Source organism: Durio zibethinus, chromosome 22 (assembly GCF_047325235.1).
Source record: "Durio zibethinus cultivar Kanyao isolate XHJ-2024 chromosome 22, ASM4732523v1, whole genome shotgun sequence".
NCBI classification, from domain to species: Eukaryota; Viridiplantae; Streptophyta; class Magnoliopsida; order Malvales; family Malvaceae; genus Durio; species Durio zibethinus.
The window spans coordinates 21,321,797-21,393,885 of record NC_143183.1 but is presented as its reverse complement, the minus strand read 5'-3'; the positions used below and the strand labels follow the sequence as shown (position 1 = coordinate 21,393,885).

Genomic DNA, 72,089 nt, shown 5'->3' with positions numbered 1-72,089 from the left:
TCGAGAATTTCATTCTTGAAAATTTTTTTTGTTTACTGTTATTTTTTTTCTTGATGGTGTGTGTTCCCTTTTATTGTTCTTCTTTTTTTTTTTTGTCCGTTCCTTGCAGAGATTAGCTCTATTTATAGAGCTTTTAAGATCAAGATCCCATATCTTCTAGGATCCTTTTGTGGAAATTTTAGGTATTTATCCGATGACTTTTGGTCACTGGATTTCATGGTATCATGTTAGGCAGTGTTAGGAAAAAATTTGGACCACTCTAGCAGCTTGATTTCGATTGCCAGAGTTGAAATCAAAGACTTTTTTTTTACTTTTTTTTCTTTTATTTTAAAGAATAATAATAATAATTATATAATAATAAAATAAGATGAACAAAATTGGTGCCTACAGCTGCCCCTCTTTGCTTATTTCTAAGAATCAAGAATAAAGCAAAGACAAAAAGACACCAATTTTGTTTAAGTAAACACATACAAAAAATGAAACATTGAACATAAAGTTTTTTTTTTTTTAAAGAAAATTTGAAAGGCTCCTCTAAATATAGGCTATAAAACTTTAAATTCAAAAGGCTCATCTTACCAGAGACAACGAACTTTAAATTCAAATGCTCCTTTAGCCAAAGGCAATGGACTTTAAATTCAAAAGGCTCATCTCATCAGAGGTAACAAACTTTAAATTCAAAAAGCTCCTCTCACTAGACGTAACCAACTTTAAATCTGAAAGCTCCTTTAACTAAAGGCAACAAACTCTAAATTCCAAAAGCTCCTTTAACCAAAGGCAACAAACTTTAAATTTAAAAGCTCCTTTAACCAAAGGCAACAAACTTTAAATTAAAGATCTGAAAGGACTTATAGATTATGCCATTTGATTTTACAAATCATGCCTAATTTTGATAGAGTCCTCTGACTAAAGGCTTTTGAAATAAAAAAAAAAAACTCCTTTAACCAAAGGCAATAAACTTTAAATTTTAAAAAACTCCTCTCACAAGAGGCAACAAGCTTTAAATTCAAAATCTGAGAGGTAATGGTATTTGAAAGATTTCTCTAAACAAAGGGTTCACATCTTTCTTGCTTTTGACTTTTTTTTTATTGGTCTTGGATTGTCTTAGACCCATATATCTGTCGTGTCACATGAATGCGTGAATGACATTTTCATGTTTTTGTAATGCCATGCAATAAATGATGATCATGATGTAAATGCACTATTATGCAAATGAAAAGACCATCTTTTTTCTCTTTTTTTTTTGTTGTCATTTTCCTTTAATCCTCAAAATTTCTCAAAGTTTGTTTCCTTTCTTCTTTTCTTGAATCCCAAGCATTCCAGCAGTTGATTAAGCTCAAATAAAAAAAAAGATTTCTTTTTATATCCCATATTTCATGTCAACCACTTTATGACCTATAGGACACTTTTCTCATTAACCTTTGTTCCCTACTATTTTGCTTATCATTTTAAATCTCTTTCAAAATAATGTGTGTATCTTTTATGGTCATTGTTATTCCTTCATCATTCTTTGAATTTTACGAAAATTATAACACATTGTATATTTCTCTTTTTAATGAGAAGGACAAAAGAAAGGATAAACGAAGCGGTATTTTATTCAAAAAAAAGGGAGAAGTGTTTCACGTATTATTAAAAAAAATAACAAGGACAATAACTAATCACATAACAAATATTCAGATCATCATGAACTAATTCATCATGGATTCTTTTTTGAAGACTCTTAATTTGTGCCCTTGACTTTTCAAAAATGTGGCAAACCAAACTAGCCGAAAGCCATTGAGATCTTTTAGCACATATTGAGAATTGAGCCACTTCATTCACTATCCCCTTTTATTTTTATCTAAGCTACCCTTTCAAGTTTTCAACTCAGATATCTTTTAAATTTATTTTACTTTTTTTAAGCATAATACTTTTTTATTGCATCGATATTGATTGGATTTGGCAAATCATCTCTATCCATTCTTGCCAAGATCAGTGCCCCACTAGAAAAAGCTTTTTTCACCACATACGGGCCTTCTCAATTAGGAGTCCATTTTTTTCGATGATCCTGTTGGTTAGGAAGAATCTTCTTCAATACTAATTCTTCCTCTTGAAATTATCGTGGGTAAACATTTTTGTCATGAGCTTGCATCATTCTTCTTTGATATAGTTGGCTATGACAAAGTGCAGCTAATCTCTTTTCTTCAATGAGATTCAATTGTTCATATCGAGCGCACCCATTCAGCTTCTTCTAACTCAACTTTCATAAAAACGCGCAAGAAATGAATTTTTACTTCAATGGGTAACACCACCTCCATCCCATATACCAATGAAAATGGTGTAGCTCCTGTAGATGTGTGAATTGAAGTTCAATAAGCATGTAATGCAAATGGTAGCCTTTTATGCCAATCTTTATACACATCTGTCATCTTTTCAATAATTCTCTTTATGTTCTTATTGGTCACTTCAACTGTCCCATTCATCTTTGGACAATAAGGCATCGATTTATGGTGTCTAATTTTAAATTGAGCACAGACCTCAGTCATCATTTTATTATTCAAATTACAAGCATTATCCAAAATGATCTTTTCTAGAAGGTCATATCGATATATGATCTCTATCTTGATGAACTTATAAATCACCATTCTTGTCACGTTAAAATATGAAGCTGTCTCTACCCACTTTGTGAAGTAGTCAATCACCACTAAAATGAATCAATGTTCATTTGAGGCTTTTAGTGTAATGGGCCCTATCACATCTATTCCCTACATAGAGAAAGGCTAAGGTGTTGACATAACATGCAAAGATGTTGTAGGAACTTGAATCTTGTTTGTATAAATTTGACATTTGTGACATTTTTAGCATAGTTAATGCAATATTTTTCCATTATCAACCAATAGTATCTTGCTCTCATTATTTGTTTAGTCATCATATTACTATTTGCATAAGTTCCACAAACACCTTCATGAATTTTTTCTAGTAACTTTTTAGCTTTAGCAGCATTCACACATCTCAAGAGTGTTTGGTATCGACTTTTCTTATATAAAATTTTTTCATTTAGAAAGAAACTCATTCCCAACCTTTTCAAAGTTCTCTTATCATTCTCTGATATGTGCTCTGGGTACTGTTGATAGTTAACATATTGTAATATGTCAAAACACCATGGTTTTCCATCAACTCCTTCATCAACATTTAAACAGTGAGCTGGTTTCTCTTGCAAGCTCAATTTGATGGATTGGATTTCAGCATTTTTATTTAATTTGAACATTGCTGCCAATGTAGCCAAAGCATTGGCCATTTGATTCTTTTCTCGAGGTAAATGATGAAACCAAATATTCTCAAATTCTTTGATCAATTTTGATATGTACTTTTGGTATAAAATCAATTTTGAGTCTCTGGTTTTGCATTCTCCTCACAATTGGTATATGACTAAGGCAGAGTCTCCATAAACTTTTAAAGCATTGGCCTTTTTTTCAAGAGTAGCTTGAAGACCCAGAACATATGCTTCATATTTTGTCACATTAATGGTGCAATCAAAATTTAGTTTTGTAGTGATTGGGTAGTAATCCACTTCTCGAGATATCAAAACTACTCCAATACCATGCCCCAAAGTATTTGATGCACTATCAAAATACATCTTTCATATATCTTCATTATGCTCTTCTTTATCTATGTGCAGTACATACATTAAGTTTTCATCTGAAAAATTAAATGTCACAGGCACATAATCTTCATGAGTGCATTCTACAAGAAATTCAGGAATAGCACTTCTTTTGATTGCCTTTTGGGACACATATATAATGTCATATTCATAAAGTAAAACTTACCATCTTGTTATTCTTCCTGACAATAAAGGTTTTTTAAAGATGTACTTAATTGGGTTTAATTTTGCAATAAGCCAAGTGGTATGATACAACATTTATTGTCTAAGCCGACGAGTCATCCAAGCTAATGCACAACATATATTTTCTAACGGTAAATACTTTAACTCATAATCAGTAAACTTTTGGCTCAGGTAATAAATGGCTTGTTCTTTCCTTTCTGTTTCATCATGTTACCTCAAAATACATCCCATTGATTTTTCATGCACCGTTAAATACATGATAAGAGGTCTTCCAGAGATAGACGGTATTAATACTGACGGGTTTGATAAGTATTTTTTAATTTTTTCAGACGCCATTTGACAATCTTTATTCCATTCTCCTGACCCGTGTTTTTGAATAATCTTAAATATAGGATCATATTTGGGTGTAAGTTGGGCAATGAAATGAGCAATATAATTTAATCTCCCTAAAAATCTACTTACTTCTTTTTATGTGCGTAGAGGTTGTATCTCTTGAATGGCACGTATCTTATCTGGATCCACCTCTATTCCTCCTTTACTGACAATAAATCCTAGTAATTTTCTTAAAGTTACACCAAAAGTGCATTTAGCTGGATTGAGCTTGAGCTAAAACTTTTTTAATCTCTTAATAACTTTTTGAAATTAGTCACATGATTTCACGGGATTTGGCAATCATGTCGTCCACATACACCTTTATTTTTTTGTGTATCATATCATGGAATAGAGTTACCATAGCTTTTTGATAAGTTGTTCTAGCATTTTTCAAACTGAAGGGCATGACTTTATAGCAAAATGTTTCACATACTGTTACAAAAGTAGTCTTTTCCTTATCTTCTTATGCCATCTTAATTTGATTATAGCCTAAAAATCCATCCATGAATGAAAATAGAGAATGCCTAGCGGTATTGTCCACTAAAGTGTTAATATGAGGTAATGAAAAATTATACTTTGGACTTGCTCTATTCAAATCTTGATAATCAACACACATTCTCACTTTGCCATTTTTCTTGGGTATTGGGACTATATTCGTCACATATTCGAGATATTTGGCCACTTCTAAGAATCTGTATCAAATTGCTTTTTCACTTCTTTCTTTATTTTCAACAACATTTCAGGTTTCATCATTCTCAGCTTCTGTTTAATTGGTTTGCACTCAGGCTTTAGCGGTAGCTTATGCACTACAATTTTAGTATCCAGCCCTGGCATATCTTGATATGACTAAACAAATACATCTATATATTCATGTAGTAACTTTATCAACTCCTGCTTTATTGGTGATGACATCAAAGTCCCAATCTTAACTTTCTTTTTAGTTTCTTCATTCCCCAAATTAACAACTTCAGTGGCTTCTTGATGAGGCATGATTTACTTCTCTTCTTGTTCCACTAATTTCAATAATTCTGGGGATATTGCATGGTCTTCCACATTTTCTTCATCATCGAGTTCACCAATATAAATAGAATTTTTAAAATCAAATCCTGAAATATTGTCATGATGATCTTTATATTCATTATTCAAATACCTGAAAATAATTGAAATGGATGAAATATAGAAGGATATATAGTAATGCAAGGAATTGAAATGAAAAAGGTAAAAGAAATGGATAAATATGCTACACTTGTCATTTATTCAATTGAAAATGAAGAAACAAACACACATAAGACATTTATTTAGATTTGGTTCAACACGTTACTTTGGAAAAAATTTAAAAACAATGAGTAGCTCCCTACTATGCCAATTTTTCAGTTCTACACCAGAAAGAGTAAGATAAACATATGGACAGCTTGGATCTTCATTTTTTTTTTCACCCACCATTTGTGTCAAAAATTCATCGAAGATATCTTTCAATAATGGTGTGAACTCTTTTTCTATATTGCCTGCTACATTTGGATAGATATAACTAGCTGATATGAAAGTTTCATAAAGGAAAAAAAAAGATAGGCTTTTAGTTTCTACTTTTTTATCCCAGAAAATGAACCAATCTTTTTTCTCTTTTTTCCTTTATGAACTTCATTCTTCCTTTTCGAGTTGGCTTATACCCCAGCCCAAATCGATTATCTTTCTTAGGCATCATCCATGGTCATTGCATCCCCTGCAAGTTAACCCACACTTGTTGTCCTTTCCCTATCACTTCTTTAAGTGCCATCTTGGAAGTTTTGGATAGACATGGAATAAGCACTTTTGATCCTTCACCCACATAGGTTGCATTAACAAATTCAAAAGATCTAAAATAACATTCTGGAGCTTCCTCAGCTGCTTCAACATATAATGCAGTAAAGGGTTTGGTCACCAACAGATCTTCTTCACCAGTAATAATGACCACCTTTTCATCAATTATGAAATTCACTTTTTGATGTAGAGTGGAAGGAAAGCTCTTACCATGTGAATCTATGGTCTTCCCAAAAGACAGTTATAGGAAAGAGTGATGTCCATGACTTAAAAGACTATATTAAAAGTACATGGTCCAATTTGGATTGGTAGCTCTATATCACCTATTACTTCACGGTGAGTCCCATTAAAAGCCCTCACTATCATATGACTTGGTTTCATGTAAGACATGTCAACTGGCAATCTAGATAGTGTAGTCATAGGCATGATATTCAAAGAAGATCCATTATCAATAAGCACATTTGCCAGCGCATGATCCTTGTATTTTGTGGAGATATGTAAGGCTATAGCATTATCTTTACCACCAGGTGAAATTTCATTATCACTAAATGATATATAATTTTTCATTGTAATATTTCTCTCTATGCGATCAAGTTTCTCCATAGATATACTGTGAGCTACATAAGCCTTGTTGAGTACTTTAAGCAAAGCATTTCTTTTAGGCTCAGAATTTAATAATAACGAGAGCATAGAATCCGAGTCGGTAAGTGATTTAATTACTCCACCACGCTATATTCACTATGCTTAATAAGCTTCAAAAACTCATAAAACTTTTTTTCTGTAACCAAATTTTTATATTCTCGATCTAAGACTAGGGCTGGGTGAATCTTTTGATCGTTAGGGAATTTATCTTTTTTTTTTAAGCTTGTTTCCCTTTCTTTTGCTTTTTTTTTTCGTGCTCTCTTAAGTGCTTTTAGGGTATAGCATCGCCCACTTCGAGTTATGCCCCCAACACTAGTTATATTTGTTGTACTTGCATCACATAAACCATATTGAAGAGAACCATTATCCAAACCTTGTGATATGATATTACAATCATATTTCCAAAGGACTGCCTTATTTGATTTGTCTGAAAATGGGTTAGGGACCTTAATTGTCACCTTTGGCATAGTTGTACAAACTAGTTCATCAATTTTAGCATTTAATTTTTCATCATAAAAGATTGTGCTTGGCTCAAAATTCATATGAACTGGCTTATTAACCTTAACACTTGGTTTCTCTTCAGAAAAGATGGTAATAGGCTCAAAATTCATTCGGTAAGGCCTATTTGTAGACGAGTCTTTCGTCACAACATTCACTGAACTTTTTTCATGTTTTACATAAAATTCAACCAAGAAAGAATCCATCATTCTCTGTAACTCCTATCGAAATGCTTTACAATCTTGAAGAGAATGACCAACCATCCTCATATGAAATTCACCAGTGTGATCTGAATTATATGAAAATTTTCCATCATTTGAGTTTTCAAGTATTGGATGCATCATATTTGCTTTCACAAGGGTAGCAAATATTTCATCCATAAAGTTTCTAGTCTCGCTTACTTTTCTTTTAATATTCTGAGTTGTCTCACTATTTAAAGCATTTATTGATCCTCCACCATGATTAGGTAACGGATTGGCCTCCACACTTGGTCCGACCTTAGTTGTGAAATTTAAAATTTTGTTATCAATCAAGCTTTGCACCCTACATTTGAAAGCCATACAATTTTCCAATGAGTGGCCTTGAATTCCATAATGATAGTCGTAGGAAGCTTTAGGATCATACCACTTTGGATATAGAGGTTTTAAAGGCTCTATGGGCTGTCAAGCCACCAAGTGGTTCTGGAATAACTGAGGGAACAATTTCGTGTATGTCATAGGAATATGATCAAATCGTTGTTGCTTTCGATTATTTCAAGGTTTCTTTCGATTAAAATATGTGGTATTTGCTTGAGGGAAAGGTCGTGGTGAAGGTGCTCGATGATGAACATTAGCTTGAAAAGTAGGTGTCTGGGTTTGCATTGGTTGGTAATGGTATAGGTTTCAGAAAATATTAGAAATGATTGGGTAAGAAGATTGGTATATATGATATGAATGGTATGGGATAAAAGGTCTTGGTTTCAAGTTTTCAATGGTGACAACTTACACTTTTACTTTTTTTTTCTTGGATGGTCCTCTTTTCTTTGATCCAGAAACCTCACCACCATCAATCTTTCTATTTTTAATGGTATTTTTTATTATCTCTCCCGTAATCACCATATCAATAAAGTTTTTATGGCCTGACCAATGAGCCTATCATAGTATGATGCTCGAAGAGTATTGATGAATAGAATAGTTATTTTTTTCTCAGTGAGAGGAGGTTGAACCTGAGTGACAACATTTCATCATCTCTGGGCATATTTTTTAAAATTTTTATTAGCTTTCTTTTTCATGTTTTATAAGGATAATCTATCTAGAACCATGTCTGTGACATGCTTGTATTGAGTAATAAATTCTTTGGCCAAATCTTTCCATGAATGAATATGACTCCTATCTAATTGAATATACCATCTAGCAACTGATCTAGTAAGACTATCCTGAAAACAATGGATAAGCAACTTGTCATTATTTGTGTGCCTAGTCATTTTTTGACAGAATATAGTGATATATGCCTGAAGGTATTTGGTTCCATCATAGTTTTCAAATTCTGGTACTTTAAACTTTGGTGGGATTACCAAATCTAAAACCAAACTGAGTTCACTGGCATTAATTGTGCCAAAAATATTTACACCTTTTATAGCTCATAGCCTTTCTTCTAAGATATCTAACTTTTGTTGTGCCTTTATATTCTCAGATTGTTCGAGCATGCCTTTCTTTAGTTTCTCTTGTTCTTTTGGGTCTTCTAAATCTGGGACCATAATGGGTTCAACATGACTTTCCCCAATATTTAAACTAACATGTCCTTGACTACATGGTTGAACCATGAATAAAGGTAAATTAAACTAAGCATGTGGCTGCCTTTTAGGCTATGTCATTTGTAGATGCATTTGATGAGAGGTTTGAATATAAGGCAGAGTAAACCCTAGTGGATACAATAGATCTTCCCTATCACTAGTATTTTCTTAAGCTTGAGGCTCTTTCTTAGTAGTTAATTCTTCAGCAACCTATTTTCCTTTGGTCATTTTCCTCATCATATCCATCATTGTAGCCATTTCTTTTCGAGTCTCTTCTTGAGTCCTAGTCATTTGTTCTATCAACTCTTGTTCAGACCTAATCATTTGCTCTGCATATCAAATTGAGCTTTTTCTATTCTTTCTATTCTAGATGCTTGCTCACTTTTCATGATTCTGACTTGTGAGCAAGTGTTGTAACGATGACGAGTGGTCTGATCTATGTTTTCTTGATGGCCTAACTATCCTTGCACTTGATTAAGTTAAAGGAAACCCTTTGAGATTTGTCATTTTGAGGTTTCTTTCTTTTAGTTACGATGCATTTTTTTAAAAAAATGAAACACACATATGACGCATGAATGCATGAATGCAAATGATGTGCTTATTATATATCCAATATTTACAAAAGATTTTAAGTCTAAACTTGAACCACCATATCATAACTTCACATGATGCTTACTAAATACTTCTTTCATTACAATATTAAAATTTTCAAAAGAAGCACCTTACATGCTTGTACTGCTCATAAGCATTCTTTAGAAAATTGATCAAGCATTGGCTATGCTGTCCTAGGTAAACCTCTTTTTTCACTTGTTTAGCTTCTTGGGCCATGTCTCTTGCTTTAAAGCTGACTTCTCTTATCTATTCTACTAGATGGGTGGCTTGAAATTCTTTCAACTGATATTCTTCCTTCCAATACTGTGCTCTATGTTCAAATTGATCTCGTTCCTCTCTCAAAACTTAAATAGCTTCACGTTGATAATGCATTTGCTATTTCAAGTCATTTACAAGACCTTGTAGTACCTTATTTTCTTTCACAAATTGACTAAACTTTCTTTCTTAGATAATAAATTGGAGCGAAGCTGTTTTGCATTTTTTTTTTTTATCTTTCAAGCTTTGTAATCATTGTGGCGATAGACGTATGCTAGCTTTCAGAGATCTTTTCTTATTCTCTTTTAAGCCTTCGAGATTTTGCTTCACTTTTATCAATCTTGTCTTTTCACTCATTAATCTCATGCCAAAGCCTCTTCTTTTCAAGCTTTCATATATTTTTTTCTTCTTCAAATTTATGCTTCATAATCTTTATATCTTTAAGAATCTTTTCACAATAAGTGTCTTTTTTATGGCATGGTCTGTTTTTTTTAGGACCAACTTTGCTTGTAACCTGTTGACTTCTCCATATCAGATATTTAGATATAACTTTGTTGTATATCCCCCATGATCTACTCTTCGAGTTTGCTTCTACTCTCTGATAATCTCTTTTATCTTTCCCAGAAATCTTGATTCTTCAAAAGAGAATTCCAATTCTTGAAGCCCATGAGTCATTAGGACAAATTGCTCTGACCCTAATTGTTGATGAACTAGTGCCGGTGCATAGCTTATACCTCCCCACGATCCTAAAAGTGGAACCCATTGCTTATCACCACACTTGTATAACATGGCTTCTCGTGGCATCCATGGAGCTCTCCTTATAACCAGAGCACTAGTGAGATCTTACAAAATTAATACCCACTCTTACTTGGTCTTTAATTCTAACCACTCAACATTGCAACATTCGTCAATTGGCCTACTTTTATTACTATAAGTAGGACAAAATTTACCCATAGGATGTTGAAGATGACTTTTTACCCAAATGTAGAATAACTATACATACCTTATGAAGTGTCCTCCTTTTTTTTGACAATGATTCAATGATCTAAAGGTCTCTGCTAGTATAGAAGGAACATGATTGATTTTATTGTCCATATACTCAAGAAAGTCAATCATCGATACCTCAATGTACCCCAGGACTTTTAGAAAGATGATCAAGCCATAAATTGCCAAAGCTATCATTCTCATTCCTCGTTCATCCTCTAAGTGTTTGATGATATAATCACATAAGATTTCCCACGATATGCAATCACTTTTGCCTTTTTTTTTGGATATACGAGTCCACATTTTGAGTAGGGACCTTCATCATACAAGCGAGTTTCTTTCGAGATCCAAGTTTTTGACCTCGCCAATAGATTTTGTCTGGATTGGGAATATGCAACCATAACAATGTAGTATACTCTTTGATCGTCGAGGTCATATCTATTTCATTGAATATGAAACATCTGTATGTAGGATCCCAAAATTGAACTAAAGCTTTTATCAATTGATTTTTCGTAGGCATCTCAAGTAGTGAAGCAATATGACCACATTTTTCCTCGAAAGCCATTTTCCTAGAAGTTGTTACATAGCACCAGATCTCGACCAACTCAGAAATGTCATTTTGTTGAAGTCCCAACTTAATTTCTTTAGGCAAAATTTCTTGTTCAGATTCTTTCAAACAATTTCCCATTCTACTTTAGGCTTCTAATGATAGAGTTATCACCACATTGGTCTTTTCACATATGGTGAGCTTCGAAACAAAGAACATCATGATGGTGTTTTCAAAGCAAGATTGAAAATCTTCTTACTGTTATTGGCATATTGATAAGCACTTCCCACATGCAAGTGTTTATGATGATGTATGATCATGAAACAAAAGAAGATTAAAACAAAATAGGGTTAGTAATCACATTAAAATAAATATTCCTTCATATGTCCTAATTTACAGTATAATAAAAAATGGTATGGCCCTATCTAAAGTTGGTTTCTTAAGGTTCACTATATGCATGGTTTGGTAATTAACATAGGCTACAAAGGTTCCCAAATTGATCCTCACTATCGTTCACTTTGGACTAGTAAGGCCCCCGATCCTTACCCATAATGAGCTATCAACAGAAAGGGTTTAACTTGAGTGTAAGTATTTCGCTAGCCTAAGCGAAGGCATTATAACCCCAAGAAAGCGTAGGTATTTTACTCCTTCCTAAAAAGGGATAGATTTGGGAGCCCGGCTATAAAGCTCAAGCATGAATGCAAATATGCACATGTGTAAGGGAATGTAACAAATAAAATTAACAATATAATTAGTAATAATATAAAATAATAACATATCAAAACCAAATGAAACCAAAAAAAAAATTTTAATGTTCAGAGATAAGAAATTAAAATTAAATATCGAAAAGACCATAAAATCAAAATTTGGATGACGCATGTTTAATTTTTGGCTTGACTCTTATTTGTCCCCAGTGGAGTCACCAAGCTGTCAACGATTTTTCATCTGAGGGGACTCGATTGCTAAACTTGGTGAAAATTTTTGGAGTCGCCACCAATCTTTTATAAGGGTGTGATTGGCCACCCAAAATATCATCTTTTAGTAAAAATTTTAAAATTAATTAAAACTTACTAAAAGAAGTTTAGGTCTGCGAAATCAAGACTAGGTCCAGGAGTACGGTTACGAGTAAGGAAGGTATTAGTACCCTCATGTCGCCCATTCGAAAAACGATACCAGTTAAGCATGCGTAATCCTATAATTTTGATAACAGAGCCTTTTTTATTTAAGTTTAATTTACTAAAATTTTTTTAAAACATTTTTCTCTGTTTCGAAATTAACATTATTATTATTATTTCGTATTCTATAAATTCTCCAACGCTTTGGTGGAATTTATAGAAAATTACTATTTTAAAAAAATTTTGAGAAAATTAACCATTCACAAAATTCTTGAAACTTTGTCATAAGATATTTTAATTATTTATTTTTAAAAAGATTTTAAGAACACCCTGACTCTTTGGTGAGTTCCCAAAATTTTGAACAAATTTTAAGATTATTCCAACTCTTTGCTGAAATTTAAATATTATGGTTATTTTAAAATTTTGTATTATTTATTCTTTAATTATTTTTTATAAGAAGAAATTTAGATTATCCCAACTCACCGGTAAAATCTAAATATTAATCTCTTGTTTGTATTGAAGAAAATTGAACTCTTTCAATTTTTTATATTTTTAAATATTCAAAATATCAATTATTATTATTATTATTTATTATTATTTTATATTGTTTAAATCAATCATTATTTTAGTAAAAATAATTTTGGATTATCCCAACTCTATGGTGAAATCCGAAAAATTATTTTTAGTTGCAATAATTAAATAAAATTAAACTCTTTTAGCTTTCTCTAAAAACTACATTTAAAATATTCATTTAAACAATTTATTTTTTTTATTTTTTATTTTTTATAATTTTTTTTATTTTTTAGGAAAAATTATTTTTTTAAAATTATCCAACACTTTAGTGAAATTTAAATAATATTTTTGCTTGTAATGGAATTTATTTCCTTTAATAATTATTATTAATTTTTTTATTTATGTTTTTTTAGGTTTTTATTTTATTTCAGTTTCATTTTTTATTCTATTTATTTATTTTTAAAAAATAATTACCAATAATAATAATAATAATATAATAATCATAATAACATCATAAAAAAAACATAAAAATCAACATAAAAAAATAAAACGAAAAATTAAAACGAAAAATAAAAAGAAAAAAAAAAGAAAAAACCTACGAAACGGGTCGGTTGGCGTGCGGATCCTATGCAGGTTGGGTTCAGTCCAAACATCCAAAACAACGTCGTTTTGAAGGGCCTATAAAAGGCCTGTTTCTGGTTTTTTTTTCTTTATTTTCTCCTTTCCCTTTTCTCTCTTTACCCAGAGCTTTTCTCTCTAGAAAACCCAGCCCCTATGCCGGTTGCCTTGGAGCCTAGTTTTCGATTGGTTGCTGTCATGCACCAATGGCCGAAAACTTCAACAACGCCAAAAAATTGAAAGATTCCCAAATTTCAGTGGTCGAAAAATTCAATGGTAACCAAAAAATTCAAATTTTTTCAGATTCTGGTGCCGAAAAATTCAATGGTCGTCAAAAAATTCAAACTTTTCCAGTTTTCGGTGACCCAAAATTTTTTTCAAAAGTTTCCCCAATGATCCTTTTTGCTTTCTAAACACCTTTCCAAGCCCAGATTTTTCAAAAAAAAATCTACAACTTCCTAGATTGAGAATTTCATTCTCGAAATTTTTTTTTTGTTTGTTGTTGTTTTTTTTTCTTAATTGTGTGTGTTTCTTTTTATTTTTCTTTTTTTTTTATCCGTTCCTTACAAAGATTAGCTCTATTTATAGAGCTTTTGAGATTCAAGATCCCAGATATTCTGGGATCCTTTTATGGAAAATTTGGGTGTCATCCGGTGACTTTTGGTTTTTTTGAAAATCTTGCACAAGAATTGAGCAAAGAGGAATTTTTGGGTTTTTTTTAACCGGCATGAAATAAGAAATCAAATAAAAAAGGATCATAGAGCATCGAAGCTAGGGCTTTTGTTAAATTGATTTTACTTAAATTAAAGAGATTTTAAAATTTTTTAAAAATTCTTGACAATCAATGGAACCCTAAAATTTTTTACTAGAAAATCCTTATAAATTGTTCTAAGGCAGACAAAGAACAAGGACGGAGAAAATGATTATGCAAAAACTCTTGAGAAAAAAAGGAAAGAAACATCATTTAGAAAAAAGATATGATTTTTGGCAGTAAGTTTTTTTGTGGAATTCTTTGTAGAATCTAGAATTGTGAGGATTTATTCTAGTAAGCCGTGCAGCCCAGCCATTTAGCTGAGACTACTTTAAGTTTTTTTTTTATTTAGCTATTTTATTTATTTATTTGATTCTTTATTATTTTTAAATATATTTTTATTAAAAAATATTAAAATAAAAGCATTATCAACATATTGGAAGGGAATCAATTTTTTTTTTTACATATAGTTTTACCAACATATTAGAGAACTTATAACTTTTTTTTATTTAAAAAAAAAGTTTTATCTACAAATTGGAGGGCCAATATTTTTCCAAAATAAAGTTTTACCAACATATTAGAGAGTCTTATAATGTTCAAAAAAATCAAGTTTAAAAAATAAAAGATTTCTTGTTTTATTTTGCATAAAAATCCTCTCATCAAAGTGAAGGATAATTTTCAACAAAAAGTCTTACCAACAGATTGGATGATATTTTTTGTCATAAATTCGGTTTATAGATATTTATTTTTAGGAGTAAAATTAAATGAATCTGACCACAAATCCTCTTCAAAGTATAACAAATAATCTCCTTGAATACTCCTGAGATGAAGGAATATTTTTAAATTATTACCAACATATTGGAGTAATTTAAGAAAAAATTTAAATATTATATTATTTGATAAATTTTGAATATATTTTAAGATTTGGATGACTTGAAATCAAACTGGTACTATTTTTTGGATAGGTGCTATGAGGATGCTATAACCTTCCTCATGTATAACCATACTTTCAGACCTAAATTTTGGTTTCGTGAACTAGAATTTACTATTTAAAAATAACTAAGTTAATCTTGAGATTTCTCTTTAAATGTGACAGATTCTGTCTAGTAACCACTCACACCTTAAAAAAAAAGATTGGTGGCAACTCCTTTAGTCTATATCTAATTATAGATCCACAAATCTATACATTATGACGATTATCTCTTGGCAAATCCTCATCTCTACAACTAGGTTGCTATCAGCTCCTGGTTGCTGTTCTTCATGTCAGCTAAGTTTTAATGGTGTGACTTTGGTATTTCCCTTTGGGTAGTGAGAGTGGTGGTCTCTTGCTATGATTATCTGTGTTTTCACTGTAATAAAAAGATAAGTTTGAGTTTGTTATCTCATATATATGAAAGGAAAAACATATACTAGAAATCAAGGTTGTACTTGATATTGGGATTCATTTTGCAGTTTTCCTGCAACATTTTGCAAATTATATTTTCTTTCATAAATCTTTTGAGTTGACAAAGACATCTTTATTGCCTTTTAGAGAATATTAACTGATTATTTAATCGTTATAATTACAATTCACCACATACCTACGAGTCCCTAATAGACCAAGCACTTGAATCCAAGGTCTTCTGTGCTTAAAATATTACAGTTCTTTCCTTTTAATCGTCTTCTGATGTTGACTGCTTTCAAGATCCATAAATTTGTTCTTATTGTAAGCTTGTCTGTAGCATATTGAAGAATATGTAAGATCAGTACAAAAACCAGAATCAAGTGCAAGTGTTTTTAGGTGCTTAATTTCTAGATTAATCTTCATTCTTACTCTACAAATACAATGGCTTCAGGTTCGCATCTCCACACCTCAAAAATCTCCTTGCAAAATATCAATCAATTCTATTTTCACCCCTCCTCTGATCATTTCTCAAATCACAAGTAATCATGGGTGTTTTCACTTATGAATCTGAGGTTGTTACTTCAATCCCAGCAGCCAAGATGTTTAAGGCTTGTATCCTTGACGGTGACAAGCCCATTCCCAAGGTTGTTCCTCAGGCATTTAAGAGTGTTGAGTATATTGAAGGCAATGGTGAGCCTGGCAGCATCAAGAAAGTTACTTTTGGAGAAGGTTAGTTAGTTTATACATGCAACTAAATACTTTGGATAATATATTGAATTAGAACTTACAAGTAAAGTTCCTTTTTTTTTTTTTAATTTGTGAAACAAAAGCTTAATATTTGCCTTTCTATATGCAGGAAGCCAATTCAATCACGTAAAGCAGAAGATAGAAGCACTAGACAAAGAAAATTTTGTGTATAGTTATAGTATAATCGAAGGCGATGCTTTGATGAACACTCTTGAGAAAATCACTTACGAAACCAAATTAGAACCCTCTGCTGCTGGGGGATCCATATGTAAGACTACTAGTAAGTATTACACCATTGGAGACTTACAGCTCAAGGAAGAGGAAATCAAGGCAGGAAAAGAAAAGGCCTCGGGAATGTTCAAGGCTATTGAAGCCTACCTCTTGGCAAATCCTGATGCCTGCTAAAAATCAAAATATAAAGAATTTGAGATAGCATCCACTTCAGTGATCATACAATGTGGAATGCATATGTGCCTTTATTTTTTTTTTTTTTAATTTCTAGTTTTAGCAGTTGTTGGTCAATATGACCTTCTTATTGCTAATAAGAGTTCACAGTTTGTCCTGACTACCAGGAAGCTTGAACTGAAAATGGCAACTGCCTGTAATAAATAAAGAAGCATCGAATGTGTTTAAGCTTTAAATTAAAAGTTGTTTTCTAATAAAAGTTGTTTTCTAATAAAGCTATCCATTGAAAATGATGAGTTTAGTATCTTTATCTTTCAAGATTTACTAGTTACATATCTTGAACATAACAAAGTCAAGTTTCAGAAGAAATGTGAGACTAATTCTGACACGTACACTAGTTCTCTTCGGACATTTTGTCCGAAAAGTTAGAATTTTGTGATTGTAGTTAAATTGAAATTAAAATCATATGATAACTTTTACGAGATCGATTAATAAAAATTCTTTGTTTGAATACCAGGTAGTATGAACAAGGCAATAGATATGGACGTCCAATCTTGTGCTATAACTTGACCTTATGTTTCGTTTGTTTTCCTTTTCCCTTTTGCTTTTCAGGATGCTTGAATGAAATTCAAATTCAAAATTTTATATTATATATATTAAATCTTAATTCCATAAAAATCAATAACACTCAAATAATCTAGGATATACATATTCTTCTGGTTTTTCTTTTCTCTAATAAACTAGAAAATCAAAGTTGTCTTCATCAAAATCAAAGTTTAAAATTTAAGTTTCAGATATTTTTCCTTATCCTTTTACTGCAACTGCTTTTGTAAGAAAAAAATTGCCTTCATCTTATTACAGATTGAAATTTTGCAGTCTGTTTTGATGACCAAAGGCCACATTGTCAATTACAATTATTTCTTGATCCAATCTTTCTTTTTTCCTCGTAGATGTCTAAAGGTTAAAATATTAAAAAAAATTTAAAATTTTATTATTTTATTTAAACAGACTCTTATAATTTTTTATTGTATTTAAATAAATTTTTATATTTTGATTTACAGCTAAATAAACTTTTATTTCAAATTATTATTGCAATTTTTATTTTTCTAGTTCTCTTTAATCATATAAAAATTGACTTTCATATAAGTAAAAGTTTTACTTTACGTATTTGTGATAGTGAGAACTGAGAAACTGATGTCTTACACATATTATCATGTATTATATTAAGAATTTAATTAAGTATAAATTAAATATTAAGAGCTTATTTGAGTGCAAATTAAAAGCTAAAACTTTATTTGAGTATAATAAAAATATAGGAGTTTATCTAAATAGAGTGATAAAATTCAAACTTTTTTATATCATTTTAGCCATGTCTAAACCAACTAATATCATAAATGCTAGAAATTTGATTGTTTATTTGTTTAAGGAAAAAAATAAAAGTACTTAATTAAACATTATTATCCATGTAATTAGTCAAATTTGAAGTTCCTTGTCAGCACATTTGATTATTCCCTATATTTTTCTTTCTACGTATATATGTAAAGAATTTTCAATGAAAAAATAAAGCAAATACATAGCAAAGGAATTGGAACAAAAATGACCAATTGGAGATTTACTATGAAAAGTTCTCATGCAGGATGCTTTCTTTGACTATTGCAAATTCTTTGAAAAGTAGTGACTAGTTGGATATATCCAACCGAAAAAATGAAAAAATTAAAATTTTCAGCTTCAAATACAGTCTATAAATACCATCTAGTTCTCAGTTTCTTCCCCACGCCTCAAACAATAGGTTCATCATCCTCTTTTCTCCTTTTTTGTATTGTTGAACATTTTCAAAATCCTAGTTTAAATTTCAATATAATTTCACTTAATATATTTTATTATTCAGTTAACCAAAAAATTAACCAAACTAACTGAATTAATTTGAGTCAGTTAATTTTTGAAATAAAAAAATTCAGTTCAATTAATGAAAAGAAAAATAACATAATTAAATTAATTCGATTTTGAATAATTCGATTCGAAATTAACTAAACTGATCGGATGATGTTTGGACCAAATAAACACCTAACGGCTAAAAGCTGCAAATGAATCTAACTTTAAAAAACTTTTATTACTCATTATAATTACAATTTACCACATACCTATGAGTTCCTAATAGGCCAAGCACTTGAATCCAAGGTCTTCTGTGCTTAAAATATTACAGTTCTTTCTTTTTAATCCTCTTCTGATGTTGACTGCTTTCAAGATCCATAAATTTGTTCTTTATAGTATGTTTGTCTGTTGCATATTGAAGAATATGTAAGATCAGTACACAAAACAGAATCAATTGCTAGTTTTTTTAGGTGCTTAATTTCTGGATTAATCTTCATTCTTTCTCTATAAATACTACAGCTTCAGGTTCACTTCTCCACACCTCAAAAATCTCTTTGCAAAATATCAATCAATTCTATTTTCACTCCTCCTTTGATCATTTCCAAATTACAAAATCATGGGTGTTTTCACTTATGAATCTGAGGTTGTTACTTCAATCCCAGCAGCCAAGATGTTTAAGGCTTGTATCCTTGACGGTGACAAGCTCATTCCCAAGGTTGTTCCTCAGGCTTTTAAGAGTGTTGAGTATGTTGAAGGCAATGGTGAGCCTGGGAGCATCAAGAAAGTTACTTTTGGAGAAGGTTAGTTAATTTATACATGCAACTAAATACTTTGAATAATATATTGAATTAGAACTTACAAGTAAAGTTCCTTTTTTTTTATTTGTGAAACAAAAGCTTAATATTTTCCTTTCCATATGCAGGAAGCCAATTCAATTACGTGAAACAGAAGATAGAAACACTAGACAAAGAAAATTTTATGTATGGTTATAGTATAATTGAAGGCGATGCTTTGATGAATACTCTTGAGAAAATCACTTATGAGACCAAATTAGAACCCTCATCAACTGGGGGATCCGTTTGTAAGACTACTAGTAAGTATTACACCAAGGGTGACTTTGAGATCAAGGAAGAGGGAATCAAGGCAGGCAAAGAAAAGGCCTCGGGAATGTTCAAGGCCATTGAAGCCTACCTCTTGGCAAATCCTGATGCCTACTAAAAATCCCAACATTGAGAATTTGAGATAGCATCCACTTCTTTGATCATACAATGTGGAATGCCTAATTGCTTTTTATATTTTTTTTACTTTCTAGTTTTTGAAGTTGTTGGTCCATATGACCTTCATATTGCTAATAAGAGTTAACAGTTTGTCCTCACTACCAGGAAGCTTGAACTGAAAATGTCAACTGCCAGTGATAAATAACGGAGCACCGAATCTGTTTAAGCTTTAAATTAAAAGTTGTTTTGTGATCAAGCTATCCATTGAAAATGATGAGTGCATTATCTTCCTCTTTCAAGATTTACATATTTTGAACATAACAAAGTCAAGTTTCGGAAGAAACTAATTCTGACACACTAGTGCTTTTCGGACATTTTGTCCAAAAAGTTGGAATTTTGTGATTGTAAAATTGAAATTAAAATTACATGATAACTGTTACGAGATCGATTAATCAAAATTCTTTGTTTGAAAACCAGGTAGTATAAACAAGGCAATGGATATTGAGGTCCAATCTTGTGCTATAACTTTCTTGCATTTCATCAAGCATCCTGAAAAGCAAATGGGAAAAGGGATAACAAACAAAAACATGAAAAAGTCAAGTAAAACCTAGATGAGTTTGAAAGATCATGCAGTATATTGCATATATATATATATGAGTAACATGGCATATGTTGACATTGAATTTTTCTCAGCAATTACGTCCTTCACTAAGCTACTTGCTTTCTAGAAAGACCAAGTCTTCTCAAGCATTTGACTGTATTTATTTTTCTTTAGATTTTTTCTTTTCTTACTTATGATGATAATGAAATCAAAGTTGCCTTCATCTTAACAACTTGACTTTTGTCCGATTGGTGGAGATTCTTCTTTCTGCAATTTTAATCCAATTTGCTCTTATTGTATTGAAATTTTGTAGCCTGTTTTGATGCCAAAAGGCCCAATAGTCAAATGTAATTATCTCATGATCCTACCTTTCTTTTTCATTCAAGTTGTTTATACCTTTTAATATCATAAATGGTAGTAAAAATTTGTTTGGAAGACGCAGAAAAATTCTATGTTAAGCTTCATGCCTTCATCATGCAATTAATTATTCCCTATAAGTTTCTTTTCACATATATATATATATATAAACATTTTCAATAAATATTGAAATTGGAACAAAATATAATATGATCAATTGCTCATTAATTTACTATGAATCCTCATGCAGGGTGCTTTTTTTTACTAGTGCAAATTCTTTGAAAATAATTAGTAACTATATTGGATGTTTCATATTAAAAATTAAAGAAATTAATTGGTTAAACTTAAGTTCAGTCTATAAATACCATCTTAGTTCTCATTTCTTCACACACCTCAAACACTCAGTCAATCATCCTCTTTTCTCTCTGTTTATCTTCTTTAATTTCAATTTTTTCCTAGTATAGAATCATGGGTATTTTCACTTATGAAATGGAGGTTGCTACCCCAATCCCCCCAGCCAAGATATTCAAGGCCTTTGTTCTTGATTTTGACAACCTTTTCCCCAAGGTTGTGCCTCAGGCAATTAAGAGCGTTGAGCTCCTTGAAGGAGATGGTGGACCTGGAAGTATCAAGAAGGTTACCTTTGGTGATGGTTAGTTCCTTTTCATTTTCTTTTGAGAAATATTATACTATGTTATTGGTAACTGTTGTATGTCAGATACGGGTATGTGTGACACGATCATGTTTAATTTTTTAAAAAGTTTTTTCATATATTTGGAGAGTTGAACCTTTATGGATCTTTATATCAATGTCCGATTTTGTTTGATATGTGTCGGACATGGTACTCCAAAAACAAAAATAAAGAGTAGGAGCAACATAGGTGCGATATGTAAGTTTTTCAAAGTAAAAAAATGTTTCTTATTTGCTTGGTAATAAATGCAGGCAGCCAATTCAGGTATGTGAAACACAAGGTTGAAGCAATAGACAAAGAGAATTTCTCATACTCTTACAGTATAATCGAAGGTGATGCTTTGATGAACACACTTGAGAAAATCACTTACGATACCAAGTTTGAGGCAGCACCAGATGGAGGATCAATATGCAAGAGAGTCAGCAAGTATTATACCATTGGTGACATTGAGATCAAGGAAGAACAAATTAAGGCTGGAGCAGAAAAGGCATCAGTAATGTACAAGGCTGTTGAAGCTTACCTCTTGGAAAATCCTGATCTCTACAACTAGGTTGCTTTCATTTCACAGCTCGCGCTTGCTGTTCTTCATATATGTCGCGTCAGTTTTAATGGTGTGATTTGATATTTCTTTTTTGTCTAAGCCAAAATTGTCTTTGATTGGGTAATAAGAGTGGTGGTCTCTGGCTGTCATCATCTGTATTTTCATTATAATCAAAGAGTCAGAGTTGTATTATCTTTGATATTTGAAATGAAAAACATCTACTATAGTAAACAATGTATTGCTTGCAAAAAATTTGGCTTCACCTGCAATATTTGTACAAAAATTTTGCAATCTTTCTTTTTTTTCCTTTCATAAATCTTTTGAGTTGAGCAAGGAGAGATGGAATCCAAATCCCTCCTATTTCCAAGACATGAACCAAATTTCAGATAAAGATTTGGACATTTGTTGTCTAAAATTTCCACCTAATAACTTGATATCTGCAGTGACATTAAGGCTTTGCTTGCTAAGATGAATCGAAAGAGGTAGGGATAAAAAATTTGTTAATCTAACAGTTAAAATTCATAACAATTTTACTATTTTGTAACTTAACTATTAGATTAGCAAAATTTCTATCCTCACTTCTTTCTATTATTCTAGTTAAACAAAGCCTAAGTACACAACTGTTTATGACAGGGTTACACAATAGAAATAGTTAAAGAGATGGTGAATTAAAAGTAATTTATGAGGATAATATGTCATTACCTTTGACAAAGTCAAGTTGACAAGCTTAGGATAGGGACAAAGACATCTTGATTGCTATTTATTAACTGATTATTTAATTGAATCTATTGAAATTTGTTTAAAGTATTGAAGTGCCGGTCTCATTATTTTTATAACATGGTTACACTCCTTCACATCGGTTTGATGCAGTCAGGATCAAATTCTTTTATAAGTTAATCACTGTAATAAAAAATTACCAAGTAGCTTAGAGTTCCTATTTCCTAAGAGTCCAAGCACTTGAATTCCAGGACTTTGGTGCTTAAAATATTAGAGTTCTTGCTTTTTAATCTTCTTCTGATATAGACGGCTTTCAAGATCCATAAATTTGTTCTTCATTGTAAGCTAGGCTGGTGCATATGGAAGAATATGTAATGTCCGTACAAAAACCAGAATCAATTGTAAGTTGTATTAGGTGCTTTGTGGAATAAATTACAAAACCTGAAGAGCTATTCTTCATTCTAACTCTATAAATACTAGAGCTTCAGGTTCACATCTCCACACCTCAAAGATCTCATTGCAAAATATCAATCAATTCCATTTTCACTCCTTTGATCATTTCCAAATCACAAGTAATCATGGGTGTTTTCACTTATGAATCTGAGGTTGTTACTACAATCCCACCAGCCAAGATGTTTAACGCTTGTATCCTTGATGGTGACAAGCTCATTCCCAAGGTTGTTCCTCAGGCTTTTAAGAGTGTTGAGTACATTGAAAGCAATGGTGAGCATGGGAGTGTTGGTTTTTTTTTAGGACAAAACACTTGTGAGAATGAACAATGAGAATATGAAACTGAAATCTTACTTCTTCATTTGATGCAACATCCTTAAATACAAAAGGATTTTAACCTAAAACTAAAATGACTGCTAGTCACAAGGCATGATCTTCCTATTTACAAGCCATAAACAAAAACCACTAACACACATCTAACTTCCATAAACCACTAACTCACATCTAATTATTCATCACACATTAGTAGCCTATGTCTGCATAATGCAGCTAATGAGGCATTCTTGCAACACTCCTCATTGCCTTAGTAGCTGCAAAGACCTAGTTTACTTCTTAAAGCTTCAAATCTAGCTTTGGATGGGGCTTTGGTTAACACATCTGCAATTTGATCCTCAGTTCTGCAATAAAGCAAACTGACTTCACCTTCTTTTTGCATTTCTCTTAAGAAATATAATTTGATCTTAAAGTGTTTGCTCTTGCCATGAAAAACAAGATTATTTGATATTGAAATTGTAGCTTGGTTGTCTATATGAATATGTGTTGGCTCCTTTTCTTTTATGTGTAAGTCTGCAAGTATCTTCCTGAGCCAAATTGCTTGATTCACAGCTACAGTGGTTGCAACATACTCAGCCTCAGCTATGCTCTGAGCTATCACTTCTTGCTTCTTTGAATACCATGAGAACATTCCTAATCCAAAGCCAAAACAAAAACCTGTTGTGCTTTTCATATCATCAACTGAACTTGCCCAATCACTATCAGAGTAACCATGGAGCTTAAAATCCTGACAGTAGAAATACTTGATACCATAATTTGTTGTGCCCTTAATATATCTGACAATCGTTTTAGCAACTTGAAAGTGCACCTTACTAGCATAATGCATGAATCGTGAGAGTAGGCTCACTGCAAACATAATGTCTGGTATGGTGGTAGTAAGATACATCAAACAATCAATCAAACTTCTGTATTGACCTTCATCAATTTTGTTTGATCCATCATCCTTGCTAAATTTTTCCTTTTGATTCATTGAGGTGTTTATGCATTTGCAGTCCTCTATATGAAATTTTTTAAGTATTCCCCTGCATATTTCTTTTGGCATATGAAAACTCCATCTTGATTTTGCTTTTCCTTCATACCAAAAAAATAAGACATCAGACCAAGGTCTGTCATCTCAAATACTTTGAGCATTTCGGCCTTAAACTCTTTTATTATCACTTCCTGTCACAAGCATGTCATCAACATAAATAGAAACTATGATTAGATTATCATCAATTTCTTTTACATACAATATAGCTTCACTTAGGCTTTTAACAAAACCAAAACCTAGTAGATGTTCATCAATCCTGCTATACAAAGCCCTTGGTGCTTGTTTAAGGCCATACAAGGCCTTATTTGACAAGTAGACCTTTTCCTCTTATCTCTTGACTTGGAAACCTGCTAGCTGCTCCACAAAGATTTCCTCTTATAAATAACCATTTAAAAATGCAGATTTTACATCCAACTAGTAAACCTTTCATCATTTCTATGTTGCCAAGGCAAGTAGCATTCTAATTGTATCAAGTCATGCTACTGAAGCAAAGGTCTCAGAGAAATCTACTCCAAACACTTGAATATACCCTTTCATAACTAATTTGGCTTTATATTTATTTACAGAACCATCTGTATTAAGTTTGGTTCTGTAAACCTATTTGACACCTATAGGTTTTTTATGTTGAGGTCTGTCCACCAACTCCCAAGTGTCATTCTTTTCAATCATTCTAAGCTCTTCCTTCATTGCTTTAATCCACTTGTCATCATTCTCTACCTCTTTAAACTTTGTAGGCTCAAAAATAGCAACATTGCACCTTGCATAAATATCAAGCAATGGCTTTGTACCTCTAACTGGTACTTTATCTATGTCATCCTCAGGATTTTGCTGAAACTCTGAGTGTTGCTCCTTTTTTTACTTTTTCCAGTTCTATTGTCTATCCTCTATAAACTTAACATCTCTGCTCACAAGAATTTTTTCATTTTGTGGTTGAAAATTTTTGTAAGCTTTAAATGAGCTGCTATATCCAATAAAGACTCTTGGTTCTACCTTTTTGTCTAGTTTGTCTCTTTTTACCTGTGGCACATAAGAAGAACATAAGCAACCAAAGGTTTTTAAATGCTGCAAGTCTGGTTTATAACCAAACCATGCTTCAAATAGAGTTCTCTTCTGCAGAACTTTGGTTGGTAGTCGATTTAGTAGAAAGATTGTTGTATTTGTAGCTTCTGCCCATAATTTCTTTGGTAGCTCCTTTTCATATAGCATACACCTTGTCATCTCCATTATGGTTCTATTTTTCCTTTCACTTACTCCATTTTGTTGTGGAATATAGGGTGCCGTAAGTTGGTGCTCAATACCAGCTTCTTCACAAAATTTGTTAAACCTATTAGAAGTGTATCCCTTCTTATTATCTGACCTTATTACCTGTATTCTGCAACCACTTTGATTCTCCACCCATACTTTAAATTTCCAAAATACACCAGCAACCTCATATTTGAATTTAAAAGAATAAATCCAACAGAATCTAGTATAATCATCAATAAAGACAATATAATACTTGTAGACACTCAATTTAGTTTAGGCCCGGATTAATTGGATCTGGTCCAAATGGGTAAGCCCCTTTGCATTTTTATTTTTATTTTCTAAAATTTTTATTTATTTATTATTACTACTATTATTATTTATTAATATATTTTTTTATTATTTATCTATTAACATATATTATTATTTATCCATTAATATATATGTTTTTTTTATTTTTATCTTTGCGGTTGCGATTAAGATAAAAAAAAAAATTTTAAATTCTACCGTGAATTTGGGATTCAATCAGAGTCTGGATTGGATTCAAAGATTGAATCCTAATCCAAAATGGAATTGGGATTGATCAGAAACTCTTCTGATCAATCCCTATAAATAGATCCAATAATCACAAAGAACAGGACACAGAAACACACACGGAGAGAGAGAGAGAGAGCAAAAAGAAAAGAAAAATGAGGTGTTCAGAAGGGTCAAAAGCAATTTTAAAAGTTTTTTAAAATTTTTGGAAAAATTTAGATGAATTTTTTTCTAGCAATTTCTGGAAAATTTTCAGATTCTAGTGAATTTTTCGGTGAAATTTGAATTTTTCGATGACTTTTTTGGCACCGATTGAATTTTTTAGCCAGCTACCCAGTTTTTGGCGTACTATTTCTAAAAATCGACTAACTTTTTGATGAACTTCTGGCAAGCAACTCAGATTTCGATAATATTTTTTAGAATTCGATAAAATTCAATCGGAGTTCTTGATATTTTTAGAGAGAATGAAGAGAAAAACAGGGAGAAGAAAGAGATGGAAAGAAGCAGTCTGCAAAAAAACAAAGGTTGGAGCCTTTTATAGTGCCATAAAATGATGTCGTTTTGGTGTTAGTAAACCTGTAAGATCAGTGTGTTTTGTCAATATCTGACCCGACCCGATCGCGACCCGATCAGCAACCTGCGTACTAAGTTTCCCCTAGAGCCGAGCCGACGTCTCCAAGCCACATCTTCGAGCAGCCTTTTCTATCTTGAGCCAAGCCGTTTCCCAATCGAGCTGAGCAGTTCCAAAAGTTATTATTATTATTATTATTATTATTTATTTATTAGATTAGAATTATTAGTATTCCTTATTTTATTTTATTTTATTTTTATTTCATTTTATTTTTTTAAAATGATTTTCTTTAAATAAAATTTCAAAAAAAAAAATTTTACGAAAAAGTTAAAAGTATCAATTTTTCTTGAAAATAAGTTTTCTAAAAAAATATTTTGAGAAAAAGTTGAAAGTATCAATTTTTCTTGAAAATAAGTTTTCTAAAAATATTTTCAAAGTATCAATTTTCTTTGAAATTAAAGTTTCAGAAAAATATTTTTGGAAAAAGTTAAAAGTATCAATTTTCCTTATACAAAGAGAAAAGGATTTATATCTAAAGCTGAATCATTTTTTTTTTCATTTTATTTCTTTTCCTTTTTGTTTCTTGAATTTTCTTTAACGATAAATAATCCGATGATAGAGCCTCTGCAAGTGAAACAGTAGTCTCCTTGCATACTTTTGAGGTGAGAGAATTTTCTCAATTTTCTGCTAAAAGTATTAGAGTCAATTGAGAATAATTTCCAATAATTAATTACTTGGTAAATTTTTAAGGCTTATTGGATAACACAAAATTAAGCTGGTACCATCTTTCGATGGGCATTATGAGGGTGCTATAACTTTTCTCACACGTAACTGTACTCTCGAACCCTGTTTTGGTTAGTAGACCTGAACATATTCTTTTAGAGACCCTTAGGCTTAGGTGTTCCTTAAAAGGATAGATTCCTTAAGTGGCCAATCGCACCTAGATAAAAAAGATTGGTGACGACTCTTGAAGCTAATGTCTAGCGATAGATCTTCGGATCTAAATGTTATGATAGTTGGTGACTCCACTGGGGACACCACTGAGAGTCAGGCCAGCAAATAAATTGGTGTTATCTAAAAACCTAATAAAATTGAACCTTATATATAGATTTTTTATTCATTCATGTTTATTTACTTTATTAATTATGTCATTCATATGCATATGTATAACATGAGCTCTATACTCGAGCTCCGTCCCTCTAGGACGGAGTAAAATACCTATTGCTTTCGTGAGGTTTAATACATCCATAGTGGCTAGCGAAATACTCCCACTCAAATTAAACCTTTTTCGCTTATAGCCTATAATGGGTGAGGATTATGGTGCCTTAATAGTTTGTGATAGACAATGATGTAATGAGCAATTTGGGAACCTTTAGACTTTAACCTCAAACTACATAAGTGAACCTTAAGAGTGCCTAACCTATAGATAGAGCCATCATCCTTCTCTTTTAGAATTGACCAAAAGCATAGGGTTCATTTCTCTTATTCTGTGTGATGTTTTAATTTACTTAGTTATTTATTTATTCCTTTTTTTTTTTGGCATACTAACCTTTTTTCTCATTCTTTTGCATTGGTTCATGCTCATATCATAAAGTTGCATAAAGAACATTTGGTTGAAAGACAGTCTTCAACAAAAAGTTTTTCATGGACGTCATAGAATGATTAGTTTGCTCTTCATCTGTATTAGCTCCTTGTGAGCTACCCAATGAAGTAAAAATCTAGTCAAAAAAGATGCAACTAAAGATGGAGGATTGTTTACCAATCAGTTATGATTCTACCTTGTCTCAAGAAATATCTATCCTTCTCAAAAAAAAATCTAGAAGAATTGGTTGATATATGAAAAAAGATGAGCCCAACTAAACAAGAGAAGTTTTGCCAGAGATACAGGCATATAGCACACCTTCTCGCAGTAGTTATCGACGATTAACTAATCAAAGTTACAGCACAATTTTGGGATCCTGCATACAAGTGTTTCATCTTCAATGAACTTGATATGACACCAACCATCGAAGAATTTTGACTTTATTGGGCTTGCACCTCAAGGCTCCTGATAAGATATATGTCAAAAAACACAAGTCAAAATTTCGTAAGAGTTTGGCTCGACTCATGGGGATAGACAAAGAAGTTGTGGATTCTCATACAAAGAAGAAACAAGAATAGGTTTGCCTACTTTGGAAGTTCTTTCATGAGTTTCTATTGTAACATACCAATGAAGAACGGGGGTTAGATGTATTTGCCTTAGCTATATACGAAATGGTGATCTTTCCAAAGGTTTTGGGTTATATTAAAATAGCAATGGTTGACTTCTATGAGAGTGTGATCAACGATTGTAACCCTTCAATGGTAATATTAGCAAAGACTATCAGATCTTTGAGTTACTGTCGTCAGAATGGAAGGTGTTTTATAGGTTGCATGCTGTTATTATACTTATAGATGAAAAGCCACTTCGAATGGAGAAAAATATGCTTTCTCGAAGCTTTATATCCGTAATCGAGCTCCGATCAAAGAATTCTGTGAAAGTGGGTGGTCAGAATAAAATTCTAAAAAGGAATGGATAGCTTTCCGACAAAAATTGACCAGTGTCGAAATAAGATGGTTGGTCCCATGGATGAATCGTGAACTTATGTTGTATCAGTGTGGGAATAATACTATGGTCTCATTTTTGGGTTTATAAGGAGTAACAAGTTATGCACCACTCCTAGTGAGAAGACAGTTTAGGGCAAAACAATTCATTCTTATGACGCACAGGCTTCATCAGTTAGATTTCTCTTACAATAAGTCAAAAGCATTTCAGAGGATGAATGAGATGATTAAAGCATGAAAAAACCCCAAAGAGTGAGTTCTAGACCATTCACTAATAAAGTCACTCTAAGGTATTTGCTTTGGAGAGCAAGACGAAGATAGAAAATGGTATTCACTTATGAAAGCTTTCAACCGCCAACATGAGGAAAGCTTGAAGAGACATCATCAGAATTAGAGCTTGCAACAAAAGAATTTAAGTCTGAAAAGGATAAGTTAAAGCAAGAAATCCAAAAGCTTCGAGAAGAAAAAGATCAGTGGAAAGATAGAGCTAAAAAATATGAAGCCAGAGTTTGTAAGATTGTTAGAAAATGTGATACAGCTATTGAAGACCTAGCAGAGCTACACCAAGAACATAAAAGGTTATGTGTGGAGAAAGGGCCAAAAAGATAACAATTGTTGAGCTGACTGAAGAGAATGCAAGATTGAAACAAGAATATGCTTAATTGAAAGAAAAAAGTACCTAAGTACAGATAGAGAATAACATGTTGAGTAGCTATCTAAGTAGGTTGAGATAAAAGTTGAATGAATAAGAAGACCATATTGATGCATTGGTTAAAAAACATAGAAAGTTATCATATCAAGTCTGGTGTAGTAAAAGAGAGAACTTAGAAAGACAGAAGTATATTGAGCACTTAATGACCCAAATTTGTAAAGGGTATACAAGGCAAGAGAGATTGTAGAAGAGACAGAGGCATTGAAACAAGTGGTGGCCCCAGTAGGAGAACATGGGCAGCGTCTATTAAACTTCATAAAAGAAGCCAGAGCCCAGTATGAACAGATTAAACAATTTTATGGTTATAACTCTAGGATGATAAACTCAATGTAAATAAAAGCTCTTTGGAATAAATGAAATCTTTTAATTAAACACCGTCTTAAGGTAAATGTTCTTTGCATACATGAATTTTCATTCATTGCATTCTCACTCATTACACTTAACAGAGTAACCATGAGATAGTCATATAAATTTGCTAATTCTAAGATATTGTATTCAAGTTTCAAGGATAGCTCGATCTAGCGAGAACCTTGTCCATCGATACAACATAAGAGCCAGAGCTAGACAAATGGAGCAAGAAAACTCTCACAGATTTAAAAAACTGGAAAAAGCACAGGAAAAGATTGAGAATGAGTTGAGCAAGATTCTAGATGCCCTTAATAAGCTAAACAAGGGAAAAAATAGAAGAAAATACAAGCTAACAAGGCCTCCCATCACAAGAAGTAGTTGACCCTTTGTATCTTCCAGGTTTTGGTCCATAACAAGCCCAGCCCACACAGGATATTTCGTCACAACAGTTCACATATCTTGTATACCCCAAAATATCATCAGCTTCGAATTTAGGGCATTACCATAGCTATGTAAATCCTGTCTTTAATGAAAAGGTAGTAGAATCGATTTAATTTCTTGATCTAGATTACTTGAAAAAGAAGAAGAAAAAAAAAGCAAAGACGGTGGAGTCTCAGGAAGATTCAATGATTAGTATGCTTGAACAAAGATTACGGGCTATAGAAGGGATTGACTTTTATGGTTCTGTTGATGCTGCTGGGCTGTGCTTAGTCTCAGATATAGTCATTCCACTAAAATTTAAAGTATCAAAATTTGAAAAATATGATGGTACGAAGTGCCCAAAAACCCATATCACTATGTACTGTCGAAAGATGACAGCCCATGCCCATAATGAAAACTATTAATACACATTTTTTAAGATAGCTTTACAGGCTCTGTTGTAAGGTGATATGTCCAGCTGGATAGAACCCGTATTCGTTCTTGAAACGATATGGCTCATAATTTCATTAATCAATATCGGTATATTATGGATCTGGCTCCTAATCGTTTATCTTTACAGAACTTGAAGAAAAAGGTAAATGAGTCTTTTAAAGAATATGTCCAGAGATGGAGGGATGTAGCTTCTCAAGTATAACCCCCTCTAATTGAGAAAGAGACTACAGTGCTATTTGTTAGCATTTTAAAATCTTCCTATTATGAAAAGATTATAGGGAATGCAATCAAAAATTTTATTGATATGATAATTTTGAGAGAAATTATTAACACCACCATCAAGAATGGTAAGCTAAATGAAAGTAAAGCATCCACTAAAAAGGCCCCGAAGAAGAAAGAGACTGAAGCTCAAGCTATGAGCTTTGATAGGCAATAATTCATGGGTTATCAACCCTACCCATCACAAAGATACCCTCCATATTATCCTGATGTGAATAACACCTCTCCTTATCCATACCAAGCCATCCCACAGCCATCCTACCCCTAAACATATCAAACTTCCTTCAAACCTCAGAATGTCACATACAGTCCTAACACTTAACCTACCTCAAGACCTCAAACCCGTCCAACCAACCCAATGGAAGGTTTTCGGGAGCAATGAACCACTCGTGAAAAGCTTGTATTTGACCCAATCCCTATGAACTATAAAGAGTTATATCGTGAGCTTCACAACAGTCATCTAATTACTTTTAGTAAATTAGAGCCACTTAAGCCACCTTACCCTAAGTGGTATGATCCCACAGCCCATTGTGACTATCACTATGAGATCGCTAGTCACTCCACTGAAAATTATACTACCTTGAAACACAAAGTGCAATGACTAATCAAGGATGAAATGATTAATTTTGATACAGAAAGGGTAACTGCACCAAATATTAGTAGTTATCCTTTGCCTAATCGTAATATGAATGCCTTGAGTAATGAACAGGAGTACTATCTAAAAAGAGAAGTGACAGATATTAAGACACCTCTTAGTCAGCAATTTGATATTTTATGGAAAGCTGACATGATACAACCAGTGAGTCTGCACAGCTATCATGGAGTATATATAACAGGCATTAGTTGTAAATATCATAATGGAACAGATGGTCACCTTATCAAAATTTGTGAGCAGTTTCACCAAGAGGTACAAAAGCTCTTAGATTTATACTAGTTAAAAGTCTATAAAGAGGGAAAAGTTTCAAAAAGTGTTGAAGTATCCATGAAAGATAAGCTTGCAAAGCTATTTCCAAAGCTGGTGATGATTCATTACGGGAATAAGCCAAAGTCAGTCCTAGATAAACTCATTCCCAAGCTAGTAACTTTTAAAGTTTCGACTCCATTCCCATATAAGGATGATAAAGCCGTACCTTGAAAATATGGCTACAATACAGTAGTTTAGGGGTAAGAACATAACGTCTCTAAAGCTTACTCCTCCAATATAACTGGTGTAGGAGGCATTATTCAAAGTGAAAGATGTTACACTTCAAAAATATTGGAGAAGGCTATAAGAGAGAAAGTTAAGATAGGAGAATAATAGAATAACCCTGAAATGGAACTTGAAGAGGATCGTCCGAAGCTGGTATCAGAAAAAGAGGCTTGTGAAGTTTTAAAGTTGGTAAGACATAATGAATATTCAGTTGTTGAATAGTTGAACAAAATGCTAGCACGAATCTCATTATTATCATTGCTATTGAATTCAGAACCACATCAAAATGTCCTGCTGAAAGCGTTAAACCAAGCATATGTGGCATATAATGTATCTATTGAATATGTGAACCACCTGGTTGAAAATTTAGTCATGCCAAATTATATTTCATTCAGTGATGATGAGATTCCCCCACAGAGAAAAAGAAGTACCAAGGCTCTGCATATCACAGTCAAATGCAAGAGCCATATCATGGCTAAAATTTTTATTGATAATGGTTCTGTTATCAATGTCATGCCTATGTCAACTTTGGTAAGGCTACCTATCGACTACTCTCATATGAAAGACAATCAAATGATAGTGCAAGCTTTTGATGGGACCAGAAGAGAAGTCTTGGAAAATATCGAGATGCCCTTGCAAATTGGGCCATACACTTTTAATGTGAAATTTCAAGTAATGGATATATCTTCATCTTTTAGTTGTTTACTATAAAGGCCATGGATTCACATGACAGGGGCTGTTCCTTCTACTCTTCATCAAAAAATTAAGTTCAATATGAAAGGCTAGTTAGTGGTAGTGTTTGAGGAGGAAGACATACTAGTGACCCAACCTTTGAATGCCCCATATGTGGAAGCTACTAAGGAAGTAGAGGAGTGTTCCTATCGATCTTTTAAACTGGTCAACTCTGTGGGTGAAAGATTTAAAAATCAACATTTTTCAAAAATAGTGATAAGCAAAGTCATTAATAAGGGCTAGTATCCAGGAATAAGATTAGGCAAGAACTTGAAAGGAATAAAGGAACCCCCAATAATGGTGGACAATAGTGAAAGGCTAGGCCTAGGCTATAAAGTAGCAAAATGAGAAATCAAAAGAAGGCCAGCAGGTAAAATAGCAAGACTAATGATTATCCCATACTTGTACAAGATTTTTAGACCTGGAAGATTCATGTACCTAGATACAAAAAAAAGCATGGAAAAAGTTTTTACCCAATTAACTATTCATGCTATTGAAGATGAAGTGGGGCTTAATCAAGAAAGGTGGGTCTGTCTTTGTTCGCCTGGTTATGAGCTGAACAATTAGAGTGTCATTGAAATGCCTTTGACTTTTGAAACTAATTCAATGTAATTGTACATTCTAATAGTTACTGCCCAAGACATTAGGGTGATCTTTCTTGTTTGGGTCATTTATCTTTTATTATTTTAATAAAGATTAGAAGGGATACATTTCCATTCATTTCTTCTTGTGTCTTCATTATTGCCATTTTTCCAAACACATCTTGCCAACATATCTCATTTCATTTAATTTCAGATCCTTAAATGAACATGAAGATAATTATGATAACAATTAAGAGGTTGGTTTTGAGAATTCAATTAACACTGATGAACTTGACAATGAAAAGAATTTTGAGGAATATGTTATGCCTCCGAACCTAATAAGACTGATTGAACAAGAAAATAAGCCAATTGAGCCACATTAGGAGATAGTTGACTTAGTAAATCTATGAGATAAAGAGAATAAGAAAGATGTCAGAATTAGCACTTCACTTTCATCAGGAGATAGACAACATTTGGTAGATCTACTTCGAGAATTCATAGATGTGTTTGCTTGGTCTTACCAAGATATGCCAAGGCTGAACACGGAGATAGTAGAGCACAGATTACCCCTAAAGCCAGAATGTAAGCCAATATAGCAAAAACTGAGGTGAATAAAGCTTGAAATTCTATTAAAGATCAAAGAAGAGGTGAAGAAATAGTTTGATACAAGTTTTCTATAAGTGGCTAAGTATCCAGAGTGGGTAGCTAATATAGTACCAGTTCTTAAGAAAGATGGAAAGGTATAAATGTGTGTAGACTATCATGATTTGAATAGGGCTAGCCCAAAGGATAACTTTCATTTGCCTCACATTGACACACCGATAGATAACATGATTAGGCATTCAATCTTCTCCTTTATGGATGGGTTCTCAAGGTATAATCAGATAAAAATGGCTATAAATGATATGAAAAAAACTACTTTTGTGACTATGTGAGAAACTTTTTATTACAAAGTCATGCCTTTTGGGTTAAAAAATACTAGGGCAACATACCAAAGGGCCATGGTGATGCTCTTCCATGACATGATGCACAAAGAGATTAAGGTGTATGTAGATGATATGATTGCAAAATCTCGAGAAGGCAAAGATCATGTCACCAATCTCAAAAAGCTATTTGAAAAGTTGAGAAGATTTCAGTTCAAGTTAAACCCAGCCAAGTGCACTTTTGGGGTAAAGTCAGGGAAGTTACTAAGCTTTGTGGTCAGTGAAAGAGGGATTGAAGTCGATCCAGACAAGATACGTGGTCATTCAAAATTTGTCACCTCCGAGTACACCAAAACAAGTTTGAGATTTTCTGAGAAGATTGAATTACATTTCTCGGTTCATCTCTCAGCTCACTTACAAATGTGATCCCATATTTAAGCTTCTCCGTAATAATAATCTTGGAAAATAGAATGAGGAATGCCAAGTGGCTTATGAAAAAATTAAGCAATACTTGTCAAATCTTTCAGTTTTGGTGCCACCTGTCCAGGGAAACCATTAATTCTATACTTGATAGTGTGTGAGAATTCAATGAGATGTGTGCTGGGGCAGCAAGATGAGTCTAGTCGAAAGGAGAGAGCTATTTATTATCTGAGTAAAAAGTTTACAGAATATGAATCCAAGTATTTCTCACTGGAGAAAATATGTTGTGCATTAGTGTGGACTGCCAAAAAACTCAAACAGTATATGCTCTATCATACCATATGGCTCATAGCAAAACTGGATCCAATTAAATACTTCTTCGAAAAGCTTTTTTTATCTGAAAAAATTACTAGATGGTAAGTAATGCTCTCAGAATATGATATTACATATGTAAGCCAAAAGGCGATAAAATGAGGTGCTATAGCGGAGTTCCTTGCAGATCTTGCTATTGAAAAATATGAACCAATGAGATTGAAATTCTCTGATAAAGATCTAATGACTATTTCCCAACTGGAGAAGAGGAAGCATGAAGAAAAGTGTTAGAGAATGTATTTTGATGGAGCTGTCAATTCCTTGAGACATGGAATTGAGGTGATTCTGATCTCTCCAGAAGAATAATACTGTCTTGTAACAGCGAGATTAAAGTTTAATTACACAAACAACATCATTGAATATGAGGCATGTGTCATGGGTTTACAAGCTACTATAGATAGAAGAGTGAAAGCATTAAAAGTGTTTGAAGACTCAGCTCTAGTTATATATCAATTGAAAAGAGAATGGGAGACAAGAGATTCAAAACTCATTCTATATCATAAGTATATTTTAGAGTTGATAAAGTAATTCGAAGATATCCAGTTTGACCATTTACCTTGAGAAAAGAATCTGATTGTCGATGTCTTGACTACTCTGGCTGTAATGATTCAAATTAATGTCAATACTGACATTCAGCCCATCAGGCTAGATGTTAAGGATATGCCAGCTCATTGTTCCAATATAAAAGAAGATGACAATGAGAAGCCCTGTATTATGCTATCTTATAGTATATTAAGGATTAGCAATACCCAGTTCAAGCAACAGAGAATGATAAAATGCTCATCCGAAGATTAGCTATGAGTTTTTTCCTAGATGGGGATGTTCTGTACAAAAGAAGCCATTATCAAGTATTACTAAGATGCATAAGTAAAGCTGAAGTAAGAAAAATCATTGAAAAGGTGCATGATGGAATATGTAGGGCATATGCCAGTGGACATATGATGGTGAGATAGATCATGAAAGCAAGATACTACTGGTTGACAATGGAGAGTGATTGCATTGACTATGCTCGTAAATGCCATAAATGCCAGATATATGCTGATAAAATCCATGCTCTGCTATTTATTTTATATGTTATGACACCACATTGGCCATTCTCAATTTAGGGCATGGATGTCATTGGTCCTATCACCCCAAAGGCTTCTAATGGGCATAGGTTTATTTTTGTGATGATAGATTACTTCACAAATAGGTAGAGGCAGCATCATATGCAAATGTAACACAATCTGTAGTTTGCAAGTTCATAAAAAAAGAGATCATCTGTAAATATAGACTTTCAGAAAGAATTATTTCAAACAATGCCAAGAATCTAAATAGTAAGATGATGCAAAAAATATGTGCTCAATACAAGATTAAGCATCATAACTCGGTACCCTACTGTCTGAAAATAAATTGGGCAGTTGAGGCAGCTAACAAGAATATCAAAAGAATTCTTGAAAAGATGACTGAGACTTACAAAGATTGATATGAGAAGTTACCGTTTACACTGCATGCATATCAAACGTCAGTGCGCACCTCTACTAGGGCAACCCCATTTTTTTTTTTGTTTATGTGATGAAAGCTATACTACCAGTGGAAGTGAAGATCTCATCCTTGAGGGTTCTAAAAGAAGTTGAATTGAAAGAAGCTGAATGGATTCGAGAATGTTATGAACAGTTAAATTTCATAGAAAAAAAAAGATTGACTATATTGTGCCACAATCAACTATATCAAAAAAGAATGATAAGGGCTCATGACAAAAAAGTTCAAACCTGTTGCTTTTAAGAAGAAGAGTTGGTCTTGAAGAGAATCCTCCCAACCCAGCACGATAATAGAAAAAAATAGACTCTGAATTGAGAAGGGTCGTATATGGTGAAACGAGCTTTCTCGGGTAGAGCACTGATACTAACTGAGATGGATGAAAATGATTTACCCCATCCTATAAATTTTGAAGCTGTGAAAAAGTACTATGCTTTAAAAAATGAAAAAAAATGAAATGAAAAATGAAAAAAAAAAGTGAATGAAAAAGGATGACTCAAGACGAAAACCCTAAAAGGATGGTTTGAGTCATAAAGGGTTTATCTAAATTGAAAACCAAAAAAGGCAGCTTAGATAAGGAGAATACAGCATTAAATTTAAAAATCCATTGGCATGGAGGCTAGCAAATTCGGAGGAGCTCTAAGTTGTTAAATGTATCAGATAGTTGGGTTTTCAAAAAAACCTTGAGATGTGTTATCATGATTGTCTGATTATTCATTTTTGGGCATTGTTTCCCCATGCTTATCCTTGTAATTCTTTCTTGGCCAAAGTTTGCCAACATTTTGCTACTAAAAGACGTTCTATTTCACTCTTTATGTGCCTTTTCTGTTGATTGTTTCCCAATCATTCTTATTCTTTTCTTCTTAATACCCTTCAATGGAAGAAATATGCAAATGCATTCTTACTTTTTGAGTTTGAAATAATGATTGATAAATGAATAATGACATGAAAGATTTTTATATTACATTGAAGAAGTCAAGAGTGATAAAGGTAAAATCGAGACGTTCAGTTCCTGATAAAGACATTGAATTTGGAAAGAGATTTCTTACAGAAAGAATGTGAGAACTAAATTAAAGAGATGATTTAGAGTTACACTAGCTCGATCTTAGAAGAATAGCGTAACTTGCTCTTTGAAGAATCAAAGGTTCGAGGCCCAAGAAAAAAACCTGAGAAACTTAAGTAACACAATTGAATAGGAATTAATTAGCCAACATTTGCATAGCATGTATTGAATTTCACATGCATTGCATAGCATACTACATTCAAGAAAATATACTGCATAAATTCAAGAAGCAGGGGTATTCCAAAATCCCACATGGAGAAGACAGATGTGAAGACATTTTCAAATTTGAGAAAAAGCTTGTCAAGTAAGTTTCTAATCCTTGAAATAGGATATCTCTCGGTATCAAGGTTGATTCGTAAGACCTTTGGGCATAATCTCCTAAAATTCTTTCAAACATGACTTTTAATTCCTTTGGACATGATTGTCAAGGAGCATTTACTTCCAAAGTTGTTGAGCCTCTGATTAGAGGAGTAATTTACTTTTTAAAAGTCATTGAGCCTCTGTTTAAAGGAGCCATTTATTTTTCAAAGCCGTTGAGCCTCTGATTAGAGGAGCAATTTACTTTTCAAAATTGTTGAGCCTCTGATTAGAGGAGCAGTTGAGCCTCTGATTAGATGAGCAATTTACTTTTGAAAGTTGTTGAGCCTTTGATTAGAGGAGCAATTTACTTTCCAAAAGTCGTTGAGCCTCTGTTTAGAGGAGCCATTTACTTTTCAAAGTTGTTGAGCCTTTGATTAGAGAAGCCATTTATTTTTCAAAGTTATAATGCCTCTGATTAGAGGAGCTTTGTTTATGTTTCTCAAAGTTGTTGAACCTTGCTTAGAGGAGCTTTGATCAAAATTTTAACACAAAAAAAAGAAAAAGCAAAAAAAAAAAGGTTGAGTGGAGTCTTAAATGGGTGTCTACGTCTTTGCACAATTTTGGTTTCACAGAAAATGTGCAAATAAGGGCAACATAGACACCCAATTAGTCCAGGCCCGAATTAATTGGGCTTGGTCTAAATGGGTTAGCCCCTTTGCATTTTTTTTATTTTTATTTATTTATTTATTACTACTATTATTATTTATTAATATATATTTATTATTTATCTATTAACATATATTATTATTTATCTATTAATATATATATTTTTATTTTTATCTTTTCGACTAGGAATAGGATAAAAAAAATTAGAATTCTATCGTGAATTTGGGATTCAATCAAAGTCTGGATTGGATTCAAAGATTGAATCCCAATCCAAGATGGAATTGGGATTGATCAAAAACTCTTCTGATCAATCCCTATAAATAGATCCATAAATCACAAAGAACAGGACACAAAAACACACACTGAGAGAGAAAGAGCAAAAAAAAAAGAAAAAATGGGTGTTCAGAAGGGTCAGAAGCAATTTTATGAGTTTTTTAAAAATTTTGGAGAATTTTAGGCGAATTTTTTTTTGGAAATTTTTGGAAAATTTTCAGATTTCGATGAATTTTTCGGTGACTTTTCCAGCATCGGTTGAATTTTTCGGCCAGCTACCCACTTTTTGGTGTACTATTTTCAGAAACCGACCAACTTTCTGACAAACTTCCAGTGAGCAACCTAGATTCCGTAATATTTTTCAGAATCCAACGAGATTCAATCGAAATTCTTGATTTCTTTAAAGAGAAAAAAGAGAAAAATAAGGAGAAGAGAGAGAGGAAAAGAAACAGTCTGCAGAAAAACAAAGGTTGGAGCCTTTTATAGTGCCGTAAAATGACATCTTTTTGGCATTAGTAAACCCGTAGGATCCGCGCATTTTGCCAAAATCCGACTCGACCCGATCACGACCCTATCCAGTGACCCGCGTACTAAGTTTCCCTTTGAGTCGAGTCGAGCCAAACAAACATCCTCGAGTCGCATCTTCTTTCTTGAGCCGAGCCGAGCCGTTCCAAAGGTTTTATTATTATTATTATTATTATTATTATTATTATTATTATTATTATTATTATTATTAGTATTCCTTATTTTATTTTATTTCATTTTATTTTTTTTAAATGATTTTCTTTAAATAAAATTCCAAAAAAATATATTTTTGAGAAAAAGTTAAAAGTATCAATTTTTTTTTTAAAATAAGTTTTCTAAAAAAATATTTTGAGGAAAAGTTGAAAGTATCAATTTTCCTTGAAAAATAAGTTTTCTAAAAAATATTTTTGAGGAAAAGTTGAAAGTATCAATTTTCTTTATACAAAAGCAATGAGCTTTTGAAGAGAAAAGGATTTATATCTAAAGCTGAATCATTTTTTTTCATTTTTTTCTTTTCTTTTTTATTTCTTGAATTTTTTTAATGATAAATAATCCAACGATAGAGCCTCTGCAAGTGAAACAGTAGTCTCCTTGCATATTCTTGAGGTGAGAGAATTTTTTCAATTTTTTGCTAAAAGTATTAGAGTCAATTGAGAATAATTTTCAATAATTAATTACTTGGTAAATTTTTAAGGCTTATTGGATAACACAAAATTAAGCTGGTACCATCTTTTGATGGGCATTATGAGGGTGCTACAACCTTTCTCACACGTAATCATACTTTCGAACCCTGTTCTGATTAGTAGACCTGAACCTATTCTTTTAAGGACCCTTAGGCTTAGGTGTTCCTTAAAAGGATAGATTCCTTAGGTGGCCAATCGCACCTAGATAAAAAAGATCGGTGGCGACTCCTGAAGCTAATGTCTAACAATAGATCCCTGGATCTAAACGTTATGACAATACTTACTGTCATTTAAATATGATGTTTTTTTAGGTCCTCCTACATCTGTGTGAACTAGTTGAAGCTTGTGTTTTGTTTCCACATAGTTTGAGGAAAAGGACTTCTGACTTGTTTGCCATACTGACAAGCCTCACAATCTACCATCTTCTTTTCCAGTAATGGTACACCTTTCACCAAATCGTACTTTTACATATAAAGAAGTCCAGCATGATGGAAATACCCAAGCCTTCTGTACCATAATTTTGCATTGCTTGTGTTACATGGAAAGGCTATATGCTCTTTCTTTATTAGATTCAGAGCGAAGCTTTTTTTTCTCATTTTTATCTTAAATGTATCATGCCTCTTGCATCTTTGATCTTACACCATTTGTCTTCGAATAATATTTTAAAACCCTTCTCAAGCAGTTGTCCAACACTAAGCAGGTTTTGATCAATGTCAGGCATATATAAAACATCAGTAATGCATTTCAAACATGTTAAGCTCTCTATGACCACTATTCCTTTACCCTTGACTGCGATGCATTCACCATTTCCAATCTTGACTTTGGAAATGTTAGTTTTATCAAGTTCTTTAAAAAGTTCCTGATCATTTGTCATACGATTTGTACAACCACTATCAATAAGCCAAGAGTCACTAGAATTGCTATTTGTTGCAAAGCATGTTGCAACAAACAACTGCTCCTTCTGATATTGTTTAGTAGCGACATTTGCTTCTTTTTCATGCTTATGTAACTTGCAAATCTTTTTCATATGCCCAATCTGACCATATTTTTTTTATTGAATATCTGGCCTCCACCAGCACTTCTTCTGCAGACGATGGGTCTTCTTGCAGTGTGGACAAGGTGGATAAGTTCCATCCTTGCTTTTGTTATTGCCTACATTGTTGTCAGGCTTGTTGTTCTACTTCCTATTATTCCTTTTTTCTTTGCCTTCTCCTGACTTCTGTGCCTTTTCTTGAAAAACATCTTCCATAGAATTCTCCTGTCTCATCATCCTTCTTTGTTCTTATGCCTGCAATGCATTCACCAACTCTGCCAAAGAAATACTTGAGAGATCCTTTGACTCTTTTAAAGAAGAGATTTTAGCTTCATATTTCTCAGGTAATGTAACCAAAATTTTGTTCACAATTCTTTCATCAGAAAAATCCTTACCAAATAGTCTCACCTTGTTCACAATACTGAGTAGCTTGTCAGAGTACTCTTTGATGGATTTTGACTCTTTCATTCTTTGCATTTCAAATTCTCGGATCAAATTCAGCACTTGCATATTCTTTGTCCTCTCATTGTCTTGGTATTCCTTCTTGAGATACTCCCAAATCTCTTTGGCTGATTGTAGGTTCATGATTCTGGTGAATATTGTACTTGAAACTACCAAATATAAGCAAGTTTTTTCTTTTGACTTTTTGGTTCTTTTCTCCTTATGATTCTTGAGCTGAGCAACTGTTGGATTAGTAGGTAATGCAGGAACTTTATAGTCATCATCCACTGCTTCCCACAGATCCAAAGCGTCCAAATGTACTGCCATTCTAATAGCCCAAGCTTGATAGTTGTCACAATCAAAGACCGGTGGTTCAACAGAGAATGCCTTATCTGACTCCATTAGACTAAGGGTTATGTGTGTTGTTATGTTTGTGCATAGGATTTTTGTTTGAAATATTTTTTTTTTGGTTCACTCAACTCACAGATCCCTTAAGAAGCTTGGCTCTGATACCAATTTTGTTAGCTTTTTTTTTAGGACAAAACACTTGTGAGAATGAACAATGAGAATATGAAACTGAAAATGTTATCTCACTTCTTCATTTGATGCAACATACTTAAATACAAAAGGATTTTAAAAAAACTAAAATGACTGCTAGTCACAAGGCATGATCTTCCTATTTACAAGCCATAAACAAAAACCACTAACACACACCTAACTTTCATAAACCACTAACACACATCTAACTTCCATAAACCACTAACAAACATCTAACTTCCATAAACCACTAACACACATCTAATTATTCATCACACATTAGCAGCGTATGTCTGCATAATGCAGCTAATGAGGCATTCTTGCAATAGGGAGTATCAAGAAAGTTACTTTCGGAGAAGGTTTGTTAATTTATATAGGCAGATAAATACTTTAAATATAATATATAGAATTAGAACTTTCAAGTATAGTTCCTTTTTGTTTTTCATTTGTGAAACAAAAGCCTAATATTTACCTTTCCTCATGCAGGAAGCCAATTCAATTATGTGAAGCAGAAGATAGAAGCACTAGACAAAGAAAATTTTGTGTATTGTTAAAGTATAATTGAAGGCAATGCTTTGAAGAACACTCTTGAGAAAATCACTTACGAGACCAAATTAGAAGCCTCTGCAGCTGGGTTTCCATATGTAAGACTACTAGTAAGTATTACACCATTGGCGACTTTGAGATCAAGGAAAAGGGAATCAAGGCAGGCAAAGAAAAGGCCTCGGGAATGTTCAAGGCCATTGAAGCCTACCTCTTGGCAAATCCCGATGCTTACTAAAAATCCTACCTCTTGGCAAATCCTGATGCCTACTAAAAATCCCAATATTGAGAATTTGAGATAGCCTCCACTTCAACGATCATACAATGTGGAATGTATATGTTCTTTTTTTTTTTTTAACTTTCTAGTTTTTGCAGTTGTTGGTCCATATGACCTTCATACTGCTAATAAGAGTTCACAGTTTTTCCTGACTACCAGGAAGCTTGAACTGACAATGTCAACTGCTCTGCTAGTAAGAATGGAGTATGCTTAAAACTTTAAACTAAAAGTTGTTTTGTGATCAAGCTATGAAGAGTTCATTATCTCATCTTTCAAGATTTCCTAGTTTTATATCTTGAACAAAGTCAACCATAGAGCCCGGCAGCGCCATTACTACTACTGCTATGCCCGGCGCTGTGTATGTCTTAACGCTGCGATTCTAGCTTAACCTAACTTACGGCCTTCATCCAATCCTCGAATTCTCTAATGGGTCCCCGTTGATTGGGGCCGCCATTTTCTTGCCTCAAACATATTAATTTTGTGTGCGTCCTGAAACAAATACCTTTATATGCCCATGAACATGATTTTTTGTTTTCAATTTTGGGATAAATCATATACAAATATTATGATAAATCATTGGACTAATATCAACATACATATATATTGTGTGCTATACGTTAATTATATGTTATTCATTGTTCAATTAATTAGAGAAAGGGATATACATATTGATCAAATATTGAAATAGAATATTATGGATAACAGTCACAGACGATGAACAATAGCAAAATGAGCCCCAGAAAATGCCTAACAAACATGCAAATGCAAATGCAGTACGGCAGATAGGCAATTTTACAACTCTCTGCTGCTCTCCCACTTGGCATATGTGCTTTTATTTAGTTATCTACTCCTAGTATAACTAACTACTTTTTCTACTTTATTATTTATATTTAAATACTCCTAAACTCTTAACCATACTTGTTCAAGTTTTGACCCATTTACTGTAATGCTACCTGATATAGATTTGGGGTTATCAATTAGATGGTTATGACCAAGACAAAGTGTTTTAATTTGCTTTTCAAGTTCAAGGATTCCAACTAATTTCTTGCAGGTTTAATGCTGCTTTCACTGCAATATTTGCTTAAGTTATGTATGTTAAGACTAAAAAAATCATCACTAATATAATCAAGCAAATGTTTAATTAGGAACTTTTCTGTTTTTTTTCGTTTGTTTGTAAAAGATATTTTTATATTTATAACTACTAGTCTATTAAGCGGAGTAGTATGTAGAATTATATTGGAGGAAAAGGCAAAAATATCATAAGAGAAGAAGAATGAATTTGTAATTTGTCGTTTTCCAACGGTAGAGAGAGCGAGAGGCCAGGCCAGCCGAAGAGGCTGAGCTAATGATGACTGCTGGGCTTAGCAGTTACCAGCCAGCTTCTTCAATTATTTACTCTATTCACTAACAAGTAGAGTATAGAGTTTAAAGGTCTTCTGTGCTTAAAATATTAGAGTTCTTTCTTTTTAATCCTCTTCTGATGTTGACTGCTTTCAAGATCCATAAATTTGTTCTTTATAGTAAGCTTGTCGTTGCATATCGGAGAATATGTAAGATCAGTACACAAACCAGAATCAATTGCAAGTTTTGTTAGGTGCTTTATTTCTGGATTAATCTTCATTCTTACTCTATAAATAGTAGAGCTTCAGGTTCACATCTCCACACTCAAAAATCTCTTCGAAAAATATCAATCAATTCTATTTTCACCCTTCCTCTGATCGATCATTTCCAAATCACAAGCAATCATGGGTGTTTTCACTTATGAATCTGAGGTTGTTACTACAATCCCACCAGCCAAGATGTTCAAGGCTTGTATCCTTGATGGTGACAAGCTCATTCCCAAGGTTGTTCCTCAGGCTTTTAAGAGTGTTGAGTACATTGAAGGCAATGGTGAGCCTGGGAGCATCAAGAAAGTTACTTTCGGAGAAGGTTTGTTAATTTATATAGGCAGCTAAATGCTTTGAATATAATATGTAGAATTAGAACTTACAAATACAGTTCCTTTTTTTTTTTTCCATTTGTGAAACAAAAGCCTAATATTTGCCTTTCCTCATGCAGGAAGCCAATTCAATTATGTGAAGCAGAAGATAGAAGTGTTAGACAAAGAAAATTTTGTATTTAGTTACAGTATAATTGAAGGCGATGCTTTGATGAACACTCTTGAGAAAATCACTTACGAGACCAAATTAGAACCCTCCGCAGCTGCGGGATCCATATGTAAGACTACTAGTAAGTATTACACCATTGGTGACTTTGAGATCCAGGAAGAGGGAATCAAGGCAGCCAAAGAAAAGGTCTCGGGAATGTTCAAGGCCATTGAAGCCTACCTCTTGGCAAATCCTGATGCCTACTAAAAATCCCAATATTGAGAATCCGGGATAGCATCCACTTCAACGATCAATGTGGAATGCCTATGTTCTTTTTTTTTTTTCCTTTTACTTTCTAGTTTTTGAAGTTATTGGTCCATATAACATTCATACTGCTAGTAAGAGTTCATAGTTTGTCCTGACTACCAGGAAGCTTGAACTGAAAATGTTAACCGCTCTGCTGGTAATAAATAAATGAGAATGGAGTATGCTTTAAACTTTTAACTTTAAACTAGAAGTTGTTTTGTGATCAAGCTATCTATTGGAAAATGATGAGTGCATTATCTTCATCTTTTAAGACTTACTACTTATAAATTGAACATAATAAATTCAAGTGGGAAGAGAAATGTTAAACTATTTCTGACACAAAATATTCCTTAATGCTTGGGGAAATTCACATCCGTAAACTCTTCCCCCATCTCACCCCCATTTTGAAGTTAGATGAAGGAAAAGGTTATAATTGATATGATGAATTCCACCAACTCAAAGCAGGGCCTTCTGGCAGTTCACTTATTGCTCAAGTTGCAGAAAACCCAACTACGAAAACAGCGATAATAATATTATCGTAATGATTTTGTGTCCGCCCGATGAATTTGAAAAAAAAATAAAAAAAAAGAGTCGTCACCAATTTTTTTTTATTAGGTGCGATTGGCCACCTATTAAAATATCTCCTTTTAATAAAATCTTAAAATTAATTAATATCTATTAAAAGAACAATTTTAGGGTTTACGAAACAATCTGAGTTAGGGAGTCGGTTACGTGTGGGAAAAGATTAGCACCCCCATAACGCCCGTTTAGAATGATACCAATTAACTATGTGTCATCCTTTGATTTTGATATAAAACAGTCTTAATTTCAGTGTTTAGAAAGTAATTTCCTTGATTTCCTTTGTTTAGTGAAATTTTGATTTTTTTTCTTTTATTATTGTTCCATATTTATTGTTCAAATTTTATTTGAAAAAAATAAATTAGAACCCTTTTATTGAAATAATTTTTAAAATATTTCAGTACGTTAGTAACATTAGAAGAACTCCTTCTCACCTAGAGATGTCTTAGGCATTACTTCTTGGAATACTTTAGAATCTCATCCTTAGAGGCTTGAAGTTACTTTTCACAAAAACTTTATTATGTATGCGATGTAAAATGCTAATATGTTGACGCATGTATTTTATTCTTTTTTAGAAATTTTATTGATTGTTTTGTTTGATTTTTTTATTTAAATTAAAAAAAAAAGAATTTTTATTATATCGAAATTTTTCTATAAATATTTCAATACACTGGTAATATTTAAAGAAATATTCTCACCTAGGGATTTCGTAAAGTATCACTACTCAGAATACTTTTAAAATCCTATCATTGGAAAAAATTTCTATTTTCTACATTTATATTATTATTTTTTTAATTTATTAGTAAAAGGAAAAATTTTTATTGTGTTGAAATTTTTTTATAAATATTTCAATACACTGGTAGTATTTTAAAAAATCTTATCACCTAGAGATTTTGTAGGTATCACTACCCGAGTACCTTTGAATCTCATCGTCGGATAAAATTTTTATTTTTTGACATTTTTATTATTTTATAAAGTTTATTCTAAAATTAATAAAATTATCAAAAAAATTTATTATATATTTCATCATTTACTTCTATTAATTATTATTATAAAACAAAAAAAATTTATTTTGGTAAATTTAAACATTTTTACATGCATAAATATTACTAATAATATTTAAAATCATAAAATTAATATTTAAAAAAAATTTAAAAATTTAAAAACAAAAAAATTTTTACCTGAACCGAACTGGTTAACATTCCGGTCAATGCGCGATCTGGTCCGACTATTCAATCTGATTAGGTTGGTTCGACGTTAGCGGGTTCGGGGATGGTCTGATTCAGTCTAGATCGGTACAATTGGATCGACTAGAAGTTGAAGGAGAAGCAAGTCACTGGGTCAGGTGCGCGGACCTCGGGGTCGGGTCACGGGTTGATGCATAGATCCTCAAGAGCTAAAACGAAATCATTTTTGTTTTTATTGAAAGGGCATCGTTTTGGTTCTGGCAGTTTATATAAAAGACCAATTTTTTTAAGTCATTTCTCCCTTTCTTCACAAAAAAAAAAAAAAAGCACTCTCCATTTTTCTCTTTCAAACAAAACCTAAGGAGGCAGGGTGATCGTCGTCGTCGTCGCCGCCACTGGTCGCCTGCCGCCATTACTGATGATCGAAAAACTTTCAAACTTCACCTAATACTCCTCTCAACCTTCAGAGTCCAAATCTGAGCTTGGTTTTACGAAAATAGGCTCCAAAAAGCACAGATCTGGCATGGAAGGTTCAACCAAATTTTTTTTTATGTTTTTTTTTGTTTTTTTTATACTGGCACTGGGTTCCCCTACCTTGGGGATTGTGGTTTTGGTTCTCTTTTTTTTATAGAAAGCTTTTTTTTAAAAAAAAAATTTTTGGCAATTTTTTTCATTTTTGCAGAGCTTCTATTTTTTTGTTAATCCATCGCTCTCTTCTTTTGTGTAGGCAATGAGCTCTACTTATAGAGCTTTTTAGGATTCAAATCTCATATTTTCAAGCCGAAATCCATGCTGCCAAGTTAGACAAAGTGTCAGGCGACTATCGGTGGTGGCAGTGGTTAGGATTCTGGACTTTCAGAGATGGTGCATTTAATGCACTCATATTTTTGTCAAACTAAATCGAATAAAAAAAGAAGAAGAAGAAAAAAGAAAGAAATAAAAAAATATAAAATATAATAAATATAATAATAATAAAAAAAATAAAATGATGTTTATAGCTACCCCTCTTTGCCTATTTCTGATAATCAGGAATAATGCAAAGACAAACAAACAACCATTTTGTTTGGAAAAAAAAAACATTGAGCATAAAATCTTTTTTTTTAGGGCTCCTTTAAACAAAAGTTCAACAACATTTTTGAAAATTTAAAAAGCTTCTTTAAACAGAGGTTCAATAACTTTTAAAAATTTAAAGAGGCTCCTTTAAGCAAAGGCTCAACAATTTTTAAAAATTTAAAAAGGCTCATCTAAGTAGAAGCTCAACAACTTTTAAAAATTTAAAGAGGCTCCTCTAAGCAGAGGCTCAACAACTTTTAAAAATTTAAAAAGGCTCCTCTAAGCAGAGGCTCAACAACTTTAAAATTCATCATCCTGAAAAAGCTCTTCTAAGTAGAGGTTCAACAACTTTAAAAATCCATCATCTTGGAAAAGCTCTTCTAAACAGAGGCTCAACAACTTTAAAATTCATCTTAAAAAAGCTTCTCGAAGTAGCAACTTTAAAAATCTCATCTTAGAAAAGCTCATCTAAATAAAAGCTCAATAACTTTAAAATTCATCATCTTGGAAAGGCTCATCTAAGCAAAGGCTCAACAATTTTAAAATTCATCATCTTGAAAAAGTTTCTTTAAGTAGAGGCTCAATAACTTTAAAAATCTCATCTATTCTCAAAATCGAGTTCTCATCTTTGAACAAGTAAATTTATCTCTTTTGAAATCTTTTGTTTGATTATTATCTTCATCTGAATATCAAAATCTTATTTTTCATTAAGAAATGGAAAGTCTCTGTCCTTATTATAACTATTCATTGATGCATGTACTGAGTGCTCTAAATATAATAATACAATCAAAATTATTCGTTGTAGTAAAAAGGTTTTCGAAATCTCTTTTTTTTGCTTCTTTTATCAGAATTCTCAACAATTGCCATATGACCAATCTGTTCTTAACATCTTACTATTGTATTCTTCCCTAACAATACTTTTTTTCTTCAAAAGTCTACAACATTAATGTCTTGTTATGCTTTTCTCATCCTTTTTCATTTGTCTTTGTCAACTTTTAAAAAGTAATGTTGAGATCTTTCGTGTTTGTTTTCCTTTTCATCATTTTAAGTTCAAGACAAACAAAATACAATCACACATTCTCCTATTTGTACGATGAACAAAAATATCAAATGAGATAAAAGAATGGATAGGTGTTATTAAAGAAAAGAAAACGTATTTCATTAGATTGATAATAAGTGCATGGCAAAGGTGCCCAAATAATGATCATAAGATAATCATGAACAAAATATTCCCAGATTCTTTTTTTAAAACTAAATCAGTGACTTCCTCGATTCTTCAGAGTTCGTCAAACTACACTTACCCTTGTGTTGTGGGATTTTCTCTTGATGATGCTTCTCTTTCATATCCCAGCCACCTTTTTCAAGTTTTCAGCTTAGATATGTCATTCTTTTTTATTTTTTATTTTTACTTTTTTTTATCTTTTTTTAAGCAAAATATTTCTTTACAACATATAAATTTATTGGAGTAGGTAAATCACCTCCATCCATCTCTATCAAAATCAATGTCTCACCAGAAAAGGCCTTTTTCACCACGTACAGGCTCTTCCAATTTGGTGTCCAGTTTTTTCAATTATCATGTTGATTTGAAAGGATCCTTTTTCAGCACTAAGTCTCCTTCCCTAAAGTGACAGGGATGAATTTTCTTGTCATGTGCTGCTATCATCCTCTTTTGATATAATTGACCATAACAAAGTACTGCAAGTCTTTTCTCTTTAATGAGATTCAATTGTTTGTAACGATTTCGAACCCATTTTGCTTCCTTTAACTCTACCTCCATCAAGACTCTTAGCGAGGAACTTTTCACTTCAACTGGTAGCACAACTTCTATTCTATATACCAAAGAAATAGGGTGGCCTAGTAGATGTTCAGACTGATGTTCTATAAGCATGCAAAGCAAAAGGTAACTTTTTATGCCAATCTTTATAAGTATCAATCATTTTCTCTAAAATTTTTTTGATATTCTTGTTTGTAGCCTCCACTGCCCTATTCATCTTTGGACGATATGGTGTCGAATTACGATGATGGATCTTGAATTGAGTGCACACTTCATTCATCATTTTGCTATTCAAGTTTTTGGTATTATCAGAAATAATCATTTTTGAAAGCCCATATCTACATGTTATCTTCTTTTTTATGAACTTGCATACCAAAGATCGGGTCACACTAGCATATGATATAGCTTCTATCCACTTCGTGAAGTAATCAATCATCACAAAGATGAATCTATGTCCATTCAAAACTTTTGGAGTGATGGGATGGATGACATCTATGCCCCACATAGAGAATGGCCACGGAAGAGCCAAAACATGTAATACAATTGGAGGAGCATGAATCTTGTTAGCATAAATCTAGCACTTATGGCATTTTCTGGCATAATCAATATAGTTACTTTCCATTGTCAATCAATAATAGCCAGCCCTCATAATTTGTCTAGCCATCACATAATCATTTGCATGTGCCCCCATAAATTCCATCATGCACTTCTTTAATAATCCTCTTTGCTTTAGCAGCACTCACACATCTTAAGAGCATTTGATCTCGACCCTTTTTATAGAGGATATTTCCATCCAAGAAGAAACTCATAGCCAACCTTTTGATAGTTTTTTTATCATTTTCTGTTGCTTATTCTAGGTATTGCTGGCTTTTAATGTATTGCATAATGTCATGATACTATGGCTTTCCATCAACTTCTTCTTCAATACCTGAGCAATGTGTCGGTTCATCTTTCACATCCAACTTGATGGGTTGAATTTTAGTATTTGCATCTATTTTAATCATTACAGCTAGAATAGCTAGTACATTAGTAATTTGGTTCTCCTCTATAGGTAAATGCTCAAATTGAACTTCTTCGAATAGTTTGATTAACTTAGAAATGTATTTATGATATCTGATCAATTTAGAATTTTTCATTTCTCATTCTCCTCGTAACTAATAGATAACTAGAGTTGCATCTCCAAACACATCCAATACTTTGTTTTCTTTTCAATTATTGCTTGTAAACCTATAATACAAGCCTTATATTCAACCACATTATTTGTACAATTGAAATTCAATCTAGCTGTGATAGGATAGTAATGTTCATCGAACGATATTAAAATTACCCCAATACCATGGCCTAAAGCATTAACAACTCTATCAAAATACATTTTCTAATACTTCTCAATAGGTTCATTTTCTTCAATGGTCATCACATCTTCATCAAAAAAATCTAGTTTCATTGGCTCGTAATCTTCAGCTGCATAATCAACAAAGAACTTGACTATTACACTTTCTTTAATAGCCTTTTGAGTCACAAAAACAATTTCATACTCTGAAAGCATAACTTGTCACTGCGTTATTCTCCTTGTCAATGAAGGCTTCTCAAAGATATACTTAATAGGATCCAATTTTACTATGAGCCAAGTGGTATGATAAAGCATGTATTGTCGAAGCTTTCGAGCTATCCAAGCCAATGCACAACACATCTTTTCTAATGGTGAATACTTGGACTCATAATCAGTGAATTTCTTGCTCAAGTAGTAAATTGCTTGTTCCTTCCTGTTAGTTTCATCTCTTTACCCTAACACACATCCCATTGAATTTTCATGCACTGTTAAGTATAAAATCAAAGGTTTTCTCGAGATTAACGGCATCAATACAGGTGGATTTGACAAGTATTCTTTGATCTTATCAAAAGCTTCTTGGCATTCATCATTCCACTCTCCTAGATCATGTTTTCTAAGAAGTTTGAAAATATGATCGCACTTGTAGGTGAGTTGAAAGATGAAATGAGCAATATAGTTCAATCTTCCTAGGAAACCTAGCACTTCTTTTGGGGTATAAGGAAGAGATAAGTTTTAAATGGCTTGTATCTTATCTGGGTCCACTTCGATTCCTCTTTCACTGACCATAAAGCCTAATAATTTTTTTGATTTAGCACAAAATGTACATTTGGTAGGATTTAACTTCAACTGAAATCTTTTTAACTTGTCAAACAGCTTTTTAAGATTGACTACATGATCATCTCTTTCATGAGTTTATGCATCATGTCATGAAAGAGAGTCATCATTGCTCTTTGATACGTTGCACCAATATTTTTCAACTTAAAAGGCATGACTTTGTAATAAAACATCCCTCACATGGTCACAAATATGATTTTCTCCATATCATCTCAAGCCATCTTGATTTTATTATAACTTGAGAATCCATTTATAAAGGAAAATATTGAGTGCCTAGCAGTATTATCCACTAGAGTATTGATATAGGGTAAAGGAAAGTTATCTTTGGGACTCACCCTATTCAAGTCTTGATAATCGACACACATTCTCACTTTTTCATCCTTTTTAGAAAATGGCATTATATGGGCTACCCATTCCGAATATTTTGCCACCTCCAAAAATTTGGCATCAAATTGCTTTTTCACCTCTTTTTTAATTTTTAACAGCATTTTCAGCTTCATGCACCTTAGCTTTTACTGCACCGGCTTGCATTTTGGTTTCAAAGGTAACTTGTGCCCTATAATATCAGTGTTGAGTCTAGACATATCTTAGTAAAACCATGCAAATATATCTACATATTCTCAAAGTAACTCTTCTAGCTTCTGCCTTTTAATCGGTAAAAGAGATGTACCAACTTTGACCTCTCTTTTGTTTTTATCGTCTCCCAAATTCACTAATTTAGTAATTTTCTGGTGGAGTTCAATTGACTTATCTTCATGTTCTATCAATTTTAACAAATCAGGAGGTAGTGTGTAATTATCTAAATCTTTCTCATTATCAAGTTTGTCAACATGAATTAAGTTTTCAAAATCAAATATGAGATTATTGCCATGATCATCTTCATGTTCATTATTTGGGACCATGTAAAGGGTAAGATGAAGAGAATATTGGCACACAAAAATGGAATGGCAAAAAAAAATGATTAAGGTAGAATGAAAAATGGAATTATCAAAATAATTAAATAAAGGTGAATAAAAGAAATACGGATGCATCTTCTGAGTCTTTTATTAAAACAACAAACATAAAGACACACAAAAGATCACCTAATGCTCATAGAAAGCAATTAGGGATTTAAAGTTCTACAATACATTACTTTTTAGAAGTTTTAAAGATAACAGGTAGCTCTATGATTCTCCAGTTATTTAGCTCAAAATCTAAAAGACAAGGGTGCACAAACAGCTCTTTATCTTGACTCTTCTTTACTTCATCATCCACCATTTGAATGGCCAGCTCTAAAAACTCTTCAACAAATCCTGCATTTAGGGCTTCAGGCAAATTTGGATAAAGATATCCTCTTGAACGAAAAGAAACATAGAGGTATGGAATTACCATAGGCTCTGACTCCGGCTCATATCCCCTAAGATTAGTCATTCTCTTACCTTTTTTTTCATTCACTATTTTTATTCTATCCCCTCTTGTTGGCTTATATCCTAAGCCAAATCTATCTTTTTTATCATATACTGTCAGTGGCTCTATGATTCCTTGTCGATTTTTTCTTAATCCAGTTCTAGGTTGCCATCTTATTTCAATGAGCTACTTAATGACTATTTTAGTAATCGTAAACAAGTGTGATAAATATAATTTAAATCTTTCAGCCACATATGTTGCATTAGTAATCTCGAAATATCTATATGAGCACTCTAAGGCTCATCTATTACTTCTACATAAAGAGTATTTACCGATTGGGTGACCAATAAATCTTTTTTTCTTACCACACATCAATTTTTCATCAATAATGAATTTAACTTTTAATGCAATAAGGATGGAACAACACCCACCATATGAATCCATGACCTACCCAATAAGCAACTGTATGAGGGAAAGATATCCATAACTTAGAATTTCATGTTGAAAGTGCATGGGCCAATCTGTAATGGCATTTTTATGTCTCCTAGCACTTCTCTTCAAGTTTTATCGAAAGCTCGAATTATCATATGACTAGGCTTCATATAAGATCTATCAATATAGAGTTTTGCTAGAGTAGTCATAGGCATAACATTAATGGATGAGCCATTATCGATCAAAACTTTAGCCATTATATGACTCTTGCATTATATAGTAATGTGAAAAGCCTTAGTACTTCTTCAACCCTCATGAAAAATCTTTTCATCACTGAAAGAGATGTAATTTGAGATTGTTAGATTGCTAATAAGTTATTCCATGCATTCAACAGAGACATTGTGGGACACATATGCTTGATTTAGTACTTTCAGTAAAGCATTACGGTGCGACTCTGAGCTTAGCAATAATGATAATAACGAAATTTTAGCTGGCATCTTGTTCAATTGTTCTATCACACTATACTCATTATATTTTATTTGCTTTAAAAATTCGTAAGCTTCACTCTCAGAGATCGACTTCTGATATTTTTTTTCTGGGACTGCAATAGGATTATTCTAACTTTTCTCTTTTTTTTCACATTTGCTTTTTCTTTCTTGGCTTTCTCTAAAGCTTTTGGAGTATAACACCTCTTACTTTGAGTTATACCTCTTACACCCATTATGTTTGCAGTATCTGGATTAACTATAATATCACAATCATACTTTCATGATACTGCTTTATTATTTTGGAATGAAAAAGGGCCAGAAACTTTAATTGTCATTACTAGTTGAGAGATGGGCTTTTCTAGCCTCAATGTCGACTTCTCATCATAATAAATTGTTACTGGTCTAGCGTAAACTTATTCTTTGAATCAATGGTAGACACTTCGACTTTCATCAACTTTTTTTTTTATAAAACTTTATCCGACCCATATCCATCAACTTTTACACCTCTTGATGAAATTGGTGACAACTCTCAATAGAATGCTCCAAAGCACTTTTGTGATAATTACAGCTTTTGGTTGAGTTAATTGCTTCAGAGCAATTTTGAGGTTCTATTGACTTCAACAAATCAGCCTTAACCAAGGCTTTAAACACTTTAGCCATCAAAATCTTAACTTCATCTATCTTTTCCTTTACATGGCTTATTTGTCCATTAATTAAAGCATTTATTGATGGTCTGGTATGGTTCAATAGAGGGTTTCCATTAACATTTGGAGTCCCTTGTTGGCTGGTCTCAAAGTTTAACACCCTTTCATTAATTAATCCCTGCACTTCACGCTTCAAAGCAATACAGTTCTCAATGGAATGACCTAGGTTTCCATAATGATAATCACAATGTGCATTAGGGTCATACCATGTGAGAAACAAAGGTTTTAAAGGCTCAACAATAACAAAGGCTAATAAATGTTTATCAATAAGTCAAGGGTATAAATTTGTATATGTCATAGGAATAAGGTCAAAAGTGGGTTTTTCTTAGGTAATTCTTGGAGCTCTAGAACCACTACTTAGACTGGATCTCCATTCTGATCTTGTAAGTGTAGCAGGACGGTTGTAGGAATAGGTAGGTATTCAAAAATATAGCAAAAACTGAAGTGGATAAGCTAATGGTTGTAGTGGCTAGAATGGCTAATATGGATAAGGGATAGAGGTAGCATTATTTATAAGAGAGTAATGGGTTTGGTACACTGGAGTGGGGTATGGAGTGAATCCTCTAAACTATTACACCATATATTTCATTGCTTGGATTTCATTTTTTTTTTTCGATGTTGCACTTGTCTTTGTGTTGCTTGTTTCTCCTGCATCAAGCTTGCTATTTTTTATAGCATTTTCAATAATCTCACCTGATATCACCATATCTGTAAAGTTTTTGGTTACATTACCAATCAACTTTTTATAGTAAGATGCTTTTAGAGTATTACAAATAAGATAATTGTTTCTTTTTTAGTGATAAGAGGTTGTACTTGCATGGTCATATCTCTCTATCTCTGTGCATACTTTTTAAAGCCTTCTGTTACCTTTTTTTTTATACTTTATAGAGATAGATGATCTGAAACTAAATCTATGACATGTCGATATTGTGTAAGGAAAACCCTAGTGAACTCTTGCCAAGAATGAATACGAGTCCTATCTAGTTGGACATTCCATCTAACTGCAGACCCTATAAAGTTATCTTGAAATACGTTTATCAATAGTTTCTCATCAAGAGCATATGATATCATTTTACGATAATACATGCCGATATGGGTCATCGAGCATTTTGTGTCATCATATTTTTAAATTTAAAGACCTTAAATTTAGGTGAAATGATCACGTTTGGGATCAAACATACCTCGACTACATCCGTAGAGCCATAAAATTCATGCCTCTATGACCCTAAGTCTTTCTTCTAATAATTTCATCTTCTGTTGGGCACTAGTGTCTTCTACTTTCTCGAGTGCCTTTATCCCTAGCTTTTCTCTCTCCTTAGGGTCATCTTAGTTAGGAATCAAGATTGGCTTGGGTGGTTTTTTCATCATAACAGGATTAACAAAATTTTGAAATTGTCCTAAAGCAGGTGCGGATGTCATTCCCGGATAAAGATTGGAATATCCTCCAAGAGTAAGAATTTGTACTCTAGTTCTTTGAAAAGGTTAGATCGATCGTGGCTCAAATCCTAGAGGGTAAACAAGATCCACCATGTCTGGCGATTATTCTTGAAAGCTGAGGTTTTCTTCCATTACTTTATTTTATTAAGTTTCTTGAGCATATCCATTATTATACTAAAATCCCCTCTTAGTTCTTCCTGAGCTTTCTCGATTCTCTCAAATTGACTAACCTGTTCTTACTCCATGATTTTTGCTTGAGTCCTAGTATTATATGAATGAAGAGTAGGTTAAGTCAAAATTTTTGGTAGGCGAGCTATTCTTGAACCTTAATTATCATAAAAATTTTAAAAAAAAATCAAAATGCCATGTGTTGAAAATTTTATTTTTTTGAAAAAAAAAAAAAATGGTGTACATGATGCATGAATGCAAGTGGAAGATATTTGCTCTTGGACAAATTTCAATACTATAAAATTTCATTAATTCCTTACAACTTTGTTACATGAGATTTATCATCCTAGAATTATATCCATAAAAGTATTTAACTTGCTCATAATGATCCTTGGCTTCATCTAAAAAGTTTACTAAACACTGTCCACATTCCCCTATGAGATTGACTTCTCTTCTTAACACTTCTACCTTTTATCCATCTCATATGCCTTCTTCATTACTTTGCAAACTTGATTGGTCATCTGCTCTATATACCATTGCCTTCCTAAGCTTTCTGCTCTCCATCTCATGCAAGCATTTCTTTTCGAATCACATGTGAAGATCTAATCTTTTTTCTTTTCTGCCACTCATTTATTATTGCTGAAATATGGTTTTTATGGTCTTGCAGTTGCAGCTCCAACCTTTAGATTACCTGGTGAAGTGATTCTTTTTCGTTTAGTATTTTAAGATGTTTTTTTCTCTCTTTTTTGATCATGGCTTTCAACTTTTCCTTTTTTTTTTGGCATTTCACCAATCTTGCTGAAGCTGTAGAGTATAACCCCTTCCAATTTGGCATTCTTCAAAAATTTTGGTGGCTTTCTCTTACTTTCTTGAGCTTTGCCCTTCAATTGGTTCATTTCCTCTCAAAGCTCATCCATTTCACATTGCCCACTAAGGTAAGACTTTGTGACTTTTTTGGTTTTGAATTGAACTCGTAATCTCTTTTTTTTGTGTAGATTTTTCAAATCATTATTGGCCATATCCTATTCTTTAATGACTTTCTCCAATTTGCTCCATTGTATCTTTACTTCATATTTCAACTATCCCACTTTCTCGTGAAGTCTTAAGTTTTCTCTTCTTATTTTTTTTTTCAGCTTCTAATTTTTTTTTTATAATCTCAACTTCTAATAATTGCACTTCTTCTGAAAGATTAGCTGATTGATGTATGCTATCATCAAAAGAAAGTATTATGTCTCTAAGCCATTTTGCTTTCCAAATTTGACAATCAAGGGTGACTTTGTCAATGAGAGGCCCTAATCTTATTTTTCATGTTTTCTTCCATGCTTGAATCAATTGCTTCGAGGTTCTCAGTGGATTTGGTTCCCCGTAAATGAATTCTACCTGAACCAGGCCATGAGTGGCAGAAACAAACTGCTTTGCACTAAATTGCCTAAACACCATCAACGGAGCATAACTCACAACCTCATAGCCCTAACAGCGATATCCATGGCTCGTTTCCTCCATGATACAATAAAGGCACTCGAGACATTCAAGGCGTCATCCATTCAATTTCATCTTCGATAAGCTTTCACAAGAATAGAACCTAATCTTCCTTGGTCTTCAATGTCGATCATTGACTTTTGCATAACTCTTCGATTGGTGCCTTGTATCAAAGATACGATTTTGAGAATGCACTCTTCCCACACTTGAAATGACTTCTAACCCACACATACAATAGCGATGCACACCCTATGAATTATTCTTTTTCATTTTATCGATAGAAATTCAATGACCTAATGGTTTCAACTAGGACTACAGGAGTGAGATTAATTGCTTGGGTTTCAATTTGCTTAAAAAAGTTTACCACAGTTATCTCAATGTAACCTAAAGTCTTTGAAAAGACTACCATACTATACAATGCTAGAGCAAACACAGCCATGCTTTGGTTATCATTCAAATGCTCTTAAATGAAGTTTCAGAGAAAGTCCTAACGAATGCCGAGATGTTCACATTTAGGCTTCACAAAAGAATCAATGATTTTCACTTTAACCCCCATAAGCTTGACCAACTTTTTGTGATAACCTGATTTTAGCTTTCGGGTAAATATTTTATCTGGACACTGTAGTTTTATCCCGAGCAAAACCAAATATTCTTCAATAGTTGGCACTAAATCTTTCTGATTAAAAGCAAAGCATCTATAGGACAAATCCCAAAACTGTATAGCTACCCTGATTAACTGTTCATCAATCATCCAAAATGAGAAATGCAATATGCTTGTACTTCTTACAAAAGCTTCTTTTTCTTTCTTCATTTAACTAACCCTAGATAATGGCTAAGTCTTCTAAATCATTCTGCGTGAGATCCAAATACACCTTCTTGGGTAACTCAGACACATAACTGGTAGGCAGATAATCTTCATTCTTTTGTTGGGTTTCTTTTGACCAAACATGTACATCATTATATGGCTCACATGGGACACTGACTAAGGATGAACAAATCTATGATTCTATGGGATCCATGAAGATTTCTTGAGAGAAAGATATCCTAGAGCAAATATTTTGATACAGAACTATATGATATGATTAATGTAAAAAGAAAAACAAAACAAAACAAAATTGAGTTAGTGTAAAGATGTTTTTTGAGATTAAAAAAAATATTTTCTTTTAGTTTTGAGATTTTTTGTTTTGTTTTGTTTAGTATTACACATAGCTTTTATTCTTATACATTTTGGACTTACGTATTTTCAATAAGAAGGTGGGCAAGGCCTTACTTAAGGTTAGCTTCCTAGGCTTATTACATACTTGGTTTAGGTTGACATGCATCTAAAGGTTCTCAAATTGTTCCTTACTGTCATCCACTCTGAACTAGTAAGGCACCCCGATCATTATCCATTACAGGCTGCAAATGAAAAGGGTTCAATTTGAGTGAAAATATTTCACTTGTCATTGCGAGGTTATCACCTCACGAGGGCATAAGTACTTTACTTCCTTTTATAAGGGACAGAGCCTGGGTATAGAGTTCATGTATGAGATGCATCATGTCATTGTGTGTATACGTTTCCTAATTTATCAAGAATAATACACACAAAAAAATAAAGTATAGAAGGCATAGTAAAAGAAACGTGTGTGAAATTTTTCTTTTTTATTTCAATTTGTTTTCTTTTTTGGCTTTTTCCTTATTAAAAGTGAAAAATAAAAATCTAAGAAACCAATTAGAACTGTTTAAATCGAAATTTATGGATAACACGTAGCTAATTTTGGCTTGACTCTCAAAAACAAATGGCATCCCTAGTGGAGTCACCAAGCTGTCGTCATGGTTTTGTGTCCGCTCGACAAATTTGAAAAAAAAATAAAAAAAAGAGTCGCCACCAATCTTTTTTGGCTAAGTGACGATTGACCACCTATTAAAATATATCTTTTTTAATAAAATCTTAAAATTAATTAAAATCTATTAAAAGAACAATTTTAGGGTCTACAAAATAGTCTGGGTTCGAAAGTCGGTTACGTGTGAGGAAGGATTAGCACCTCCACAACGTCCGTTTAAAATGGTACCAATTAACTACGTGTTATCCTTTGATTTTGATAGAAAACAGTCTTAACTTCGGTGTTTAGAAAGTAATTTTCTTGATTTCCTTTGTTTATTGAAATTTTGATTTTTTCTTTTATTATTGTTCCATATTTATTGTCCAAATTTTATTTGAGAAAAATAAATTAGAACTCTTTTATTGAAATAATTCTTAAAATGTTCAAGTACGTTGGTAACATTAGAAGAACTCCTTCTCACTTAGAGATGTTTTAGATATCGCTTCTCAGAATACTTTAGAATCTCATCCTCGAAAGCTCGAATTTACTTTTTGCAAAAACTTTATTATGTATGCGACGCAAAATACTGATATGTTGACGCATGTATTTTATTCTCTTTTTTAGAAATTTTATTAATTGTTTTGTTTGATTTTTTTATTTAAATTTTTGAAGAAAAAAAAAAGAATTTTTATTATATTGAAGTTTTTCTATAAATATTTCAATACACTGGTAATATTTAAATAAATCTTTTTATCTAAGGATTTCGTAAAGCATCACTATTCGAAATATTTTTAAAATCCCATCATTGGATAAAATTTCCTTTTTCTATATTTACATTATTATTATTTGTAATTTATTAGTAAAAAAAAAAAATTTTTATTGTGTTGAAAATTTTTTATAAATACTCTAATACACTAATAGTATTTAAAAAAATCTTCTCACTTAGAATTTTTTTAGGTATCACTACTCAGAGTACCTTTGAATCTCATCGTCGAATAAAAATTTCCTTTTCTTACATTTTTATTATTTTATAAGGTTTATTCTAAAATTAACAAAATTATCAAAAAATTTTATTATATATTTCATCATTTACTTTTGTTAATTATTATTATAAAACAAAAAAAATTATTTTGGTAAATTTTAACATTTTTGCATGCATAAATATTAATAATAAAATTTAAAATCACAAAAATAATACTTAAAAATTTTTTAAAAATTCAAAAAAAAATTTTTACTTGAACCGGATCAATCAATGGTCCGATCAACGCGTGGCTTGGTCCGATGGTTCGATCTAATTAGGTCAGTTCGACGTCAGCGGTTCGAGGATGGTCCAGTTTAGTCTGGATCGATTCAGCTGAACCAATTAGAAGTTGAAAGAGATGAGGGGCATCGGATCGGGTCACGAGTTGACACGCGAATCCTCAAGGGCTAAAACAACATCATTTTTATTTTTATTAAAACGGCATTGTTTTGGTTTTGACGGTTTATATAAAAGACCAAATTTTTTTTAACTCATTTCTCCCTTTCTTCACCAAAAAAAAAAAAAAAAAAGCACTCTCCCATCTCCTCTTTCAGACAAAACCTAAGAAGGCAGGTCGGTCGTCGTTGCCGCCGCCACTGGTCCCTAGTATCCATCGCCGGTGATCAAAAAACTTTCAAAATTCACCCAATACTCTTCCCAGCCTCCAGAATCCATATCTAAGCCTAGTTTAGCGAAAATAGCTCCAAATGGCGTAGATCTGGCCTGGAAGGTTTGGCCAAATTTTTTTTTTTTTTGTGTTTGTGTGTTTTTTTTTATACTGGCGCTAGGTTCCCCTACCTTGGGGACCATGGTTTTTGGTTCTTTTTTTTTTTTTTTACAGAAAGCTTTTTTTTTTAATTTTTTTGGCAATTTTTTTCGCTTTTACAGAGCTTTTGTTTTTTTTTTTTTTTAATCCATCGCTCTCCTCTTTTGTGTAGGTAATGAGCTCTATTTATAAAGCTTTTTGGGATTCAAATCTCAAATTTTTAAGCTGAAATCCATGCTACCAAGTTAGGTAGGGTATCAGGCGGCTGCCAATAGTAGCGGTGGTTGGGATTTTTGACTTTCGGGGAAGGTGCATTTAATGCACTCATATTTTTGTCAAACTGAATCGAATAAGGAAAAATAAAGAAAAAGAAAAAAAAAGAAAAAAATAAATAATAATAATAATAATAATACAAAATGGTGTTTACAAATACCATAAATCATTCTACCTTTTGGTATTGAATAATCATTGTTATATAAAACCTAATCTTCCACCTTTAATTTGTTGGATAAGTTAAATGTTTTCGAGTTGGTTCTTGGCTTGAACTTTTATATAATTTCAACTTATAAATGGTTCAGAATCCATTTTTTACAGATATTTAGCTAATATTGGAATAATTTCACTCATGATCCTAAATATTTGTTCCTCTCACACGCGCTAATCAAGTATTAGTACTGGAGAAACCATGGAGAATGGAGGATTTTCATACACGTTTCTGAAATCAAGTAATTCAGGTACTCATTGACTACAGGAACCTAATAATACAATGAGAAATGGAGTACCCAACATGTTTTAAGTATAAATTTAATGGGGTAAAAGGAGAAGGGCATTACAAAAAGTCTCAAATTTCACCTTTTTGTTAATCTTACATGAACATAACCATATTGAATTTGACACGTAAACATTGATCAAGACAGGCCGAGGATCCAAACAGGGGAGAGGGGGACTGAATTCTGGCCCGATGCTGGTGCTCGGACAAAATTTTGTAACATGTTCTGTCATGGTTTCTGATTTCTGCCACCTTCTAAACTCATTTCATGTTATTTTGTTTCTTTGGTGCAAAATGTTTTATATTTCCAGAGAACTAACAAACGTATACTCAAACTAAATATTTCATGCATGATCATGGTTTTAATCATGTTGACATATGAGACAGGATGGGATTCACGAAGTAGCAAGAATAATCTTCTGATATTAGTTTCTTATAGTCCAAGCACTTGAATTCAGGTTTTGCTGGCTTAAAATATTAGAGTTCTTTTCCTTTCAATCTTCTTCCTAGTTGCAGCTCCCAAGATCCTCAAATTTGTTCTTTCATGGTACGCTTGTTTGTTGTATATTGAAGAGATAAGTAAGATACGTACACAAACCAGAATCAGTTGAAAATCTGTCAAAATGGCGCCATCCAATCAAACATAACGAAATCACCAAAGATTCCAGAGGCCTAAATTCACAAGAGCTAATCCTGAAGGCGACTGTATAAATACTACACTAAATAGATCCACATATAAACAAATCAAAAAATCTCCTCTGCAAAATAATTAATCAAGTTCTGTTTTTTCTTCCTTTGATCATTTCCCAAAATTTTAATTATGGGTATTTTCACTTACAAATATGAGGTTGCTACTTCAATCCCTCCAGCCAAGATGTTTAAGGCTTGTATCCTTGATGCCGACAAGCTCATTCCCAAGATTGTTCCCCAGGCTTTTAAGAGTGTTGAGTACATTGAAGGCAATGGTGAGCCTGGAAGCATCAAGAAGATTACCTTTGGAGAAGGTTAGTTAATTTATGTAACTTAATACTTTGGATCATATCTATATATATATATATATATATATATATATATATTAAGCTTTTTTAGTATTTGTGAAAAAATAGTAACAATTTATATGCCTTTCCACATGCAGGAAGCCAATTCAATTACATGAAAGAGAAGGTAGAAACATTAGACAGAGACAATTTTGTCTACAGCTACAGTATAATAGAAGGTGATGCTTTGATGAACATACTGGAGAAAATTACTTACGAAACCAAGCTGGAACCCTTTCCGGCCGGGGGATCCATATGTAAGTCTACTAGTAAATATTACACCATTGGTGACTTTGAGATCACAGAAGAAGGAATCAAGGCCGGCAAAGAAAAAGCCTTGGGAATATTCAAGGCTGTTGAAGCCTACCTCCTGGCAAATCCTGATGCCTACTGAAAATCCCAATATCGAGATAGCATCCACTTCAATGATAATCATAAATTTGACGTGGAATGCATTTGTGCGTGTATGAGGGAGTTCCTTTGACCCTTTAGTTTTGGAATTGTTGGTCCAGGTGACCTTCAGTTAGCTAATAAGCGGTCAAAATGTCATGACCAGCAGGAACCTTGTGCTATCGTGTTTCAATGTTTAGCAGTGCTAAATAAGGGAGAACCAAATATATTTACTATAAACTGTCTATTGCCAATGGCTTGGTGCATTATCTATTTATCTTCATCTTTCAAGACTTATCAAATTATTGAGCACAGTGTGGTCAATTTTTTCTGAAGAAATGTCAAAGTTGCCAAACTATTTCTGCTAGAAATTCCTCAATTCTTCTTAGACATCCAACCTGCTTGCAAAACACCTAGTTTTTGGGGAATTTCAAATCCATGAAGTCTGAGCACCAGGAAAAAACATGTTCTCCATCATTGGACTTGATGCATGGTAGAAGGTTTAAGTTAAGAACTCTGAAAATTTACAAGTTACAGTTTTGAGACTCGGCAATAAATTTCAAATTTAGTTGAGAGACTAGGTAAGCACATGGTGAATTCCCAATCTCCTCCCCAAGTTTTCAAATTGGACAAGTTGGTTTGAAAAAATCAGGATAATTAATCAAACCAAACTAATAAAATAGAATAGTTTCTTTTTACTTGAAAGAGGATGAATTGTAGAAATTTGGGTCATGTCTGATGAACTCGGCTAGCTGAAAGATAATAATACACTGATAACTTCTTGTTGCCTGGTTGAAGCCTATTCTACAAACAACATCAAAGCCTAATTGTTAGACTAAAGCTGTTTTGGTAGGATACATAATATTGAAAGACAAAAATGTTATGAATCCGAGCTTAATTCAGTTAATTCATACAATTACTTTTAAGAGATGACATCCAGCAAGTATCAATTCAAATCCCATCATTTAAAAACCCTTTCCTATATTCTCAAGCTATGATCCATTTGTAAAAGTCTATACATATGATGTTAAGATTAGGAAGTCAGCAGCTTTAAGAGTTAGTCAACTTTGGCTAATAAAAAATTTTAATAATTTTTTCATAACGTTGCTTGGGACCATAAGACTTTGAACATTTCTACCTATTGAGCAAAAACCATATGAACACGCCATTTACTAGGTAAAAATTTCCTGTTTCTAAAATTTTGATCCATATTTCCAAGTCATTTAACAATACTGAACCCCTTTTTGTTTATTTCCTGCCAGCTTCTGTTAAACTAATTGTGAGTTTTAGCAAGATACCAAGTCGAATTAATAACATTAACCAAGCTAAGATTGAGACTAATCCTCACAAATATGATGGCAATGGCAACGCCAAACTTTCTCTACAGTCTTACTGCATGTCTTATAGCTTAGCTTAAGGGACCAAATTATGCTTTTTGCTGGCGCTTGGTGAATTATTCTGCAAAATGTTCTGTCATGATTTTTCATGTCTACCCTTAACCATCTTTTAAAACAATGAGTTTGTTTCAAAATAAATTTCATTGATACTTTTAACATGTAGATATGAGAGAGTGGACTCTCCCATAGCAATAATCTGATGATGTGATTTAATAAAGTTTAAAAAATGCCGTCAGAAAAGTACCCAAATTCAAGGTTAATTGCAGACAAGGTCCATAAATTTGTTCCTTGCAGGCATAGCCTTGCTTGTTATAATATTCATGTTAGACAAAGACAGAAAAAATTAAGCAATTTTGTTCTCATCTTTAAGGTGCTTTTCTATGTCTAGAAATACAATATTTGTTGTTAAAATATTTTGATTACCAAGTCATGATTGAACCAACTGAATATAAAATATGAAGAGCTCACCTAATTTCATCCACCAGGCTATATTTACAGAAGGTAACCTTCAAGCTCATCAGTCTATAAATACCACTCCTTCAGGTTCAAATATCTGCACCTCAAAATCTCTCCAAAAAATTAAGCAATCAATTCTCGCTTTCCAAAAACCATTTGGTCATCATGGGGCTTTTCACTTATGAAACTGAAATTGTTACAGCAATTCCCCCAGCCAAGATGTTTCAGGCTTTTGTCCTTGACGGTGACAAGCTCATCCCCAAGATTGTGCCCAAGGCATTTAAGAGCGTTGAATTCATTGAAGGAGATGGAGGGCCTGGCAGCATCAAGAAAATTACTTTTGGTGATGGTTAGTTCACGTGATTATCATTGAACTAAATGTTCGGGTCTGTACTTTTTGCTTTAAGTAACCATTGCTCTTTATTTGCCTTTTTCACATGCAGGGAGCCGGTTCAATTATGTGAAGCACAAGGTAGAAGCAGTAGACAAAGATAATTTTACATATTGTTACAGTGTGATTGAAGGTGATGCTCTGATGAACACACTTGAGAAAATCACTTACGAGACCAAATTGGAGCCCTCTCCTGACGGAGGTTCCATCTGCAAGAACATCAGCAAGTATTACACCATTGGTGATATTGAGATCAAGGAAGAAGAAATCAAGGCCGGCAAAGAAAAGGCCTTGGGATTATTCAAGGCTATTGAAGCCTATCTCCTAGCAAATCCTGACGCCTACTGAGAGATTAATGCCATTATTATTCAGATAGTAATGTGTGTGAAAATGCACGTCTGCTTGTGAGAGAGATTTGGGAATAAGAGTTCAAAGTTTGTGATCAGTGAGCAATTTGTTTTGTATCAGTGAAAGTTGAAACTCAAAGTCAATTGAAACTGCAAAACAATGGAGTTATATATATATATATATATAGGAAATTATGTTGTGAAAAAGGTATCAGTTTCTAATGATGGGTGTATCTTTTCTCAAACAAACATTATCTTCTTTTTTTTTTTTGGAAATTTATCAAATAGTTTCCAACAGGGTCATCAATATTAATTAAGAAGAAATGACCAAAATTTTCTGCCTGAAATCCTTAAACCTTAGACAAGTAGTATTATTTTTTATTTATTTAAAAAAAATTCAAATCCATGTTAAATAAGTATAATACATCAATCATAAAATCAAATATTCGGATACAAATTTTAAATCAAGAAGCTAAAGCTTCACCAATGATCACGCACACTTTTAATTTTATTTTTTGCTCCGAGAAATTTGAAAATTTCAACAATTAGGAAATTGAATTACAAACTTCAAATTCAATCTAAAAAAGAAAAACCTTGATAATGGCATTACTAAGTGAAGTGGGAATGAATTCGTTCGATAAATTGATTGTTGATTGATCAGTTTGTTTAATTAATAATCATATTGCTGGACAAGGAAATACAAGACAAGTCATTCGAGAATTACACTAAAATTTTAAGTGATCGAGGATGTTAATATATTTCATATCATTGAATTTACATTTTTTACTCATAAAAAAGTTGAATATCATTAAATCTATCTATGAGTTGGGTTTTGGATATAAGTTTTTTAGTTTTGATCTTGCATGATTTGAGATGTTATTTTAATAATAAAATTTATCTTTTATTTAATTTTAATTTTAATTTGAAAATTAAAATTATCTATCCGGCCATATTCAATGGTTTAAGGTAATTGCAGCCTGCTTTTGCAATTTTTCTTGCCCGCCTTAGCCTGGCAAATTTATTGGTCTGCATTAAACTTGACACAGGTCAAGGTTGCACGGCTAGAAAATAAGGTAGATGCATAATTTTTCTACATTTGTCCTTAAGGCTTAAGCTCCCAAGCTTGTTTCTTCTAATTGCAAAATTACAAGTTGTCTGATGATAAAGTTTAAACAGAAAACCAAACGACTAATTAACAATCAATACAGGGTTGAGAAATGAACATCCTAAATGGACATCCTTTTTTTTCTCGTCCTTTTCCGGCATTTCTATTTTGGCATTGTAGAAAACAGAAAACAACTTATTGATGAATATGCCTTGATGGAACCTACTTATCACATTCCGAAACCAAAACATAACACGGTCATATTATTTTGAAGTAAAACTTGAAAGTAATATGAAATTTTTTTTCTTAATCATTTTAAAATTTTTTAATAAATTAATATAATTTGTCAAGTAAAATCAATATATTTAATCCAACTAATGATACATCTCTATATATCCAAATACAAATTATATAAAAATATAAAACCGTTTTATAAGATGTCATTGGCCAGCATTGTCTTCAACGACTAAATAATCTTTCTCATTTGATCTTCTAACTTTTCACAAAACTAAGAAAATATATTACTTACTCGTCTATAAAGAAAAAGTAAAAAAAAAAAATGAACAAATCACAGCTCAACAAGTATAGACTCACACACTTTACTAGATCAAGCATCATTTTCATACATATTATATAGATCATTCAAAATATTCATCAAATCATAATATCAAAACATTTTCAAAATCATCATTATGTCAAATATTTCGTAAATTATAAATCAATATCAAAACATATCAATTCATAAATCATTGTAAAATATGCTGCCATTCAAATATCATAATCAAATCATTGATCAATCATTAAAACCATCATAAATCATCATTATCATAAATTATTAGTTCATCGTTAGTTTATCATTAGCTGCGGTCACTACTATAACCCATGACATTAGCCGTATCAATAATTTCATCACCATGATCATTGTTAACTATTACAACCCACTAGCCAAGGCTTTACACTAACTACTATAATCTGTTAGTCGGGCTTTATGATCATATGCTAACTACTATTACCCGTTAGTCAAAGTCATAGAACTAATTCTGATGTCGATGATCCCACTTCCCAGGGATATAAAAATGTAGCTATTATAAAATCATTCCTTAAACATAAATCATTTTCTCATTTCATTCATAAGCGTAATCTATCATTTACATAGCAAAAACACAAAATAATCATATGCTTGGTCCTATTTTCATATATCGAAAATAATGAAATAAAATATTTATTCATTTAGAAACATACATATATACATAGGTTCGAAAACAAGTAAAGTGTATGAGATTCTACTTACTTCCTTTCGATTCCACTACTAAGTTTTTCCTCCCAAATAATTAACAGCGTATTTAAGATAATTTCAATATAACAGTAATTAATCAACCCATTTTCAGATCAATTATGCCAAAAACAATTAAGTTAAACAAGGGTTAACTTAACTAATTAATACTGATAGCCTAAGCTCCTTTCACTAAAACTGCCCTATCTCAAAATATCCAACTCAGAATTAAGATATTTTTAATGCGTTAGAAACTAGACTTAATAAGCTTTCAACAATATATGGCCCACCTCGTGATTCTTTGTAGATTAATAAGAATAACTTTGAAATCCACGTCATATGCTGCTATCATTCAGCATATATACCTTCTAATAAAAATTACGTATTTATTCATAAGAAACTCAGAATTCAATTCTGCTTGTTTAGTTGGAAAGTAGACATAGTGACCTTTCCAAACATGATGGTTCAATATATAATTCCTTATATAAAAATTAAGAGGAATTTCGTAATCCTTCCTTGCTACTGCTATTTGGCAGCTTGCATATCCTTAAGTAAATATTAAACTAGTCTTCACATAAAAATTGGAATTGACTCTTGTTTATTTCTTTGGGAAGTAAATTTAGCAAACTTTCCAATGATATATAATAATCATAGTAGTATTTTATCCTTTAATATGAAATATTATCCTAATTCATTACTGTAAACATCAAGGTTCATACGAAATAGAAATTTTCCTTTCTAACCCCATCAAATTTCTGTTTCTTATTTTTACAGCAACAAAAGCACATTACCAAACTTTCTCAACACTTAATTAAACCCTAATCAAAGTCTAAATTATTTGTCAAAACTAATCTTGAAGGGGGAAAATGGATTTCCTAAAATTTTAGAGTTTCTCAATTACACATTATAAAGACTTAGCAATCAATATTATTTCTCCAAAATTGAAAAAAATTATTTACTCACCTTTGACAGACAATTCTCTTTTTAGATTTTGTTCTAAGCCTTCAATTGAAATCTTTGATTTGTCTTTTTTATATAAGACAAAGAGAAGAAATATGCCATTTTATTGTCTCGATTAGTCGTGACTAGTAGAATAAGTTAACCCTATTAAAAAAATTGGGTTATTTATCAATATCTCGTATGCATTTTTCATTCTTTATTAAAGAGTCCCTTCACTTATAAAAAATACTTAAAATAGTCCCTTTTTTTTATGAGTATTACATTCTCCCTAACTTATAAAAAGTTTCATCCTTAAAACTTGATTTACCTTCATTTTTTAATAATTGAGGATGTCATTTCTTCATATCATCTTTCATTTCCCAAGTTGTTTCTCTTGATGTATGATTGATCCATTAAACTTTTATAAAAGGAATAGTTTTGTTCCATAAAACTTGCTCTTTCTGATCAACTATTCGAATAGGATATTCCAAGTATGTTAAATCCTCTTGAACTTCTAAAGGCTCATAATTTATCACATGGCTTGGGTCAAAGAAATATGTCCTCAACATGAATACATGAAAAATATTATGCACACCATATAGCTGAGGTGACAAGGCTATTCTATATTCAACTTCTCCCACCTTATCGAGAATTTTAAATGGTCCTATATAACGTGGGCTTAACTTTTTTCACTTCCCAAATCGTATAACACTTTTTGTGGGTGACACCTTTAAAAAGATATAGTCCATTTTATCAAAATTCTAACCCTTTCTCTACTTGTCTACCTAACTTTTTTAACAATCTTATGCTGCTTTAAGTCTCTCCCTAATCGCCTTGATCTTTTCCACAGTCAATTGCACCATTTTCGACCCCAAAAGTTTTCTTTCCTGAACATCATCCCAATATAAAAGAGATCTACATTTCTTATTGTACAAGGCTCTCAATGCTAGATTGGTAACTATTATTACAAGTGAACTCTGCTAAAGGTAAGTAATCATCCCAACTACCTTTTAGATCAATCACACATGCTGAAAGCATATATTTCAAAATTTGATTTGTTCTCTCCATTTGCCCATCCATCTGTATAATAACATAATTTGTATGAAATATGTATTTAACTGTGATTTATGATTTATAATTAAGAAATTAACATGTTTTGATGCATTTGTGAAGATTCATACCCAATCTGTGAGATATTCTCTACTTTGACTTAAAAGTCTCATGATTTTATCCGATAAAAGGTGCCTTATAAGTTTGGGTTTAAATCTCTACATATATATCATTCCTTATCCAT

The 72,089-nt window shown here is 32.5% G+C and overlaps 6 protein-coding genes and 1 pseudogene across 7 annotated transcripts; all 7 read left to right on the top strand.

Moving 5' to 3' along the window:
• The first annotated feature begins 16,224 nt into the window (after positions 1–16,224).
• Positions 16,225–16,831, top strand: LOC111307488 (major allergen Pru av 1-like). The gene is made up of 2 exons (XM_089751742.1): positions 16,225–16,408; positions 16,536–16,831. The coding sequence occupies exons 1-2, from the start codon at positions 16,225–16,227 to the stop codon at positions 16,829–16,831; spliced, it is 480 nt and encodes a 159-aa protein (XP_089607868.1).
• A 2,389-nt stretch (positions 16,832–19,220) lies between these two features.
• On the top strand, positions 19,221–20,165 carry LOC111307487 (major allergen Pru av 1-like). 2 transcript variants are annotated; one of them, XM_022905502.2, is made up of 2 exons: positions 19,221–19,503; positions 19,626–20,165. In XM_022905502.2, the coding sequence occupies exons 1-2, from the start codon at positions 19,320–19,322 to the stop codon at positions 19,919–19,921; spliced, it is 480 nt and encodes a 159-aa protein (XP_022761237.2). In that variant the 5' UTR covers positions 19,221–19,319; the 3' UTR covers positions 19,922–20,165. The 2 variants fall into 2 exon arrangements, with proteins under 2 accessions (XP_022761237.2, XP_089607623.1); XM_089751497.1 differs by having other exon boundaries at positions 19,221–19,507; positions 19,630–20,165.
• A 1,087-nt stretch (positions 20,166–21,252) lies between these two features.
• Positions 21,253–22,304, top strand: LOC111307486 (major allergen Pru ar 1-like). The gene is made up of 2 exons (XM_089751430.1): positions 21,253–21,530; positions 21,821–22,304. The coding sequence occupies exons 1-2, from the start codon at positions 21,347–21,349 to the stop codon at positions 22,117–22,119; spliced, it is 483 nt and encodes a 160-aa protein (XP_089607556.1). The 5' UTR covers positions 21,253–21,346; the 3' UTR covers positions 22,120–22,304.
• A 560-nt stretch (positions 22,305–22,864) lies between these two features.
• On the top strand, positions 22,865–43,819 carry LOC111307485 (major strawberry allergen Fra a 1-2-like; annotated as a pseudogene).
• Positions 43,820–45,603: 1,784 nt separating this feature from the next.
• On the top strand, positions 45,604–46,423 carry LOC111307484 (major allergen Pru av 1-like). Its single transcript, XM_089751921.1, has 2 exons — positions 45,604–45,787; positions 45,917–46,423. The coding sequence occupies exons 1-2, from the start codon at positions 45,604–45,606 to the stop codon at positions 46,210–46,212; spliced, it is 480 nt and encodes a 159-aa protein (XP_089608047.1). The 3' UTR covers positions 46,213–46,423.
• Positions 46,424–64,280: 17,857 nt separating this feature from the next.
• LOC111307483 (major allergen Pru av 1-like) lies at positions 64,281–65,714 on the top strand. The gene is made up of 2 exons (XM_089751711.1): positions 64,281–64,464; positions 64,596–65,714. The coding sequence occupies exons 1-2, from the start codon at positions 64,281–64,283 to the stop codon at positions 64,889–64,891; spliced, it is 480 nt and encodes a 159-aa protein (XP_089607837.1). The 3' UTR covers positions 64,892–65,714.
• Positions 65,715–66,807: 1,093 nt separating this feature from the next.
• LOC111307482 (major allergen Pru ar 1-like) lies at positions 66,808–67,718 on the top strand. Its single transcript, XM_022905500.2, has 2 exons — positions 66,808–67,089; positions 67,184–67,718. The coding sequence occupies exons 1-2, from the start codon at positions 66,906–66,908 to the stop codon at positions 67,477–67,479; spliced, it is 480 nt and encodes a 159-aa protein (XP_022761235.1). The 5' UTR covers positions 66,808–66,905; the 3' UTR covers positions 67,480–67,718.
• Positions 67,719–72,089: the final 4,371 nt, after the last annotated feature.

Bases quoted from the DNA above. Each gene is read 5' to 3' on its own strand.
- LOC111307484 (XM_089751921.1), top strand. From the start codon at position 45,604: ATGGGTGTTTTCACTTATGAATCTGAGGTTGTTACTACAATCCCACCA. The intron at 45,788-45,916 runs GTTTGTTAATTT...TTCCTCATGCAG, and splicing joins GAAAGTTACTTTCGGAGAAG to GAAGCCAATTCAATTATGTG.
- LOC111307483 (XM_089751711.1), top strand. From the start codon at position 64,281: ATGGGTATTTTCACTTACAAATATGAGGTTGCTACTTCAATCCCTCCA. The intron at 64,465-64,595 runs GTTAGTTAATTT...TTCCACATGCAG, and splicing joins GAAGATTACCTTTGGAGAAG to GAAGCCAATTCAATTACATG.
- LOC111307488 (XM_089751742.1), top strand. From the start codon at position 16,225: ATGGGTGTTTTCACTTATGAATCTGAGGTTGTTACTTCAATCCCAGCA. The intron at 16,409-16,535 runs GTTAGTTAGTTT...TTCTATATGCAG, and splicing joins GAAAGTTACTTTTGGAGAAG to GAAGCCAATTCAATCACGTA.
- LOC111307487 (XM_022905502.2), top strand. From the start codon at position 19,320: ATGGGTGTTTTCACTTATGAATCTGAGGTTGTTACTTCAATCCCAGCA. The intron at 19,504-19,625 runs GTTAGTTAATTT...TTCCATATGCAG, and splicing joins GAAAGTTACTTTTGGAGAAG to GAAGCCAATTCAATTACGTG.
- LOC111307486 (XM_089751430.1), top strand. From the start codon at position 21,347: ATGGGTATTTTCACTTATGAAATGGAGGTTGCTACCCCAATCCCCCCA. The intron at 21,531-21,820 runs GTTAGTTCCTTT...TAATAAATGCAG, and splicing joins GAAGGTTACCTTTGGTGATG to GCAGCCAATTCAGGTATGTG.
- LOC111307482 (XM_022905500.2), top strand. From the start codon at position 66,906: ATGGGGCTTTTCACTTATGAAACTGAAATTGTTACAGCAATTCCCCCA. The intron at 67,090-67,183 runs GTTAGTTCACGT...TTTCACATGCAG, and splicing joins GAAAATTACTTTTGGTGATG to GGAGCCGGTTCAATTATGTG.